We start from the raw sequence: 72,089 nt of genomic DNA on the forward strand, positions 1-72,089 counted from the left end.
ATGCATAGCGGATGGGAGTCTCAGTTGTGTAGTTTTAGTTTGATCATTTTAAAATAACCTTAGTTGAGACTGCACGGAGACAGACTAAATCCCCTTCATCTCTCTGCGTCAGTGTACTAAAATAAGTGTCTGAATGTTACTGTTAAATATAAATCAAACATGGGGTCCTGGTATTTTCTCTCTGCTGCTTAGATGAATCAGCTCTGTTTTTAGTCTTTCGAAATACTGTAGCTGGTTGTAAAAACAGAACCTAGTCAGTTAGTTTATTATTAGGTAGCAACCTAACCAGGATATAAGCGATGCAAATGATGTCACCGGGGTTTTCACTATGTCTATGTATCTCATTGTTGTCAGGATGATTGGGCTTATGCTCCAAAGAAAGCTCTTAGCTAGTTGACTTAATTGTCTACGTAAATCGATCGCCGAAGCCATAGACGAAAAGCAGACTTTGAAAATACATTCCCTTCTCAATATCTATATTTAGAATCCATTTTTGTAGGTATGGATTTAGTCTGCTGCAGCTTATGTGTGATGTCAGTTATATTCCAATCACGTGAAGCCATACATAAACCTCAGCCTATTTTACCATGCTGTCGTTTTGTATAATAAATCCTCAAAATGTTCTTCATTCATATAATTAAACCCATACTTTCTGGGATTCTGATTCTTTCTGGGATTCTGATATTTCACCAAATCACAATTTCTCCTCCACGCCCACAATGATCAATATAAATGATAAGGCCATCGTGGGGATATGTTCTATTATGTCACACTAGAGGAGGTTTCCATAAGGCATCAGAAGGAAGAGGGGTCCTCCTCAAGACCTCTGTCCTCCATTTGAGTGAACACTGTCACAGCACAGCCATGTTATTAGTCTTCAATGAGGAATCGACGTTACACAGGTTGTCACGACAACCAGCTGTGATTCAGAGTGCCTGGGATAGGTCTCCACCTCCAGCAAGAAGCACTAGCCTTGAGATCTGAGCAGATGCTGAGCCAGCCAGCCAATCACAGGTGAGCAAGGGGAAAAAGATGACATCATAGGCAAATTAGGGCAAATGGAGTGAGTCTGTGGTTTGTCATCACCGCCCATCCAGGAAGTCCGAGAGAGAGAAATTATTATCTACCTAATTATTATGTAATTATTACCTGCTTCACTTGCTTTTGGCAATGTTAACATATGTTTCCCATGCCAATAAAGCACCTTAAATTGATTTGAATTGATAAAGAGACTGGTGAGGCTGCAAAGAGAGAAAGCACAGTCTACATTAGCTGCCTTCCTCTGTCTGGGGGACAACTACAGTCCATTATGGTTATAGACCATACGACTGGCAGGGTCCAGGAACTGTAAGGGAACTGTAAATAAAATAGTCAACACATTTATGCAGCATGATATTGATAGCATTTAAATGAAACCTGATATTGTGAAACTATTTCCAACTGAGTGTTAATCAATGCAGGTTTAATTCTTGCCGTAAGAAATAACACAGAAATAATTGGTATCGTTACTGTATGTCTATATGTAATGTGCACACTTCTGGGAAGTAGCACATGTAAGTAAAGTTAGAGCTAGCAAAACAAGGAGGAAAATGTTTTAGCCATTCAGACTTGAGAGTGGTAGATAAAAAGAGATAGATATTGAAATATAATCCACCCTTCCTCCTGTCTCTCGCTGAGCTAGTTTGGTCTGTGAAACAAAATACCAACTGTGTCTGCCTCTCTCGCTCTGCCTCCTCCCCCCTAGAGCTGCAGCCTTCATTAATATGCCACCTCCCAGCCAATGGACTGAGCAAGGCGGATGACATCATGAGCTAGGGAACAGTGAGCAGCCAGTGAAGCGTCCAGCCTGCCGAACAAGGCTGAGTTTAGGGTCAGGAACCGGTCTGACAAGAGAATGGCAATCCTGCCTGTAAACTGTCAATAGGACTTAACAGTTAAGGATGAACCTACCAGAACACTGGATCCAAAGGCGACACACCGAACAAGAGAATGTCAAGACATATTTCAGGTAATCCCTTCTCTGTGTATGCGATAGGATATGTGGATATGAGAAGGAGTTGGGCTGTGCATGTAAGGGGTGCTTTGTAGCCTTATTTCCTTCATCCCTGCATTCTGCCTTGCTAGAAAGGAGGAGGAGGAGAAGGCAGCTGTGTTTATCTACGTTGTGTCTTATCACAGAGAGAGAGGAAATGGATGCCTGCATCTGTGTGGATTGGCTTTCAATGCCATTACTGGCCAGCTCAATGTTATCAACCTGCCATCCCCTCCCTCCTTTCCTGGATTTTATGGACCCCACCACCCTTGTGTTTCCAAAAAAGCATCTTTGTTGATGTGAGAGCCTGAATCGGTGGCGTCTGTTAGAGCCGTGAGTGTGTGTGTGTGTTTGTGTTTGTGTGTGTGTGTGTGTGTGTATTTGTGTGTGTATTTGTGTGTGTGTGTGTGTGCCAGCCCTGTAGCAAAGCAGCAGCTGCAGTGGCAACACGGTAACAAAAAGAGGAAATGCTATTTTGGGTGCTAACGTGCGAGGCTGTTAGAGGCTTTGCGAGGCTGTGCGAAGCTGTGCGAAGCTGGCGGATGGATCTGAGCCGTAGAAGCTGTGGACGGGGATGGGGAGTGATGGATGGTTATTATGTGCAAAGGGATGGCCCTTTGTTATCTCTGGGCTATTGCCTCTCGCCCCACTGTTTTAGAGAGGTTGTTTTTTTAGATTATGGATTTTTTTTCCTCTTTCCACACATAGACACAGAGAGCTGTGTGTGATGAGGCTCTGTCTGTCTCCTGCTTTAAACATGTATGTGTGGAGTTCTTTCATGGCGGCCCTGCCGGCTGTGGTGACACAGGGAGATATACAGCGCCTGGTCACCTGACGGGGATGGGGGCGGGGGGCTGCTCCTGTGGGAGCTGAGCGATCCTGCCTCAGTGAGGGAGGGAGTGGGATTGGGTCAGTCAGTCATCTATCCATTCTATCCTTCACAATCGGCTGCTGTTCATTTACACGCTGGTGTCAGGGCAAGATAGAGTAGGGCTGAGAGGACGGGTGAGAGATTCCACCTCTTCCTGGACGCACAGTCATCCCCATGTTTGTGTGAAGCACAACCTTCTGGGAAAGCTGTTCTCTTTAAAAAAGGATGCTGGGAAGGCATCTGGGTGACAGTGGAGTAAGGAAGAGGAGGATGTGGGAATGGGTGCTAATCCATGTGTGTGTATGTGTATGTGTGTGTGTGTTGGGCTGTAGTGTTGATGCAGACATCAGGAGTGTTACATCTATTCAATATCCACCCGAACACCTGCTCCATCTCTCTCTGCTCCTCACTGACAACAATTACACAGAACTAGAACAACCTCTAACCCTCACATACCCTCATTGTTGCTATCAGCATGGCCCATAAAATTAGGAACCACTTCAGCTTTTAAGAGGAGCTCTTATTTTTTTGTGTGTGTGAAAGTTCTCTCATCACAAGTAAACATAGATCCAGCGGGCCATTCTAATTCCCTCTGTTTTCTTTAACCTATTCATGTAGAGCCATATAAACACTATGATTATACTAGCTGTTTATCTACAGTATCATCTAGTGAAACTGAAGACCTCTTGTCACAGTTGTCCTTAGGTGGTTGCTGGGTGACAGAGAGTGACAGACAGAGTGACAGACAGACAGAGTGACAGACAGACAGAGTGACAGACAGACAGAGTGACACAGACAGACAGACAGACAGACAGACAGACAGACAGACAGACAGACAGACAGACAGACAGACAGACAGACAGACAGACAGACAGACAGACAGACAGACAGACAGACAGACAGACAGACAGACAGGTACTATGGTGTTAAATGCTGAGCTGTAGTCGATGAACAGCATTCTCACATAGGTATTCCTCTTGTCCAGATGGGTTAGGGCAGTGTGCAGTGTGGTTGCGATTGAGTCGTCTGTGGACCTATTGGGGCGGTAAACAAATTAGAGTGGATCTAGGGTATCAGGTAGGGTGGAGGTGATATGGTCCTTGACTCGTCTCTCAAAGCACTTCATGATGTCGGAAGTGAGTGCTACGGGGCGGTAGTCGTTTTGCTCAGTTACCTTAGCTTTCTTGGGAACAGGAACAATGGTGACCCTCTTGAAGAATGTGGGAACAGCAGACTGGGATAAGGCTTGATTGAATATGTCCGTAAACACACCAGCCAGCTGGTCTGCGCATGCTCTGAGAACACGGCTGGGGATGCCGTCTGGGCCTGCAGCCTTGCGAGGGTTAACACGTTTAAATGTTTTACTCACGTCGGCTGCAGTGAAGGAGAGTCCGCAGGTTTTGGTAGCAGGCCGTGTCAGTGGCACTGTATTGTCCTCAAAGCGAGCAAAGAAGTTGTTTAGTCTGTCTGGGAGCAAGACATCCTGGTCAGCGACGGGGCTGGTTTTCTTTTTGTAATCCGTGATTGACTGTAGACTCTGCCACATACCTCTTGTGTCTGAGCCGTTGAATTGCGACTCTACTTTGTCTCTACACTGACGCTTAGCTTGTTTGATTGCCTTGCGGAGAGAATAGCTACACTGTTTGTATTCGGTCATGTTTCCGGTCACCTTGCCCTGGTTAAAAGCAGTGGTTCGCACTTTCAGTTTCGCGCGAATGCTGCCATTAATCCACGGTTTCTGGTTTGGGAATGTTTTAATAGTTGCTGTGGGTACGACATCGCCGATGCACTTGCTAATCACCGATGCACATGCTAATAAACTCGCTCACCGAATCAGCATATTCATCAATGTTGTTGTTTGACGCAATGCGGATCATATCCCAATCCACGTGATCGAAGCAATCTTGAAGCGTGGAATCAGATTGGTTGGAACAGCGTTGAACAGACCTGAGCGCGGGAGCTTCCTATTTTAGTCTCTGTCTACAGGCAGGGAGCAATAAAATGGAGTTGTGGTCAGCTTTTCCGAAAGGAGGGTGTAATTGTGTAAAGGCAGTGATGTAGTGCTGTGTTCCAAACAAAACAACTGCAAGTGTGCTTGCTGTATTTCCTCAACGGCACCGCTAGGAGAGCTCATAAAAGCACCTTATGGTTGCTGACTCTTCTTTGAGTTATAAAAGTGAATTGGAATTACTTAGGAACTGTGCACACCATCACAAATTGTTCTGAAATCATGTCTGTAGTTAGTAACAGATACAATTAGGATTCCTGAAACCTTTTGTTGAAATATAATTGGATCTCTGACAAATTAAGCTTATTGATTACACCCAAATTGTCTGTTTTAATTTATAGGATTCAGATAATATTCAATAAATATAGTACCCAACATCCTATTTGGACTAAACTTCTTCCTACCAATGAGTAAGACATGAGGAATCCCCCCCAAAAATGTCAAAAGCCACCCACTTGCCCCTAACACCCCATGCCGATCCCACCACAACAACCAGTATACAGTATCAGTATATTTGACAAGCAGTATGAAGCTGTGGCTTGGAGAATTGCTTCTCCATACTATGTCATGTATTCCTTGTGAATCTGGTGATGTTTTTTCGCTTGCATTATTTGCCATATAGAGTGAACGTACCAGGTATTGACCACTAAATGCAGCTGTTTCTGCTATACCGCCACAATATTTGATCCATTGTGCTGGTCTCTTGTCTTTATTAAATAGATCACAACATTCCCTTTGCAACCTTGGGTAGAAAAACAATAGATTTGTCTCATTATGAAAATAAATGGTATGGTCCTCCTCACAATTCAAGCCATTCCTCCATGAAATGACATGCAACTTTTCACAAGCTCTAGTATGTCAATGCTTTATATTTTACCCTAGTGTGAATAAATCCAAAAGCCATGGCTAATAATAATTTGTTCGACTGGTGTAGATCTGAATAATCATGCAAGAGCATGGCTTTCCTTTGCAGAGTAGAAGGATAAACAGTGATGAGGGGAGATGTTGTGTGTGTGTGCACATGTGTGCACGTGTGTGACAGTGAGGGCTGTCATTATTGAAGAGTAGGACTGTGCGTGGTGCTGCTGAGGCTTATCCCCACAGGAGGGAGGCTGTGTAAACGGGGGGCTTGATGAGGAGTCCACTGACAGTTTCTGCTTTGTGCTCAAGCCCAGGCTAATGATCACTGAGCAGCAGTGTCTATCTCCATCCAAATAAACACAACTTCTCCTGACACCAGAATAACAAGGCCCAGTGTTGCAGCTATACAAAAAGGTCCACTCTCTGGCTCAGGATGCAACACCTGTGATTGGATAAGGAGGTTGCAGGATACCTGTGATTGGATGAGGAGGTTGCAGCACAAGAATGGTGGTGGTTAAGGAGGCAGAAGAGAGGACACTGGCTGTTCACTTCACTTCCCCAGTGCAGCTCAATGTGTCTCACCCTCATTGACTCCTCACACCTCCAGGCCTGACTGAACACATTAACCACATACTGTATGCTCCTCGTGACTTAAGACACAATTAATTCAGTAGTCTCTCGGACCAACAGAGGCAACCAGATTTAGATCAGAACATATCACATTTTTTTAGGTCAGTTATACGAGTGAAATAAGAGATGAGATCAGAATAGGAGCCGTGTGTATATTAGCCTGAACTAGTCTATTCATAAACAAACAACAGGTTTGTCCGACCTAGCCTACTGGTTGGCTGTCACCTGGCTGTTTGTCCAATCAGGGTTGTGATGTGTGTGTGTGTGCTGTATAGCGCTGTGTTCAGTTCGCTGTGCTACCTCAGGACAGGACAGTATGGCGGTTGGTCGGTGAATGTAACCCAACACATGGGGCTTCTCTTACATCACCTCAGCCAACTGCTTACAAAAGCTCCAGAAGACCCAGCGCCTTGTGTCTGCCTGCTGCCTGTCAGCTGGCCATCTGAAATGTGATATTACATACAAATAGGCCTACAACCGTCTGCTTAGGATAGTAACGTAAAGCCTTATAACCCTCTGGTGCTGACGACTGTTGGGCAGTGGGCAATGTGCTCTGCCAGAGTGGAGTAGGTTAGTAACGCTTTGAGCAGAGTGTAATAGTGAAATGGCCTAGTCTTAAGAAGTGTGCTGTGCCCCCAGTGTTGTAGTATAGTGTGCTGTGCTCCAGTGTTGTAGTGTGTGGAGCTGTAGTGTTGTGTTGTGGTGCTAGGTGATATCAGGGCCATGGTCTGTGTACTGGATTAGCATGGAGGATTGAGAGCCATCTGGCCATTTTGCCCGAGAGAGGTGGGGGTGGAGGGAGGGTGTAGGAAGCACACTCACACACTGACACATTGACCCCCCCCCCCATCTTCATGCTCTCTGTCTGTTGCTGGTTGTTGGTGTGTGTTCACGTGCATGTCTGGGTGTGTTTATGGTTTGTTGTACATTCATCTACAGTACCTACCTGCCACCCCTCATTGTGTCATGCAAACATGGACTGTAGGCACTATGGTGTCTTTGAGGACAGGGCCAGTTCAGTAAAGATCAGTCATCGGCCGCCATGGGAACCTGTTTTAACTATAACCAATATCACATTTTACTAGACCACATCGGCTACACTGTGGTCAGACTCACAGCCTGCAAGGAGAGGACAGTTTTCACAGCACCTCACAGATGTAACCATGCCACCATCAGACTACTAGCTAACCATGCTATTCCGAAAGCTCCCTTTTCATTTCAAAATCTACAATGATTGTTTCCTCTCATCGTGGTATTACGGGGAGGACTGGTGGCAGAGAAAAGTGGTGCTGGCCAATGACAGTATGGGGTTAATGAAGTATCAGCCCCAATATGTTCCTGTACTACAGCAGGCCCGATGACTGACTGACTGACTGACTGACTGACTGACTGACTATGATGGCTTATATGGCGAGAGAGGGAAAGACTCCCATTAGCTTTAGGTCCACTCCACAAGACCTACTTTCATCCACCGACTGCCGTGCCATGTGATTATATATACTACTACCACTAATAATAGACACAGCAACACAACACATAGCACTCAAAATACCACAACGGTACTACTTTTAAGGTAACTTCTGTTACTAATACTGACATAAGACATATTAACACCTCGTTCGTTTAAAATGTGACGTTTCTAAACCGTAGCTAGCTCGTTGGTTAAGTAAGCGATAATCAACGAGGGGCTATGCGTGCTATGGAAAACAATGAACGGCTTGGACCACAAAGCGCTAGCAGAGTGGAACTGACATTACGCTGAGTTGCATTATTGTCCAGAGAACGCATAGAGCCCCAAGTTGATTATCCCTTTTATACCATGGCTATAATTTAACACATTTGCCACTAGGAATGTGTTCATTTGCCAGTAGAAATGTTCAACATCCACTGAAGTAGCAAGCCATTTTAATATAGCTACAGTAGTTGCCTTGGTAACCAAACAAACAGACTTGTTAGTTTAGCTAGCTAACCAAACCATCAATCTTACCTTGCTATTATGATAATCTAATTCAACAATACCAATAATGTTTTCAATTCTATTTTTTGATTTCAAAAGCAGCCCAAAGAAAACATGTAAGAATGAACTATAGCCATTGAATTCTACCGTGCCAATATACCGTGCATTATAGCAAAATAATGCACACTCTAGAATGCCCTTCAAACCAATCACAAAGCATTATTTAGCAGCGGATAGAAAATCAAGCCATGGCACTGGCAAATGTCATGACCGTTTACTCACATACAAGTTACACCAGGTCCATATTTAATCCATTTGGCATATGATTATCTCTTTGTAATCCCAACATGAGGGGAATACAACAGCATGATCACTCATAAAAATCCAGTAGGATAGTGCATGCAAATGTGAACCGTGTATCTGGGACATACTGTATGTATTCATATTCAAAAATGTAATATTCTCACTTTATGGTCCTCTGTAGCTCAACTGAGCATAAAGTGAGAATATTACATAGAGCATGGTGTTTGGAACGCCAGGATAGTAGGTAAAAAAAAAATACAGGAACCTTCCCGCTAGCCATGATTGGCTGAGATGATGGATTAGCTTTCCATGCCATGTAGCATGCTTCTGTCTATAACATGAGCTGTATGTGTGGATAATCCTGTCTACCGCGCCTTTTTTTGAAAGATATCATAAAGAACTGAAAAAGGTTTGGTTACTGCTCTCAACATTGCTGCCCTGAAGTTAATAACGCTATCGACAAAGCTCAGTGGGAAAACGCTGTGATGGACTACTTTCTGGAGGATGATAGTGCCACGCTGACTCTCTCTGACTATGAAAATGAATCAAAGAGGAAATCCCTGATTTAGGTAAAAACATTTTCATTGAACCAGACATTGTAAGTGAAAAAACGGTGTCGTTGTGATGAAAGAAGTTGACCACGTTTTGAAATCAGTGGAATGCCCAGTGGAAGCAGAGAGATGAATGCCAAATGCGGATAGAGTTCTAAGAGGACACAGAAAGAAGACTACTATATAAAACAACTTTTTCTGGATAACATCTTCAAACTAAGGGCAACCATGGCAGAGGGAGAAGCGTTCATCCATATATATGGGTAAGAGTCTAGCTACATTTTCAGATATTATAGTTTCTAATTTTGTCAGAAAGTCATTTCCATTGCAAGTTAAAGCGTACTGTTAGCTTGCTCGCTAGCTAACTTCTGCTTGTGGCTCTTTAGCTAATGTAACTGTATCTTGTGCATGTGACAAATACACTTTAGATTTTATGTGTGTTTACCAGAGACGGTAATGTGAAGAACAACATGACCTGCACCAAAGTCAGATTAGGATATAGGCCAAGGACTAGATCAAGTTTATTTTTACTACTACTTTTTGCTAGTACTTTCAATCATTTTTGTCTTGAAATCTTTAGTTGTTTACTACACTGTGAATCCTTAAAGAGATGGGTGGGGCTAAGGCTTAAGAGGGTGTGAATGATGCTGAATGTGTGTAAACAAAGAAGAGCTCTCCAGTAGGTGTACCAAAACATTCACAAAGTTTATTAACTTTCAAAGCATAATTACTTTCTCATTGTTCCCCAACTGCAGTGTTTGATATACCATTTTCTAGCTTAGAGTCTCTAATTTTATCCAATGTAAAAAACACAATTTAAAATTTTGCTACATAGGACCAAATCCAGGTGGTGAGTCACATATTAGATTGGCGGTCATTTACCAACATTTCGATTAGAAATTCAACTTAACTGAATTGGCTGGGCTCCTAGTCAGACTCAGGAGGCATGAATACCATCTACCACTTCCGAGTATATCACTCGCTAACGTTCAGTCCCTGGAAAATAAAGTAGATGAGCTCAGGTCGAGGATCTCCTTCCAGAGACACCAGGGACTGTCCCCGTCCATTCAGCCAGTGGGGTTCACCGCAGACAGGATGAAAGAACTCTACAGGGGAAAGGAAAGGTGGAGGTGTATGTTGCATGATTAACTACTCATGGTGTGATAGTGATAACGTATAGACATTCTAGTTATTTTGTTCTACCAATCTGGAATACCTCACCATCAAATGCACCCTCCAGGTGTCAGTACGAAGCCGAGGAAGTTTACAGAGGTTACATGGAAGGTGCTCTTTTCAGTCTTCACATAAAGGTTATGGTCAAGGAGCTGTTGAAGAACCTTTTGCACGTGCTGTATGTGTTCCTTCAGGGAGTTGGAGTAAATCAGGATGCCATCAATGTAGACAATGAGAAAGCAGTTGAACATATCCTTGAAAACCTCATTCATAAAGGATTGGAAGATGGCATGACCAGGTATTCGTAGTGCCCTCGAGTGGTGATACAGGCAGTCTTCCATTCGTCGCCTTCAAGTATACGGACAAGGTTATATGCACTTCGCAGGTTGAGTTTAGTATAGATGTTAGCGCGACCCATTTGTTTAAGGGTCGCTAGAATCAGAGGAAGAGGGAAACGGTTCTTGACCGTGACGTCATTCGAGGAACGATAATCAATACATGGACGAAGACCACCATCCTTTTTTCCCAACGAAGAAGAAGCTGGATGCAGCCGGGGAAGAAGGACAAATGAAACCGTTTGGATGATTCATCAATGTAGTTCTCCATTGCCTCATTTTCCATGATAGATAGGGGCTAAACACGGCCCTTCGGTGGGGACACTCCAGGGAGTAAGTCAATAGCACAGTCTCCTGGGCGATGTGGTGGCAGAGTGGAGGCCTTGATTTTGCTGAAGACATTGCTGTACTGGGCGTATTCAGACGGTATGGTGGGCGGCACTGCCGAGGTAGAGTCCTCAATGGTGGTGGCTCTGCAGGGTAGGCTGAGACAACTGGAGAAGCAGGTAGAAGAACAGGACAGTAGTTTACCTTGTTGCCACGAGATGGCAGGGTTGTGACGACAAAGCCAGGGGTGTCCGAGGATGAGTGGCTGTTTGGGGGATGAGAGTTCCATGAGTTGAATGGTTTTGGTGTGGAAGACTCCAATCTGGAGGGTGACTCTCTGTGTCAGGTGCGTGATAAAGCCCGTGCCCAATGGCTGCCTGTCCAGGGTGTTAACCCTTAAGGGAGGAGTGACAGATCATTGTCAGGCTCTTGTACTAGCTGGTGATCGATACAATTACCTGCTGCTCCCGAATCTATCAAGCCTTCTATGTACTTAGTAACCCCCTTCACGGTTATCAATACTGTGACGGAGAATTGCTTCTGGGAGATATTTAGAAATAAGGACACGCACCTGCATGGCAGCGGGGGGACCTTTATCATCTCTCTGTGGGGGACGAACATGGCAATGGCTGAGTAGATGATCTTTCCCTCCACAATATAGGCAGAGCCCTCTTTGGATCTGCTTTTGACGTTCGATACACGGGAGAAGAGCGGGGCCCAACTGCATGGGCTCTGGAAGACTCGGACAGAGTCATGGAAAGAGAAGGTTTCAGGTTCATGGGTGGCAGAGTTCTTTGGCAATGAGGTGGTCGATGGAGATGGACATACGAATGTATTGATTTAAATCCTGAAGGTCACCTCTACAGGCCAGCTCCACCTGAAGTTCCCTGTTGAGCCCTCTTCAGTAGACAGTAAGTAAAGTAGCCTCATTCCATCCACTCCTTGCAGCCATGTTGAGGAACTCGAGGGCAGACTCGGCAGCGGAATTACGTTCTTGTTGAAGTTCTACGAGGAGGTCTCCTATAGGACGACCAGAGGGAGAGTGATCGAATACCTCTTTGAAGAGGGTGTGGAAATGGGTCTCGGATCCGAGTTCTGTGCTGTTGGCAATCTATATGGCGTTGGCCCAATCGAGGGCTTTGCCTGTGAGTAGAGACACAACAAAATCCACCCTACTCTTGTCGGTGGCGAAGTTAGTGGGTTGAGCTCATTGTATTTGCTGCATTGCATCAGAAATCCCTGACATTTCCCAGGTGAACCGTCATATTGTCCAGGCATAGGTATGAACGAAGGAGGGCTATGAGTTACGATACCTGGCATCGGAGGAGTAGAGATGTCAAAGCTCCTCTTGCTGGGTTAGGCGCCGCTGTAGCGTCGCTGATTCCATTCCATTATTGGGTGAGGTATTCGGTACTCAACACTCAGAGAGAAAAAGGTGTAGATTCACGCGCAGAGCGCGGCATATGTTTATTGAGCCTTCGCAGAAGGCAGGAATCATGGTCACAGGCAGGCAATGGTCAAACACAGGTATGCAGTCAAAAACAAACAATACCTCACAACCATACAAACAGAAAGAACTGAACTAAGTAGGGAGCTGATGAGACTAGGTGAGAAACGAACACAGGTTAAATAAATGAACAGAAATTAAAGACAGGGCTACGTTCCAGAACACAAAGAAACAGGGCTATGTTCAAGAACACAAAGAAAAAGAACAAAAAGGTAGACTAAGAAAGGAAAAGCAGATGCATATACTATATTCCTGGCATGAGTAGCAGGGCGCTGAAATGTTGCGCGATTTTTAACAGAATGTTCAAAAAAGTAGAGGGTCGACTTAAGAGGTTAATAAGGGAAATATAAGGATAGCGCTACCGAAGTTCTATCACATCTCCTGTGCTACTCGCTCATCGAGAACTTTGGACCATTGCTACTCCCTCTTCCAGGACGGCTAAAAGGCCCTCCCCACCCTCCCTTTGGCAAATCAGATCATGCCTCTATTTTGCTCCTCCCCTCCTATTGGCAGAAACTTAAACAGGATTTACCCGTGGTAAGGAATGCTCAACATTGATCTGACCAATCAGAATCTATGCTTCAAGATTGTTTTGATCACATGAACTGGGAAATGTTCAGGGTTGCCTCTGAGAATAGTATTGACAAATACACTGACTAAGGGATAGAGTTCATCAGGAAGCGCATAGAGGATTTATTCCCACTGTGACGATTAGAACTTATCCAAACCAAAGACCGTAAATAGATGGCCACATTCGCACAAAACTGAAAGTGCGAACTACCATGGCAAGGTGACTGGGAACATGGACTTGTACAAACAGATCAGCTATGCCCTCCGTAAGGCAATCAAAGAGGCAAAGCGACAGTACAGGGTCAAAGTGAAATCCCAATTTAACAGCTCAGGCATGAGTTCTATTTGAACCATCTTCCCTGTCCCTGCTGAAGAAAAGCAGGCCCAAACCATGATGCCACCACCATGTTTGACAGTGGGGATGGTGTGTTCAGGGTGATGAGCTGTGTTGCTTTTACGCCAAACATAACGTTTTGCATTGTTGCCAAAAAGTTCAATTTTGGTTTCATCTGACCAGAGCACCTTCTTCCACATGTTTGGTGTGTCTCCCAGGTGGCTTGTGGCAAACTTTAAACTTTCTTGCCACTCTTCCATAAAGGCCAGATTTGTGCAATATACGACTGATTGTTGTCCTATGGACAGAGTCTCCCACCTCAGCTGTAGATCTCTGCAGTTCATCCAGAGTGATCATGGGCCTCTTGGCTGCATCTCTGATCAGTCTTCTCCTTGTATGAGCTGAAAGTTTAGAGGGACGGCCAGGTCTTGGTAGATTTGCAGTGGTCTGATACTCCTTCCATTTCAATATTATCGCTTGCACAGTGCTCCTTGGGATGTTTAAAGCTTGGGAAATATTTTTGTATCCAAATCCGGCTTTAAACTTCTTCACAACAGTATCTCGGACCTGCCTGGTGTGTTCCTTGTTCTTCATGATGCTCTCTGCGCTTTTAACGGACCTCTGAGACTATCACAGTGCAGGTGCATTTATACAGAGACTTGATTACACACAGGTGGATTGTATTTATCATCATTAGTCATTTAGGTCAACATTGGATCATTCAGAGATCCTCACTGAACTTCTGGAGAGAGTTTGCTGCACTGAAAGTAAAGGGGCTGAATAATTTTGCACGCCCAATTTTTCAGTTTTTGATTTGTTAAAAAAGTTTGAAATATCCAATAAATGTCGTTCCACTTCATGATTGTGTCCCACTTTTATATCTTTATGTTTGAAGCCTGAAATGTGGCAAAAGGTCGCAAAGTTCAAGGGGGCCGAATACTTTCGCAAGGCACTGTATATATATATGTGTTTATCTATATTCCAGACTTTTATTTTGTATTGTTAGGTATTACTGCACTGTTCGAGCTTGGAACATAAGCATTTTGCTGCACCTGTGATAACATCTGCAAAATATGTGTATGCGACCAATACATTTTAATTTGATTTGATTGATTTAGTAGCCCCACAGCTCTCGGTTCATGGTCTGTGAGCAGACAAGGGTTGGATACAAATCCCATATAGCTAGGTCTGTTCTATCAATCAACACACACTATGAAAGTTGGTGTCGCTATATTGAAATGAGACCCCTTGAAAGCTGTATTCTTTCAACACCATAGCCAATTGTATAGGCAATCTACCAAGTATGTTCACAGTGTGCTAAGAACACTGAATAATGTGTAGGGTCTTAGAAAACCATAGAATAACCCACTCCTCCAAGAGGTACCGTAGGACTGTAATCGCTCGCTCGCACGCGCGCTCGCACACCCACTCACTCACTGGCCAAGATAAAGCAAAGCAGTGCGACAAAAAACAACAACACAGAGTTACACATGGGATAAACAAACGTACAGTCAATAACACAATAGAAAAATATGTGTACAGTGTACAGTGCAAATGTAGAAGAGTAGGGAGGTAAGGCAATAAATAGGCCATAGTGGCGAAATAATAACAATGTAGCATTAACACTGCTGGAGTGATAGATGTGCAGATGATGATGTGCAAGTAGAGATACTGGGGTGCAAAAGTGCAAAAAGAAAAATAACGATATGGTTACGACGCAGTCAATTGGCACCGGAGAACTGGAAGGAAAGGCGGCCAAAGTAAGTGTTGGCTTTGGGGATGACCAGTGAAATATACCTGCTGGAGTGTGTGCTACGGGTGAGTGTTGCAATGGTGACCAGTGAGCTGAGATAAGGTGGGGCTTTACCTAGCAAAGACTTATAGATGACCTGGAGCCAGTGGGTTTGGCGACGAATGTGTAGTGAGGGCCAGCCAACGAGAGCATACAGTTCGCAGTGCTGGGTAGTATATGGGGCTTTGGTGACAAAATGGATCGTATTGTGATAGACTACATCCAGTTTGCTGAGTAGAGTGTTGGAGGCTATTTTGTAAATGACATCGCCGAAGTCAAGGATCGGTAGGATAGTCAGTTTTACGAGGGTATGTTTGGCAGCATGAGTGAAGGATGTTTTGTTGCGAAATAGGGAGCCGATTCTAGATTTAATTTTGGATTGGAGATGCTTAATGTGAATCTGGAAGGAGAGTTTACAGTCTAACCAGACACCTATGTATTTGTAGTTGTCCACATATTCTAAGTCAGAACTGTCCAGAGTAGTGATGCTAGTCGGGCGGAGTGTGTGCCGGCAGCAATCGGCAAGCTGAGAGAGGGGCCTAGCTCGAGGCTAGCTCCAGGCTAACTGGTGCTTGCTTCGGGACAGAGACGTTAGCCAGGAGTAGCCACTCGGATAGCAGCTAGCTAGCTGAGATGATCCGGTGTAAGGGTTCTTCCAGCTCTTACGAAATCATCCCCCTCCAAATGAATCTCCTCTCTGTGAATACCTACTCCCTAAACAGCTGTTTGTGTGAATACCAGTATGACGAGTGTACAGTACTACCCATGGAAAGAGATCACTTTAACACAACTGACCCAGAAGAAATGGCAGGAATGATTTTCCTGTTATTATTTTATTATTTTGTGGAAAATGATTTTGAGCGGTCATTGAGTATAGACACAATACTTCTATGTCTTTTTAGTTAATTTTGCATCAGATGAGCAAGTGGAACACTTCCAGTTGGTCAGCTGGTTAGGGTTATCGCTAAGATTAATACTCCACTTGCTTTGTAGTGAATGACCTTGGGATTCACTGGGATCTCAGAGTAAGAAGAGTTAATCACACACACACACACACACACACACACACACACACACACACACACCACATCCCACCTGCCACCTGTTCTGAGCTGCAGTTGAACTGTGGCTCATTGTGAATCTAATGGAGGTCTAGCGGCTGTATGCAAAGCAGGCCCAGTATCCCAGCAGCACCTAGAGGAGGGGGGGACTCAGGAAGGAATTATGGGAGGAGGTGGAGCTTCTAGGGAGAAAGACTGATATATCAGTCAGAGGAACAGAAAGACAGATTATACAGAATCAGAATCACATGGAGTCAATTATCTATTACATTTCTAAGGGAATTGAATGAAAGAAGTTTAAATCTAAGAGCTTTCTTGTTCACGTACATTTCCCTTTTACATGATTATCTCTACATTATGGACATGAGGTAGCATTTACTGTACAAAAATAAATACAACTATAGCCTATAGTTTGTACCCAGTGGATCAGTGTGGACCTCCGAGAGTTTTGGAGCTCTCTACCTTGAGACTGGTCCCTCTATTGGCCCTGGCTCCATCAAAGAGAGCCGTTGTTGTCAGCTGATCCCAGGACTGTTTTCTCTCTGTCTGTTTAAGTGAAGAGGAGGATAAAATAATCTTTTCATTCCTTCAATGACTTCTGTTTCCGTGGTGACCTTGACAGGGAAATCACGCGAGAGGTGAGGGTTTGGGCTTTAAAGAGATGACATCTGCTGTGGTTTGGCCTGTGTGTGGTGGTCTGCTCTCCACTGTGATCAGGGTCTGTGCTGTGCGCCCTCCCCTGTGCTGTGAGGAGAGAGCGTATGGAGAACAAGGCTGTTGTTTTGACGCGTCATTTTATAGGCTTTGAAGTAACGCGTGTCCGAATACTAATGTACAAAATTACAATAGGGATTTATTGTCGTCCAACATTTTCAGAGCTACGTAAAAGCAATCAGAAATACTCCAATTCTGCACAGCTAGTCATCCTAGTCTCAAGAGGTGATGATTGGTTATTCTAACAGCTCCCCCCTGTAACAGAGCAGAACTGGATCTGCCTCTTCAACGTCCACAACAGACCCCATTCCCCAGTTGGCCTGCACCCCCCCCATGAGCCATGAGCCTGAGCCAGATCTAGAGGCTGAGCCTGCCTATCCTGCTCAGTGAGGCTCAACTTAGGCAGGCTCCTACAGCCAGCCCTCCCCCATTCCTCATCCACATCACTGGGCCAGCTCTAAATCACAGTCCTTCTACAGCTCCTCCTGCTTTAGCCGGGGGAACTTCAGCATTAATGTTTGATCAGAGCCAAAGAGCAGGGAAAATAACAGCTCTTCATGGATATAGTAATAGTTGCATAGGAAACATCCCCAGTAATATCTGGGATAATGGTGGGCCGTGTACTGTATAGCCAGTAGGCAGTGGTGTGTGTGCTGGCTCCCTGTGGCTTTCTTGACACGTGTACAGTCCTGTTTCTGTCAAGACGGCATATTCTAATGTGGCAACCGTAATGCAAGCCCTGCCGAGCAAGAAGAGGAAGGGCAATTTAAGGCACGTTAGCCTCATGTCCCCGTTGCTACTTTTCTGCCTTTTTTTCCCCACAGCTTGTGGTCTTAAATTGGCATCATGGTATCATTTTGACGATGCTGCGTATGATGAATAATCCAACCAGAATACTTAAAAAAAAAAAAAGAAGTATTGCGCTATTTATTGATGAATCACAGAGTCTCTTGATGACAGAGCGATTCTGTTTTCCCTCCTGGGCAGTTGACATATTTAAGCATTACAAAAACCTCTTGTTATCTAACCCTACCATCGTGTACATAGAAAAAAAGAGTGTTGTTTGTTGATTGCCGGTGCTGTTGTTTTTTTTTATGTTGGATGGGATCAGAGATGGAGAGACAGTAGATGCTCCTTAGGGGCAGTGCACTCATACAGTGAAAAGTACACTAACTGCCTCCCTGCCTGTCAGTCTGCTGACATTGCCCAATAAATAGGTCAGTGTTTTACCCTACAGTCAGTGAAGGATAAGGAATGTATGGGCGCCTGTGATATGTCCATCTTTAGCTGTCCCTGTGGACACTGACCACTCAGCAGTACTAAAGCATCCATTAGTCATGTGACTAGCCAGAGGGCCACACCCATGGGGGAGGGAAAAGAAGGGAACTTCCTGCAGTCAACCTGCTGATGACATCATACGTGTACAGCAGAGATATAGTTAACTAACAGTGCAAATGCTTTTACTTTCTATGTACTTATCCTTTCACTTCTAGTGCATTGATTCTAGCTCCCAGTATTTACAGTATAGTGTATTGTGCGTTCCCTGATGAATAGATAGAGTACTCATTGAGTATGCTTGATATTACAGACCCCAATGCCTGCTGTTGTTGACACAAATCATCATATTCATGAATATGCCCCCGTGGCCTACACGCAGGTGTAGTCTTGATGATGTAGTCCTTGCAGAGGACCATGAGTCAGAGGTGCCATCGATGAAGCCCTGTGCTGTGGCCCTGTGGTCCTGTCTGTCTGTGGAGGAATAATGGGATGCATTCGCAAGTGCCCTGTGCTGTGGCCCTGTGGTCCTGTCTGTCTGTGGAGGAATAATGGGATGCATTCGCAAGTGTTGTTTCAATGACCTGCGGGCAGAAAGCTTTGAACTTCCTTTCACTTTGATTGGCTGACCAGATAAGGAACCTGATTGGTCTGTGTTATTACTGTAATGGTCACATAAGGCCTGCGCCTGGGCGCTGGATATGAACTACAGTACAACACTGCTCTATAATAGTGACCTAATGAAAAGCACAACTGTTTTACCACAAGGTAGTGTAGACGGTCTCTCAACATGGCGCCTGTTTTTACGTAACAAGGGCCATGACTGATGACATCATGGTAACCACAGGATTGATCTCTTTCTCAGAGGTAGGCTATTGAGTCTAGCATGGAATATTTAATGATTAACAGGACAGAGATACAGGCCCTTAAGTTCCTCCAGGAACGAAGAGGATCAAGTAAATAAGGTAGGTTAGAGACATTGGAAATCAGTAGATCTTTTCTGATCAAAGATACCGGGTAGCGTTGTGATCAATCTAACGCCGTACTCTAAGCTGTTCCCAGATAGTGTGCAGGGTAAGCATGCTGCAGGTCGGGAGACAGACAGTCCTCTATTCTGTAAAAGTGAAACTAACGACCTCTCACTCCTCGTGGGGAGAGTAACACAATCTAACAGAAGCCCTCGTGTGCATTCAGGTATATCCAGAAAAACTGCTTCAGATGGGGAATATACTGTAGCGTGACTCACCACACCCAAACAAGTGTAGGAACTAGCTTTGTGTTGACTGTTTCAGTCCCACCCATATAAAAAAAGACTATTGTTTACTAAATAACAAACTATAGTATATGCTAGTATATACTGCAGTGTTTTTACATTGCTGTAGTATTTACTATAGTGTTTTTGTTTTACTATCTTTGACACAGAACTGGGGCTTCCTCCTTGAGGAAACCTACTGGACATATACTAAAAGAGGACATTTCCATAACCTGTAGGCAACACAATATATGGTCAATACTTGGCATGTAGGTTTCTCACTCATGGGGGGTACAAATTGGGGAGAGAAATGGGTGGGGTATATGCAAATGAAATATGAGCATATCGACACAGTCTGTACTATAGTATTCTACAGTATACTACAGTTTACGAATTCTATAGTAGGCCTGAGTACTATATTATCGAGGCTTACTACAGTGTGTAGGATAATATGTTGCTGTTTACTACTGAATTCTACAGTAAGTTCTACACATGATCGAGGGATACTACATTGTGCAGTATAGTATTCTACAGTATACTACAATTTACTAAAGTTTACTACAGAATTCTATAGTAAGTCATGCACATGATCGAGGGATACTATAGTGTGTAGTATACTACAGTTTACTGCAGAATTCTATAGTAAATACTGTTGTATTCTATAGTAAACTGTAGTATTCTTTTCATGTGGGCAGGGACACGGCTACTTTAGTGTCTTATCACTGAAAACACACCCTCTCTCTCACTCACTTACACACACATATACTGTACATACACACACTGCAGCACTTATCTGCTTTATAAGGTGGAGTCAGCCCATCTCCCCACACTGTGAGTGAACCACCTCTGTCTACCTCTCTGACAGACATAAATCAGGGGGTTTCTCATGGGAATGATCTGACTTAAATCTAACAAACTGTTTTCCCATGCTGAGGCTTGATGATGTAACAAACTCTCCACAAACATTTAGATAAAGGCTTCTAATCCACACACACTCAAGCGCGCATGCACACACACTACAGTAGAGATGGGCGCGGTTAATTGAATATCTGGATATATGAACGTATTTTAGTGATCAATTACTTGGGGGTGGCAGGTAGCCTAGTGGTTAGGGCTTTGGACTAGTAACCCGCAAGGTTGCTAGATCAAATCCCCGAGCTGACAAGGTCAAAATCTGTTGTTCTGCCCCTGCCTTGTTAACCCGCTGTTCCTAAGTTGTCATTAGGCCTATTTTAAGAACGCAAAACACTCACCAGAAAACCTTGTTACAGAATCAGTTCCATCATGGTGAAAATATTACTTCTCTTTCACTGTTGCTGTTAACCAAACCACTGGAGAAAAGCAGCATCTGTTTACCTCTGCCATTCATCGAGAGTCAATAGCAATTACTATCCGGATGACTTAAAAAAATTATCATATTAGTCGAATAATCAAATAATATAAAATCTGCATCCATACCACGCATAGGCACACGCACACGCACACACACGCACTTCAAATGGGAAACCTGGAACAAGATGGCGCCAACGATGGTTGCCCTGTTGCTAGCTCCCAACCAACGTCGCAGGCTTTTGTTTATTTTAGTGTTATTTTTTACTTTAATTGAACAGAAAGGTTCCAGTGTTATGTCCTATGAATGACAATAACTTATGGACATCAGATCGAGGATAACTCACCACAAGTTTGAATTTCCGAAGCTGGATCCTTTGTCTGGATTACCCGAAGCAGTTCCTTTCATCACTGGAGCCCTTTTTCCAAGAAGATGCAGCCGGAGAAGGGTAAGGCGAGCTTTAGTACTAGTCCGATTTAAGTTAAAAGGGTAAACCACCCTCCGCTTCCTAGTATATTACTTGCTAATGTACAGTCTCTGGAAAATAAAGTTTGCAAGCTCAGAGTGCCGATTACCTACCAGATAAATACAAGAGACTAACTTAACTGCCTCACATAGACTTGGATTTTGGGGGAGGGGCCTTTATCAGGCTATACAGCCATCAGGGTTTTCCAGACATCGCACGGACTAGGAAAAATTACTTTGCGGGAAAAACAAAGGCGGAGGAGTATGTTAAAATCAACAACTCATAGTGCGATTGTAGGAATGTACAAAGCCCTTAAGAGTTTCTGTTCCCCTGACCTGGAGTACCTCACGATCAAATGCCAACCCCATTATCTCCTGAAAAAAGGCACCTGTGGTATGGTCTGTACAACGCTGGTCGGACCAATCGGAATCCATGCTACAAGACTGTTTTGTTCATGTGGACAGGGATATGTTCCGGGCCGCCTCTGGGAATAACATCAACAAATACACTGATTCTGTCTCTGGGTTCATCAGAAAGTGCATAGAAGATGTTGTTCCTATAGTGACGATTAGAATATACCCAAACCAAAATCCTTGGATAGATAGCAGCATTCGCACAAAACTGAAAGCAAGAATCAACGCATTTAACCACGGCAAGGTGACTGGAAACATGGACGGAGTACAAACAGACCACCTATGACCTCCACAAGACAATCAACAAGGCAAAAATACAGTACAGGGAGAAAGTGGAGTCGCAATTCAATGGCTGAGACATGAGACGTATGTGGCAGGGACTTCAGAGTGTCACTGATTATAAAGGGAAAAACAGCACACCTTTTTCCCACGCTTCGAGGAAAACAACACAGAGCTGTTGGACCCCGCTGCTCAAGAGGACTGCGGGCTTCCGATCTCTGTAGCTGACGTGAGTAGGACCTTCAAGCGTGTTAACCCTCGCAAGGCTGCTGGTCCAGACGGCATCCCAAGCCACACTCTCAGAGCATGCACAGACCAGCTGGCTGGAATGTTTATGGACATTTTCAACCTCTCCCTATCCCAGTCTGTCATCCCCACTTGCTTCAAGATGGCCACCATTGTTCCTATGCCCAAGCATGCAAAGGTAACTGAACTAAATGACTATCGCCCTCACACATTCACTTCTGTCATCATGAAGTGCTTTGAAAGGCTAATCAAGGACCATATCACCTCCACCTCCATTGAACCACTGCAATTTGTATACCGCCCCAACAGATCCACGGACAACACAATCGCCATTGCACTGCACACCGCCCTATCCCACTTGGACAAGAGGAATACCTATGTGAGAATCCTGTTTATAGACTATAGCTCAGCTTTTAACACCGTAGTGTTCTCTAAACAGGTCACTAAGCTTAGGGCCTTGGGTCTGAACTCCTCCCTGTGCCATTGGGTCCTAGATTTCCTGAGGGTCGGCAACAACACCTCCGCCACACTGATCCTCAACACGGGGGCCCCACAGGGGCGTCTGCTCAGCCCCATCCTGTACTCCCTGTTCACCCATGACTGCGTGGCCAAGCACGACTCCAACTCATCAAGTTTGCTAACGACACGGCAGTGTTAGGCCTGATTAGCAACAACAAAGAGACAGTCTATAGGGAGGAGGTGAGAGCCCTGTCGGAGTGGTGCCAGGAAAATAACCTCTCCCTCAACATCAACAAAATTAAGGACCTGACCGTGGACTACAGGAGACAGAAGAGGAAGCATGCTCCCATCCACATTGATGGACCACAGTGGATAGGGTCAAAAGCTTCAAAGTTCCTCGGTGTGTGTATCACTGAGGACCTGGAATGGTCTCACCACACCGACAGCGTGGTGAGGACAACAGCGCCCCTAGAACTTCAGTCAGCTGAAGAAATTTGGCATAACCCCAGGACCTTCACGAGCGTCTACAGATTCTGTTGGGCTGCATCACTGCCTGATATGGAAACTGCACCACCCTCAACTGCATTGCTCTGTGCGGTCAGCCCAACGCATCATCGGGGGCACGATGCCTGCCCTCTAGGACATTTACAGCACAAAGGAAGGCCAAAAAGATCATTAAGGACCAAAGCCACAGACTGTTTACTTTGCTACGGTCTGACAGACGGAGTCAGTACAGATGCATCAATGCCAAGGCCGAGAGACAAAAAAACTGCTTCTATTACCAGACCATCAGACTGTTGAACAGCTTCTATTACCAGGCCATCAGACTGTTGAACAGCTTCTATTACCATCAGACTGTTGAACAGCTTCTTTTACCATCAGACTGTTGAACAGCTTCTATCACCAGGCCATCAGACTGTTGAACAGCTTCTACTACCAGGCCGTCAGACTGTTGAACATTTACATTTACATTTAAGTCATTTAGCAGACGCTCTTATCCAGAGCGACTTACAAATTGGTGCTTTCACCTTATGACATCCAGTGGAACAGCCACTTTACAATAGTGCATCTAGGTCTTTTAAGGGGGGTGAGAAGGATTACTTTATCCTATCCTAGGTATTCCTTAAAGAGGTGAGGTTTCAGGTGTCTCCGGAAGGTGGTGATTGACTCCGCTGTCCTGGCGTCGTGAGGGAGTTTGTTCCACCATTGGGGGGCCAGAGCAGCGAACAGTTTTGACTGGGCTGAGCGGGAACTGTACTTCCTCAGTGGTAGGGAGGCGAGCAGGCCAGAGGTGGATGAACGCAGTGCCCTTGTTTGGGTGTAGGGCCTGATCAGAGCCTGGAGGTACTGAGGTGCCGTTCCCCTCACAGCTCCGTAGGCAAGCACCATGGTCTTGTAGCGGATGCGAGCTTCAACTGGAAGCCAGTGGAGAGAGCGGAGGAGCGGGGTGACGTGAGAGAACTTGGGAAGGTTGAACACCAGACGGGCTGCGGCGTTCTGGATGAGTTGTAGGGGTTTAATGGCACAGGCAGGGAGCCCAGCCAACAGCGAGTTGCAGTAATCCAGACGGGAGATGACAAGTGCCTGGATTAGGACCTGCGCCGCTTCCTGTGTGAGGCAGGGTCGTACTCTGCGGATGTTGTAGAGCATGAACCTACAGGAACGGGCCACCGCCTTGATGTTATTTGAGAACGACAGGGTGTTGTCCAGGATCACGCCAAGGTTCTTAGCGCTCTGGGACGAGGACACAATGGAGTTGTCAACCGTGATGGCGAGATCATGGAACGGGCAGTCCTTCCCCGGGAGGAAGAGCAGCTCCGTCTTGCCGAGGTTCAGCTTGAGGTGATGATCCGTCATCCACACTGATATGTCTGCCAGACATGCAGAGATGCGATTCGCCACCTGGTCGTCAGAAGGGGGAAAGGAGAAGATTAATTGTGTGTCGTCTTCATAGCAATGATAGGAGAGACCATGTGAGGTTATGACAGAGCCAAGTGACTTGGTGTATAGCGAGAATAGGAGAGGGCCTAGAACAGAGCCCTGGGGGACACCAGTGGTGAGAGCACGTGGTGAGGAGACGGATTCTCGCCACGCCACCTGTCAGGTAGGACGCAATCCAAGCGTGGGCCGCGCCGGAGATGCCCAACTCGGAGAGGGTGGAGAGGAGGATCTGATGGTTCACAGTATCGAAGGCAGCCGATAGGTCTAGAAGGATGAGAGCAGAGGAGAGAGAGTTAGCTTTAGCAGTGCGGAGCGCCTCCGTGATACAGAGAAGAGCAGTCTCAGTTGAATGACTAGTCTTGAAACCTGACTGATTTGGATCAAGAAGGTCATTCTGAGAGAGATAGCGGGAGAGCTGGCCAAGGACGGCACGTTCAAGAGTTTTGGAGAGAAAAGAAAGAAGGGATACTGGTCTGTAGTTGTTGACATCGGAGGGATCGAGTGTAGGTTTTTTCAGAAGGGGTGCAACTCTCGCTCTCTTGAAGACGGGAGGGACGTCTACTACCAGGCCATCAGACTGTTGAACAGCTTCTATTACCAGGCCATCAGACTGTTGAACAGCTTCTATTACCATCAGACTGTTGAACAGCTTCTATCACCAGACCATCAGACTGTTGAACAGCTTCTATCACCAGACCATCAGACTGTTGAACAGCTTCTATTACCATCATACTGTTGAACAGCTTCTATCACCAGACCATCAGACTGTTGAACAGCTTCTACTACCAGGCTGTCAGACTGTTGAACAGCTTCTACTACCAGGCCATCAGACTGTTGAACAGCTTCTATTACCAGGCCATCAGACTGTTGAACAGCTTCTATTACCATCAGACTGTTGAACAGCTTCTATTACCAGGCCATCAGACTGTTGAACAGCTTCTTTTACCATCAGACTGTTGAACAGCTTCTATTACCAGGCCATCAGACTGTTGAACAGCTTCTATCACCAGGCCATCAGACTGTTGAACAGCTTCTATCACCAGACCATCAGACTGTTGAACAGCTTCTACTACCAGACCATCAGACTGTTCAACAGCGATTACTAGCCGTCTACCAGGTGATGCACACAACACTCACTCACAAGAAACACACACAAGCTGTCACACACACTTCATACTCACAAACACACACACATACACACTCACCCACTCACACACAGCAAACACTGCTGTCCCATGTCATAGAGACATTGAACCACTGGACACTTCCCGTTTCACAATGTTTCACAAAAACTGTATTCCTGCAACGCTTGTGATTGTTTTCACATTTCATTTATGCCCTTTCTTGCACTATGATTTTTTTTGGCGCACCATGATGTTCTGATAAACATCTATTTTTTGGGGGATTCAAGACTCAGTTTTGGATTTATTCAATTTTTCGACAGTGTGCAGGTCTCCATCTCTTTCAATACTGTATTCCCGACATCGCTCATTCTAATGTTTATACTACTGTACTTTGTATTTAGCTACACTGCTTTTACACACTGCATATACTGGATTCTATTAATATACATATAATTCTTAGTATTGTCATGCCCTGGCCATACAGAGGCTTTTATTCTCTATTTTGGTTAGGCCAGGGTGTGACTAAGGTGGGCATTCTAGTTTCTTTATTTCTATGTTTTCTATTTCTTTGTGTTTGGCCGGGTGTGGTTCGCAATCAGAGACAGCTGTCTATCGTTGTCTCTGATTGAGAACCATACTTAGGTAGCCCTTTTTCCCACCTGTCTTTGTGGGAAGTTGACTTTGTTTTCGTGCACGTAGCCTTTGAGCGTCACGGTTTTTAAAATGTATTTTTTAGATTTTATTGTTTTGTTCGGTGTCATTTTGATTAAATAAAAGAAAATGTACACTCACCACGCTGCACCTTGGTCCTCTCCTTTCAACGGCTGTGACAAGTATATCTGGTGTAAATTCACCCTCTGTATGTGCATATAGATTGCATTTTGATTCATGTTACAGTGCTAATATCTGGTTTGTTAATTGGATTCGTCCCGACGTTCATTCTTCATTTCTTGTTGTACTTTATTTTTCTTTTTTTTGTTACATTTAAAATGATTTGTGAACTTGTTTGACGTTTTACTGTATTTTTAGGCGCTAGTAACATCAGCATTTCGCCGCACCAGCTATAACATCTGCTAAGCTGTATACGCGACCGACAAGCTTCGATTTGATTTGACACACACAGACATTTGCAAGTGGTCCGGGCGTGAATCCTGTGCTGCCTGGTGGCCTTTGTTCACTAATGTAGGTCTCCAGTCTAAGAGGCTGCGTGGCCCTGAGACTGTTGGACTGTAAATCACATGATGGGCCTCCAGGGCGAGGCTGTGAAAAGAGCCTAAGATGGAGGATGGAAGGATTGAGGATGAGGGAGGGGATGAGAGATATGAACATGTAGCCCAGCGCTCACTCTCCATATCCCGGTTGCGATTTCACAGTCGAACAAAGTCATTGGACACCATTCGCACCATTCCAGCGCCAGACAGCTCATTAGCTCGCGTCCTTCTAACAGCCTGAGAAGAATGTGCTGTCTCTTGAAGGTTGCGCTTCCTTGACTTTCACTTGGTTACATTGGCAGAGGGAATTACCCTAATTTAACTGAATCTGTAGCTGTTTTCCTCATCTCAAACTGTAGTCAACAGGGTTCAGGTTGACAATGGGTATACTGTATTGAGCCTAACCTTAACTTGCACAGATGAATCCCCATAGATTCTTCCAGATGGCTATCCCATCTTTATCCGGGAGCCCTCTCCACATGACCTAAATAGGTCAATGTTTCTGATGTAGTTGGAATCCCTAACTAGGGGTGTGTTCTACTGCAAGCTGCAGATCTGTCTCACTGTCCTGTATGCTGCTGCCATTCCTAGAGGGCCTACTGTTTACTATGCGGAGCATGCTCCTGTCACTCTCATGATATTACCCTGGTCCTGATGCTCCAGGAGAGGGCTTCAAAAGCCCACAGCTGCAATAACAATGTAAGAGCAGCAGAGAAAAATAAGAAACTCTGTTGGAGCCTCTGCTTCATATTATATTACTGCCCTAACCTAGGCCCTACCCTTACTGGGCCCTACCCTTACTGGGCCCTACCCTTGCTGCAGCTGAGCAGACATGCCCTATAACACACATTCTAAATCGCTGGCCCAAACGTCCGCCTCACACATTCACATTTAGGTACAGAGATGCCTGAGAGGATGTTGTGTGACAGGCACAGCAATGTAACGGAACACAATGTGACATACACTGCGAATGGCGAGATATGTTTCTGAAACATGTTTCGTCGTGGGCCTACATAAAACATCGATCGATTTGAACGTCAAGTGTGTTTTAATAACTGGAAGCGTCTGTTTGTACTGAGGCCTGGTTGAAGCTCTGATGATCAGGTTTACACATGGAAAATACTGTACAGGCTGCAACTGCAATAGTACAGTAGTCCAGGGTTTTACATCAGGGATGTAACGGTTTGACTATGCTGAGGACTAAATTGTCTGTTTACAGATGCTTCCTAATGAAGTCAGATGTGTACTGGTGGATTTATCTCCCCCTAGATGAATATAAGTCGATGGGCTGCAGTCTCCATACTATACACTTTCTTGTCAGTTTCTCTCCATCATCTCAGCGGACGATGATCTCAGCAAAGATCTGTAATCTACTTGGAGCTTCTGTCGAATGTAGTCATTTAGAACATGGTTTTATAGCTAGATGTTTTCCAGTCGGTAAATCTTGTGATTGGATTGTTTTTTCCTCTGGCACGCGGCAGATCTAAAACATTACACAGAGTAGTTCCTGAACACAGAGGCCTTCCTTCAAGAAGAATATTAGGAACCAGAGAGTGAAACTATGACAGGAAATTGTAGGTCTAAGTAAAGACAGATCATGGGATCTTGTGCCCCCCCTGGAGCACAGAGAGAGCCCTTCTTGTGACCCGTGGAGATTTAAAACACGCTGGCTAGAGGCTGCTCATGCCGCTACTGACAGCGAACATTACACAGTGAGGGGGAGACAGACAGCCATCCAAAGACTATTACCTTGTAGAGTTTTGTTGAACTCCTGACAAAGTCTTACAGCATTTGTACTCAAGTTCAAAACCATTACAACATTCCTCACATTTCTTGATTCAGTTATTTGGAATGAATGTTTAAAAAAAAAGAAAAGTGGGATGGATGTTGATCTGTTTAAATCCTGCAGTGTGCAGAGGGAGTGGTGGATTTTGAGTATATTTTGATATCTCAGGGGAGAGCCTGTAGGCATGGCTCTCTTCTCTCTTTCCACTTTGATCCTAAGAATCGCTTACTTTATTTTCTATCATAGCCTCATGCTAAACGTCCCTCTCTCTTGTTTTTCCCCTTCGTCCTAGGATACTGTGAGTGTTACTAAAGATGTCCGATAGTGTCGATATTGAAGAGAAACCGCCAGCCCCTCCCTTGAGAATGAACAGTAGTTCCCGAGACTCTTCGTCAGTGAATCACGGCTCCAAACCTCTCCCAATGGCTCCCGAAGAGAAGAACAAGAAGGTTCGCCTGCGCTCCATCTTCCCTGGAGGAGACAAGAGTGAGTAGACATCTGCATCACCCTTTACTATAGTATAGAACTAGGGCCCTGAGTATGTCCTGACCACGTCACCTAAATATGAATAACTAGGCCTGGAGTTCTTGTGGGTTTCCACGAAACCCGAGACATTCTCACTGGCTCACGAGGTCAAGTGGAAACAAGGAACCCATTGATCAGTGATCTAGTCACACCACTGTTTTATTAGGGTTAGGAGCCCTCTCTGAGCTATGCAATTTGGGATATGGGTATTGTATTTATTTTTAGCTCTGCCCTCGGCAAAAAAGTGAAACAATCTCAGTTATATAAAAGTTGCTAGAGTCATATAATCCTTGTAAAAACAGTTCTTATTCAAAAAATATTGAAAATCGCTGTTCAAGAATAATGACACCGATTTCAACGTACAGTCCATTCGGAAAGTATTCAGACCCCTTGACCATTTCTACATTTTGTTAGGTTACAGCCTTATTCTAAAATGTATTAAATTGTTTTTTCAATCGACACACAATACCCCATAATGACAAAGCAAAAACAGTTTTTTATTAAAAATGTAAAACAAAAAAATTACATTTATATACAGTACCAGTCAAAAGTTTGGACACACTCATTCTTACTCATTCAAGGGTTTTTCTTTATTTTTACTATTTTCTACATTGTAGAGTAATAGTGAAGGCATCAAAACTATGAAATAACACATATGGAATCATGTAGTGACCAAAAAGTATTAAACATATCAAAATCTATTTTATATTTGAGATTCTTCAAAGTAGCCACCCTTTGCCTTGACAGCTTTGCACACTCTTGACATTCTCTCAACCAGATTCATGAGGTCACCTGGAATGCATTTCAAATAACAGGGGTGCCTTGTTGAAAGTTAATTTGTGGAATTTCTTTCCTTCTTAATGCATTTGAGACAATCAGTTGTGTTGTGGCAAGGTAGGGGTGGTATACAGAAGATAGCTATATTTGGTTAAGGCCAAGTCCATATTATCTCAAATAAGAAAAGAGAAACAACAGTCCATCATTACTTTAAGACATGAAGGTCAGTCAATTCGGAAAATGTCAAGAACTTTGAACGTTTCTTCAAGTGCAGTCGCAAAAACCATCAAGCGCTATGATGAAACTGGCTCTCATGAGGACCACCACAGGAAAGGAAGACCCAGAGTTACCTCTGCTGCAGAGGATAAGCTCATCTGAGTTACCAGCCTCAGAAATTGCAGCAAATAAATGCTTCACAGAGTTAAAGTAACAGACACATCTCAACAGCAACTGTTCAGAGGAGACTGTGTGAATCAGGACTTCATGGACGAATTGCTGCAAAGAAACTACTACTGAAGGACACCAATAATAAGAATAGATTTGCTTGGGTCTAGAAACACAAGCAATAGACATTAGACCGGTGGAAATCTGTCCTTTGGTCTGATGAGTCCAAATGTGAGATTTTTGGTTCCAACCATCGTGTCTTTGAGAGACGCAGAGTAGGCGAACAGATGATCTCCGCATGTGTGTTCCCACCATGAAGCACGGGGGAGGAGGTGTGATGGTGAGGGGGTGCTTTGCTGGTGACACTGTCTGTGATTTATTTAGAATTCAAGGCACACTTACCCAGCATGGCTGCCACAGCATTCTGCAGCGATTTGCCATCCCATCTGGTTTGGGCTTAGTGGGACTATAATTTATTTTTCAACAGAACAATGACCCAACCCACCCCCAGGCTGTGTAAGGGCTATTTGACCAAGAAGGAAAGTGATGGAGTGCTGTATCAGATGACCTGGCCTCCACAATCACCCAACCTCAACCCAATTGAGATGGTTTGGGATGAGTTAAAATCAAACGTTTTGTCACATGCGCCGAATACAATAAGTGTAGACCTTAACGTGAAACGCTTACTTACAAGCCCTTAACCAACAGTGCAGTTCAAGAAGAGCTAAGAAAATATTGACCAAATAAACTAAAGTAAAACAATTATAATTAAGAGTAACACAATTACATAACAATAATGAGGCTATATACAGGGGGTACCGGTACCGAGTCAGTGTGCGAGGGTACAGGATAGTTGAGGTAATTTGTACATGTAGGTAGGGGTGAAGTGACTATGTATAGATAATATACAGCGAGTAGCAGCAGTGTACAGTACAACAAACAAATGGAGGTGTGGGGTGGTCAATGTAATAGTCCGGTGGCCATTTGATTAATTGTTCAGCAGTCTTATGGCTTAGGGTTAGAAGCTGTTAAGGATCCTTTTGGTCCTAGACTTGGCGCTCCGGTACCGCTTGCCATACGGTTGCAGAGAAAACAGACTATGACTTGGGTGACTGGAGTCTCTGACAATTTTATGGGCTTTCCACTGACTATTATATAGGTCCTGGATGGCAGGAAGCTTGGCCCCAGAGATGTAATGGGTCGTACGCACTACCCTCTGTAGCGCCTTACGGTCAGATGCCGAGCAGTTTCCTTACCAGGCGGTGATGGAACCGGTCAGGATGCTCTCGATGGTGCAGCTGTAGAACTTTTTGAGGATCTGGGGACCCATACCAAATCCTTTTAGTCTCCTGAGGGGGAAAAGGTTTTGTCGTGCCCTCTTCACAACTGTCTTGGTGTGTTTGGACCATGATAGTTTGTTGGTGATGTGGACACCAAGGAACTTGAAACTCTCGACCCGCTCCACTACATTCCCATTGATGTTAATGAGGGCCTGTTCGGACCGCCTTTTCCTGTAGTCCACGATCAGCTCCTTTGTCTGGCTCACATTGAGGGAGAGGTTGTTGTCCTGGCACCACACTGCCAGTTCTCTGACCTCCTCCCTATAGACTGTTTCATTGTTGTCGGTGTTTAGTCATCGTTGACGGTGTTAAGGTGTTTAATCCCAGGGTCCTTAGCTTAGTGATGAGCTTCATGGGCACTATGGTGTTGAACGTTGAGCTGTAGTCAATGGACAGCATTCTCACATAGGTTTTCCTTTTGTCCAGGTGGGAAAGGGCAGTGTGGAGTGCGATTGAGATTGCGTCATCCGTGGATCTGTTTGGGCGGTATACGAATTGGAGTGGGTCTAGGTTATCCAGGAGGATGCTGTTGATGTGAGGCATGACCAACCTATCAAAGCACTTCATGGCTACCGATGTGAGTGCTAAGGGGCGGTAATCATTTAGGCAGGTTACCTTCGCTTCCTTGGGCACAGGGACTATGGTGGTCTGCTTGAAACATGTAGGTATTACATACTCAGTCAGGGAGAGGTTGAAAATGTCAATGAAGACACTTGCCATTTGGACCGCAGAATGAAGGAAAAGCAGCCAACAAGTGCTCAGCATATGTGGGAACTCCTTCAATACGGTTGGAAAAGCATTCCAGGTGAAACTGGTTGACAGAATGCCAAGAGTGTGCAAAGCTATCATCAAGGAAAAGGGTGGCTACTTTGAAGAATCTGAAATATATAATATATTTTGATTTGTTTAACACCTTTTTGGTTACTACATGATTCCATATGTGTTATGTCATAGTTTTGTTGTCTTCATTATTATTCTACAGTGTAGAAAATTGTGAAAGTAAAGAAAAACCCTTGAATGAGTAGGAGTGTCCAAACCTTTGACTGGTACTGTAAGTATTCAGACCCTTTACTCAGTACTTTGTTGAAGCAACTTTGGCAGCGATTACAGCCTTGAGCCTTCTTGGGTATGACATTACAAGCTTTCCTGTATTTGGGGAGTTTCTCCCATTCTTCTCTGCAGATCCTCTCAAGCTCTGTCAAGTTGGATGGGGAGCGTTGCTGCACAGCTATAGTCAGGTCTCTCCAGAGATGTTCGATTGGGTTCAAGTCCAAGCTCTGTCTGGGCCACTCAAGGACATTCAGAGACTTGTTCAGAAGCAGCTCCTGCGTTGTCTTGGCTGTGTGCTTAGGGTTGTTGTCCTGTTGGAATGTGAACCTTTGCCCCCAGTTGGAGGTACGCACTCTGGAGCAGGTTTTCATCAAGGATCTCTCTGTACTTTGCTCCGTTCATCCTTCCCTCAATCCTGACTAGTCTCCCAGTCCCTGCAGCTGAAAAACATTCCCACAGCATGATGCTGCCACCACCATGCTTCACCGTAGGGATGGTGCCAGGTTTCCTCCAGACCTGATGCTTGGCATTCAGGCCAAAGAGTTCAATCTTGGTTTCATCAGACCAGAGAATCTTGTTTCTCATTGTCTGAGAGTCTTTAGGTGCCTTATGGCAAACTCCAAGCGGGCTGTCATGTGCCTATTACTGAGGAGTGGGTTCCGTCTGGCCACTTTACCATAAAGACCTGATTGGTGGAGGGCTGCAGAGATGGTTGTTCTTCTGGAAGGTTCTCGCATCTCCACATAGGAACTCTAGAGCTCTGTCAGAGTGACTATCGGGTTCTTGGTCACCTGCCTGACAAAGGCACTTCTCCACCGATTGATCAGTTTGGTTAGGCGGCCAGCTCTAGGAAGAATCTTGGTGGTTCCAAACTTCTTCCATTTAAGAATGATAGAGGCAACACTGTTCCTGGGGACCTTCAATGCTGCAGAAATGTTTTGGTACCCTTCCCCAGATCTGTGTCTTGACACATTCCTGTCTCTGAGCTCTATGAACAATTCTTTCAACCTCATGGCTTGGTTTTTGCTCTAACATGCACTGTTAACTGTGGGACCTTATATAGACAGGTGTGTGCCTTTCCAAATAATGTCCAATCATTTTAATTTACCACAGGTGGACTCCAATCAAGTTGTAGAAACATCTCAAGGATGATCAATGGAAACAGGATGCACCTGAGCTCAATTTCGAGTCTCATGGCAATGGGTGTGTTTTTATTTTTTATAAATGTGCAAACATTTCTAAAATCCAGTTTTTGCTTTGTCATTATGGGGTGATGTGTGTAGATTGCTGAGGATTAAAAAAAACATCCATTTTAGAATACGGCTGTAACAAAATGTGGAAAAAGTCAAGGGGTCTGAATACTTTCCGAAGGCACTGTATCATCTCTTTAAAATCCTTGTCCCTGTATTAGAAATAGATCTGCACGTTCTTTTGTTCCTCCGTGCAGCGAACAAGAAGAAGGAGAAGGAGCGTCCTGAGATCTCCCTGCCCTCAGACTTTGAGCACACCATCCATGTTGGTTTTGATGCTGTTACAGGGGAGTTCACTGTAAGTTTCACTCTCAGTGTCAAATGGTTTTTGTCGTATGTACAGGATACACGTGGTATATCACCGTCTAACGAATTGCTTACTTGCAGGTTCCTTCTCGACAACGCAACAACAATAAGAACTAATAAAAGATACGAATACGAACATAAAGTAAATGACTTATTAGAATAGAATAAACATTTTAGCATAAGTATATTACAGGAAGGCACAATTTATAGTCCAATAGTACATCTTTAAGTGACAGATCAAGGTATTTCCAGTGCATATATTTATACAGTATATCACAGACAAGGAAGGTGTCTAGTAGTACACCCGTATCACCCGTATTACCACTACTTGTTAACTATAACCCAGACATGAAAAGGTGTGCAGTGGCGGTAGCAATGAGGTCAAAGAGTGGATCTAACCCCTGACCTATGACCTGTGACCTCTCTCCCCCAGGGCATCCCAGAGCAGTGGGCACGCCTCCTTCAGACCTCCAACATCACCAAGCTGGAGCAGAAGAAGAACCCTCAGGCCGTGCTGGACGTGCTCAAGTTCTACGACTCCAAAGAGACGGTCAACAACCAGAAATACATGAGTTTCACCTCCGGAGGTGAGAACACACAAACACACAATGCCCAGATCATCTCGCTGTCTTACGTTTTCTGAATAAAATTTAAAAAATGTGCTACTGAGCAAAAGCTTTGACTATTTATTGGAGAGTCTACATGCGGATCTGTCAGCGTGTTGTCACTGTTAGAGAATTGGACGTCGGGCAATGATTCCTTTCTCTTTCAGACAAATCCGCACATGGATACATAGCAGTCAACACTCTGGTAAGTGCTCACCCATTTCAAACATGTCCCTTTCCTCTCAACAACTAATTAGCCCACATTTATTGAAGGAGAAACAAATATGAGCTTGCACGCGTTGTAGTATTCTCTCCTCAGACGTAGAGTGCTGTGGAGCTTTTGTAAGGACTGTAAGCGAAGACTGTCTATTATCATTACCCTGACCTCACACGACTGTCTCAGAGTCTAAACGTCCCTTTGGAAATCAGCCTAACGACTCTCTCTGGGCTGCCACAATGGCTCAGTTTATTTGAATAATGAACCGTTTTGTCATATTTCATATATTTTGAAAACCATTGTCCCTATAGGCCCTTGAACGGGTAGTTGTGTACGGGTGACTGGAACCAATCTCCTCACTGTATGATAGCTAGACTGGTAAGTTCTAGTCGGAACTAGAAGCACAAGCATTTCGCTACACTCGCATTAACATCTGCGAACCCGTGTGTATGTGACCAATACAATTTGATTTGATTTGGGGGGGGGGGGGGAGTTGCTATTGACAAAATATTCTTTGGACAGTTTCATTGGTGGACTGAGAAAGAAGACTCAGATGGTCATGTGCACTCACCTGCATTTAGTCTTTCTGTCTGTTGGCACTTTACCCCTGGCTTGGGTGTGAGGAGTCTGAGCACGGAGACCCTTCCCTCTATTATGGTTTTGTTATGTCTGGAGAAGGCTGTTGTTCCCAGGCAGTGGTGCCGGGCCTGTTGACTCCCAGCCCTCTTGAGGGTCCTGACGAAGTGTTGATAGAGCAGGTCCGTAAGGAGCCGGTTCCTGAGCCTGGCAGTGGGTACCACGCCTCTCAATCGCTCAGCCCTCTGATATATGTAATAACACGGTGGTGTTAAGTTTACAGTCCCGAAGCGAAAGGTTCTGCCACTAATATCACTGTAGCGATCACCTTGGCATCTCCACTCCCCAAAACATGATTTGTGTCTCTTCACCCATGGAAATCTCTCCTCAGTATGTGAGGATCCATTCATCTGTGTTAGATGTTGATGATGTCATTTATTCCCCACCACTCCGTAGCGGTCCCCTGCCCTCTGCCCTCTCCCGTCCCGCTGTAGTCCAGTCCTTTGCTCTGTAATGTCGTGTGGGTCTGTGTTCAGTAAATCCTCCCATTTTCAACCTTCAACTTCAGAACCGACTGCTGTCGTCTGGGCCTCCTGTCAGCCATAGAACCTGCAGCGCATTATTTGACAAGGTAACTCCTCCATATTACTTTCTACATACCTCTACATTGGCTATACTCTAAATTGAACCATTTTGAACTCTTAATGTTGTTGATGCTAGATTTGCCTAATTATCCAGGCTCCATTGGAGGAAAATGAACAGGACTTACCAATGAACATGACTTGCCATCCGCAAATGTTTGAGATGTTAGAGACATCGTCGTTCTCTATATTTAACTTGAATCTGGCTACATTTCGTAATGTAATGGATGCATCTCTATTTCACCACTTGGCTGTAAGCATTTCCCTTAACCAATTCCAAATGGCCCATCCTTTAACTGCAGGGGCTGTGAGGCGCATGCCTGAGAGGGCTGTGACGATACTCACATTCCTGCACGTCTGATCCCATGTGCACCACGTAGCCAATATGTCTCTGCTTTAATAGTCCATCGGCTGTTTGGATCTGGCCGCATGGCCCAGTAGAAACCTGCTAGCCTAGCGCTACTTACCATTAGCCAGCTAGCCTCTCATCTCCTCTGCCCGCCTTCAGCTCTATCTGTTGTGTCTCTCGGGCTCTTCTCAGAACACTGACCCTTCGTATCCCCCCCCATGGCAGGGCTTAAACCAGACCACCTTCCACTGCCAAACGAAGGACTGCTGGCTTGCCACCATTGCATAGCCTGCAGCTAGTCACCACTACTGCTATGCTGTGCTGCTTTGGCTGTTCTTTGCCATCTTACATTGCATACTCAGGCTAGAGATGGATGAAATCTATCCCACCTTTACAGAACAGGTTCACCCAGATGATGGTGTTTATGATGGCGTACAGTACAGAGGGGAGAGACATGAGAAAATCATTTACAGAGGAGCAAATAGGGATAGGGAGGGGCCTTTGCATGGCTCTTTCACCACCATCATAGTTGGTATTGTGGCCTAGCGTACTGTAAGACTGGATGATATTTTTAGTGGCTCCTGGTTGGAGTTGGAGTGTTGGGTCAGGGGTTGTTTTGCATGTTTGGTTCTCCAGGTCCAACCGTATGCTGTATTATGCAGTTCTATGAGCTGACGTGGAAATACATCACGACAGAGTTTATCGGGGTGGCAGGGTAGCCTAGTGGTTAGAGCGTTGGACTAGTAACCGGAAGGTTGCAAGTTCAAATCCCCGAGCTGACAAGGTACAAATCTGTCGTTCTGCCCCTGAAAAGGCAGTTAACCCACTGTTCTTAGGCCATCATTGAAAATAAGAGTTTGTTCTTAACTGACTTGCCTAGTAAAATAAAATAAAAAATCCCCGTTAGCCTTGTTGTAGCATGTTTTCTCATTTGAACTTTTCTTAACTCTCGTTTTAACTCTGTTTTTAACTCTCATTTTAACTCTGCTTTTGCTGTAAAATTATTTACTCTCAAACCTCACCCTCTACAACCCCCCCAACCCCACCCAAATCCCATCCATGCCATACCCCACTCTCTTGTCTTTTCTCTTTCTGGTACATACCTCAGCCCGTAAGCCATTCTAGTAGCTATCCTCTCCAGGTTTAAGCAAGCTGATCATGTCAAATAACTACATTCCTAATTACACGTGTCAAATCCATTACAATCTTTCTGTTTTACCCCATCCTAGTTCACAGCCGAGCACCCTGTTGTAATAGAAGGTGTTTATAGTGAGCTTGGACATGCTTCATTACATGGACCATTAGGAGTCCCTGGACTAACCATTGACAGTAATGCAGGTGAAGCGGTCTGTCCCAGCGGTGTCAGATTGTCACAGTCCAACGTACGACAGACCTCCTCACTGACCCCTTGTTTTACCCCTCAGGGTGCAAAGACATCCACAGAGCCCCCGATAGCGCCCCCTGTGTCAGAGGAGGAGGAGGAGGAGGAGGAAGAAGAGGAGGAGGATGACGATGATGACAATGAGCTTCCGCCCGTCATCGCACCTCGACCTGAGCACACTAAATCTGTGAGTCACACTGAGGTTATGAAAGATGACTTAAAACCTTGTTACAGATCTAGACAGACTTACAGTCTTACTATCTCAACAACTCAACTCACTACAGAGCTGTAGAGTGTTCATGTTTCCCTGCTCCTCTCTGACTGTGTCTGTGTCCTGCTCCTCTCTGACTGTGACTGTGTCCTACTCCTCTCTGACCGTGACTGTGTCCTGATCCTCTCTGACCGTGTCTGTGTCCTGATCCTCTCTGACCGTGACTGTGTCCTACTGCTCTCTGACTGTGGCTGTGTCCTGCTCCTCTCTGACCGTGACTGTGTCCTGATCCTCTCTGACCGTGACTGTGTCCTACTCCTCTTAGACCGTGACTGTGTCCTGCTCCTCTCTGACTGTGACTGTGTCCTGATCCTCTCTGACCGTGACTGTGTCCTACTCCTCTCTGACCGTGACTGTGTCCTGCACCTCTCTGACCGTGACTGTGTCCTGCTCCTCTCTGACCGTGACTGTGTCCTACTCCTCTCTGACCGTGACTGTGTCCTGCACCTCTCTGACCGTGACTGTGTCCTGATCCTCTCTGACCGTGACTGTGTCCTACTCCTCTCTGACCGTGACTGTGTCCTGCACCTCTCTGACCGTGACTGTGTCCTGCTCCTCTCTGACCGTGACTGTGTCCTGCTCCTCTCTGACCGTGACTGTGTCCTACTCCTCTCTGACCGTGACTGTGTCCTGCTCCTCTCCTCTCTGACCGTGACTGTGTCCTGCTCCTCTCTGACTGTGACTGTGTCCTACTCCTCTCTGACCGTGACTGTGTCCTACTCCTCTCTGACCGTGACTGTGTCCTACTCCTCTCTGACTGTGACTGTGTCCTACTCCTCTCTGACCGTGACTGTGTCCTACTCCTCTCTGACCGTGACTGTGTCCTACTCCTCTCTGGCCGTGACTGTGTCCTACTCCTCTCTGACCGTGACTGTGTCCTGCTCCTCTCTGACCGTGACTGTGTCCTACTCCTCTCTGGCCGTGACTGTGTCCTACTCCTCTCTGGCCGTGACTGTGTCCTACTCCTCTCTGACCGTGACTGTGTCCTGCTCCTCTTTGACTGTGACTGTGTCCTCCTCCTCTGCGTACAGATATACACCCGCTCTGTCATCGAGCCCTTGGCGCCTCCCGCCCCTGTGAAGGAGGTCACAACCCCGCCGGAGTCCCAGGTCTTGCCAGAGAACACATCCAGCACTCTGTACCGCAACACCGACCGGCAGAAGAAGAAGTCCAAGATGACAGACGAGGAGATTCTGGAGCGACTGAGTATGTTGTCTCTTTGTGGACCTATGGAGCATGGAGAGTCCCATAGAGAGTGTGCTGTAACTGTACCGTGTTGTGTGTCTAGGTCTCCAAACCCATCCTACTGCAGTGATTAGTGTGGGCTGCTCAGTAAGCCAGAGATTACAGCCTTAGGATGGCCAAGCGCCCCTCCGTAGTCTGAGTGCTGCAGTGTCTGCCTGTGTCCCTGTCCAAAAACATCAGCAGTGCTCTACTGAGCAGGCCAACCGCATGCAGCAGTGTATTTGGCTGCAGTACGATGCCCCACAGCAGGCCACATCCCTGAGTGGCGTGGGCAGAGGAGTGTGTGTGTAATGCAGGGTTGCCTTCCCCATGGTCGTGCTGTGTGTGTGTGTGTGTGTGTGTGTGTGTGTGTGTGTGTGTGTGTGTGTGTGTGTGTGTGTGTGTGTGTGTGTGTGTGTGTGTGTGTCTCAGCCTGACCTAGACCCCCTATTGTCATGCTCTCACACCCTCTACACTCTCCACTAATCACCTCTCTCTGTCCTCCCAGGGAGCATTGTGAGTGTGGGGGACCCCAAAAAGAAGTACACACGCTTTGAGAAAATAGGACAAGGGTAAGTCCACCTTCAATCCAAATCCACCAGCTACTTACTTTCTCTTATTGGACCAAAGTAGTCTTTGGTAGTCAGCCCAGCGTCTTTGGTAGTCAGCCCAGCGTCTTTGGTAGTCATCCCGGCTGAAAGAAATAAAGACTAAGTCTCACTCAGAAGTGACCAGAGACAGAGAGGAGAGAAAGAACGAAGGGTCTGAGAGAGAATAGAGAGAAGTAGAGAGGGAATCAGAATTGTATCTAGGCTTGGCTGCGGGCCAGATGAGCTCAGCCTGCGCTCTCTCTCTCTCTCTCTCTCTCTCTCTCTCTCTCTCTCTCTCCTTCTCTCTCTGAGAGAGCTGGAGTTTCGGGTGAGCTTAGCCCTGATATCACCACTCCCTCCACCTCAGTCCTGAACACAACAACAGCAGCTTCCAGCTCCCTCCAGCACTGCAGAGGCACTCTGTTTGTCTGTGTAGCCTCATCTAACACACCCCTAAGGGCTCCCCTGATCAATGTGGGTGGTAATGACAGACAATCTACACACACCGTCTATAAATGAAAACAGCTGTGCAAAAAGATAAAAACACTACTCTGTGGTTACACACAGATTCCTCTGATTGAATCGACCGGAAAAATGTTATCTAATGATGTGAGCTGTTAACCAACCTGGAGATTGATCACAAGACTATTCCTGAGGAGTCAATAATTAGTATGGATTGGTTGCACAGCTACATAACAGAGTGTTCGTTACCTGGCCTGCTGCATGGTATCAGTGTCTGGGCCAGGGCCAGGGACTGGGCCTGGGACTGGTCCTGGGCTGGGCCTGGGCCTGGGACTGGGCCTGCCTCCACGAGAGCTGACTGGACCAAACATGAATACTCTTTCATTATTCATACACTCTCACAATGCAATACACTGGTGTAGCGTGACAGTCTCAGGGATGGATGGAGGGAGGGGTGGAGGGAGGGAGGGGTGGAGGGAGGGAGGGATGGAGGGAGGGGTGGAGGAGGGAGGGATGGAGGGAGGGGTGGAGGGAGGGAGGGGTGGAGGAAGGGAGGGATGGAGGGAGGGGTGGAGGGAGGGAAGGATGGAGGGAGGGGTGGAGGGAGGGAAGGATGGAGGGAGGGGTGGAGGGAGGGAGGGAGGGGTGGAGGGAGGGAGGGAGGGGTGGAGGGAGGGGTGGAGGGAGGGAGAAGAGGGCAAGGAGAACAGAGTGAGGGAGAGAAGTGGGGAGAGAGAGAGATGTGTGACTTGACCCAAGCTCTGACTTGTCACTTGTGAAATCAGTCTTCCACTTCATTCTGTCTAATAATAACTTAATAACATGAACTTTATTTGTATAGCACTTTTCAATGCAGGTAACAAAGTGCTTCACGTCATAAAATAATAATATAAAAGTACTAACAAAGACAGGAGGAAGGAGACCGAAAGAAGAATCATACATTAAAAGCAGCTTTATAAAAGTTCAAATCTTATGAAGACTTCAGCAGGGATTTAAAGAGGCACTGAATCTACAAGCCTGATCTCCTCTGGCATACCATTCCAAAGTCTAGGGGCCCTAATGGCAAATGCCTGGTCTCCTTTCCTTTTCAATCTAAACTTTGGAGTGGTCAACAGTAGCCCTGCCAGAGGATCTCAGGCTGTGTCCTGGCTCGTAGGAAGATTAAAGATCAGAGATATAGGATGAGGCTAAACCGAGTCTAGCCTTAAACGTGATTAATAACATTTCATCTATTTTAAAAGTGACTGATCGCCGGGGCACAGAAGCTAAAATAAGTGTGAGACGGTTACATTTTCTGGGGCAGAACTGCAGCATTTTGAACTAACGGTAGATGATGGAACGAGTTCTGACTGAGGACATGTATGCAAAGAGTTACAGTACTCTAGTCGTGAGGGGGAAAAAGCATCTAGCTATAACTTACTCCGGATCAGTGACTGAATGAAAATACTTGACTCTAGTTATATTTCTTAGAGGATAAAAAGCAGGACCGGAGGACCTTTTTAACATCCAGTTTGAGGTTTAGGTAAAGGGTCAAAGACGACACCAAGGTCTTTGGCCATACGCTTTACATCGGTAGACAAATCACCAAGGTTCTTTACAATCTGGGTTCTAGCAAGGTGGGGGGGACAAATAAAACAACCTCTGATTTCTTATCACTCAGCTGGAGAAAATGGTCAGACATCCAACATTTGATGTCAGCAAGACCCTTGTGGAGGGTAGCTATGCTAGCTTAGCCGCTGGGTTTGATTAGTAAATAAAGCTATGTGCCATCCGCACAGCAGTGAAACGGAATGTAATGATTGCAGATTATGTCACCAAGGGGAAGCCTGTACAGGGGGAAAACGATGGGGCCCAGAATTTAACACTGGGGGACACCATAGTGATTCGCTTCTGGGGATGAGACTGAACCACCCATGCTCGCTGAGAAATGTCTGCCTCATAAATATGACCTTAACCTGTCAAGGTCAATGCTGGAGATTCCCAACCACCTCTCCAGCCAACAAATATGTTATCCAAAAGAGCTAGAATGGAGCATTCACCGGCATCGACAGCCCACAGAAAGTCATTGCGAAACTGTCAATAAAGCCGTTTCCGTGCTGTGAAGTGAACTGGAATTCCTGTCTGGAATTTTTCAAGTAAGTTGTTCATGCTCAAATAAGCCACCAATTGCTTGAAAGCAACATCTAAAATCGTGGATTAAAACAAATCAGTTTAGAGATGGGTCTATAATTACTCAGTGAGGAGGGTTCTAGATTGGGCTTTTTAAGGAGAGGTTGGACCAGGGCAGTTTTTAAATAGGCTGGAATGGAGCCAGAGGTCAGGGAGCTATTTACAATAGACAGAATGTTGGGGCCAACAGTAGGCATAACCTTTTTTTAGTAGTCTAGTAGGGATCATGTCCAAGGGGCAGGAGGAGGTCTACATGTGTGCTACAGTATCAAGGAGGGACTCAAAGTATATTTGCTCAAAGGAGCAAAAGGAAGCCGTAGACAGTCTCAGAGTAGTTGCCTCAAGTGCCTCCTGACAGGAAATGGTGTTATGGCGTCGGCTACTGTCATTCTGGGATGAATCTTAAAAACTGTTCGCAGAGGTCAGGGGATGCTGGCATTCTCTGCCTGTGTCTGCCTCAATGCTGAGACTTCAGTGGAAACAGACAGCTTCTCCCACGTGGCAGAATTGAGTGGGAAAAGTCGCTAAATGCTATCAAAACCGAAGAAACTCCCCGAAGGCAGCCTAAAATGTAGCTGAATTTGTCGCTAGCCTCTTTTTGGAGGGGTCTGAAAACTCTCTAAATATAGCGGGAAAAGTCGTTAAATTGACAACACTGATCATTTTTCAAATGAACTCTCAATATGCCAACATTTCATTCAAACAATGCCAATCCACAGCCAAACACTGGCTGGAATCAGTTGATGATAGGACTTAGACAAGTTGTAAATGCAACATGTACTGCTATTGTATCAGATAATAGCACTGACAGCTTTCCAAGAAAACTCGATCTGAGACACTTATGGTCTGTTTAAATATATTTTAGAGGCTATTTATACTAAACATTTGTATAACACCTCTATAAACTATATTTATAATTATATGACAATATTTTAGGTTGACAATAATTATATTACACGTATTCCACATGCCTATTTTTCTACATAAGTGAAGTCTGGATTATGCCTCTAACCAATTAGACTGGTTTGGATTTCTCCCTGATCAATATGGCTGCCATTTTCACCCCATTATGGAACTTTGAGTGTTTATAACATAGCCCCTCTAGTAATTTAATAGGATCTCTATTGGTTAGACTGCCATGGTGCACTGGTAAAGTCAATGCAGAGGAAACTAGGTTGAAGTTCATGGTGTATAACCAAACATTAAACCAGACCCCTGGCAGGAGACTCAGTCTGTTCCTGGTTATATTCCACCATGGGACTGTGTTATATTCCTTCACCATGGGACTTTGTTATATTCCTTCACCATGGGACTGTGTTTTATATTCCTTCACCATGGGACTGTGTTTTATATTCCTTCACCATGGGACTGTGTTATATTCCTTCACCATGGGACTGTGTTATATTCCTTCACCATGGGACTGTGTTTTATATTCCTTCACCATGGGACTGTGTTTTATATTCCTTCACCATGGGACTGTGTTATATTCCTTCACCATGGGACTGTGTTATATTCCTTCACCATGGGACTGTGTTTTATATTCCTTCACCATGGGTCTGTGTTTTATATTCCTTCACCATGGGACTGTGTTTTATATTCCTTCACCATGGGACTGTTTTATATTCCTTCACCATGGGACTGTGTTATATTCCTTCACCATGGGACTGTGTTATATTCCTTCACCATGGGACTGTGTTTTATATTCCTTCACCATGGGACTGTGTTTTATATTCCTTCACCATGGGACTGTGTTTTATATTCCTTCACCATGGGACTGTGTTTTATATTCCTTCACCATGGGACTGTGTTTTATATTCCTTCACCATGGGACTGTGTTATATTCCTTCACCATGGGACTGTGTTATATTCCTTCACCATGGGACTGTGTTTTATATTCCTTCACCATGGGACTATGTTATATTCCTTCACCATGGGACTGTGTGTTATATTCCTTCACCATGGGACTGTGTTTTATATTCCTTCACCATGGGACTGTGTTTTATATTCCTTCACCATGTGATTGTGTTATATTCCTTCACCATGGGACTGTGTTTTATATTCCTTCACCATGGGCCTGTGTTATATTCCTTCACCATGGGACTGTGTTATATTCCTTCACCATGGGACTGTGTTATATTCCTTCACCATGGGACTGTGTTATATTCCTTCACCATGGGACTGTGTGTTATATTCCTTCACCATGGGACTGTGTTATATTCCTTCACCATGGGACTGTGTTTTATATTCCTTCACCATGGGACTGTGTGTTATATTCCTTCACCATGGGACTATGTTATATTCCTTCACCATGGGACTATGTTATATTCCTTCACCATGGGACTATGTTATATTCCTTCACCATGGGACTGTGTGTTATATTCCTTCACCATGGGACTATGTTATATTCCTTCACCATGGGACTGTGTTATATTCCTTCACCATGGGACTATGTTATATTCCTTCACCATGGGACTGTGTTTTATATTCCTTCACCATGGGACTGTGTTTTATATTCCTTCACCATGGGACTATGTTATATTCCTTCACCATGGGACTGTGTAATAGTCCCTTGGAGCTGATTCAGAAATGGAAGCATCGTAAAAACATGGGCAGTGGTTCTGCCCTCCAGCACTCAGAGGTGTAAAATGTCAGGGCAGAGAGAGGGACATTTTTGGATAGAGGTGCAGATTACTGTACCCGAGCCAGGGGTGCCAAACACACAGAGCTTTTATCAGCTTACTGTAATCTTTGTCTGGCTAATTCAAAGGCTGCTCAGGCTACTATAGAGGGAATATCAAATCTGTGATTCCACTGGAGCCTCAATACCCCTGTGGCACAGGGATCAGAATAACACATCATTTACGCACAATATATATATACTGTATATGTTACAGAACATACACTTTAAAATGAGTAATAATGTACATGTTAAAAAGTGCACTTTAAATACACTGTACACTTGGCAGAGTAGGTTCACATGCCATTCTTGAACTGTATGCATTACAGAGTTGGTGAACATCGTAGAGGAATGGGCACGCCACATCAAGTGTCCCGATCGTCGTTGTAAGCATAATCAGACCAAAGCGCAGCGTGATATCGGTTCGACATCTTTCTATTATAAGAGAACTGAACAAAAAAACAATAAAGAATACACGACATGTGAAGCTCATGCAGTGCTCACAGGCAGCTACACAAAAACAAGATCCCACAAAACACAGTGGGGAAATGGCTGCCTAAATATGATCCCCAATCAGAGACAACAATTGGGAACCATTCCAGGCCAACATAGAAATAAACACACTAGATCACCCACCCTAGTCACACCCCGACCTAAACAAAATAGAGAATAAAAAGGCTCTCTATGGTCAGGGCGTGACAGTACCCCCCCCCCCCCCCCCCCCCCAAAAAAAAAGGTGCGGACTATGGCCGCAATACCTGACTCTATAGGGGAGGGTCCGGGTGGGCGTTTAGCGTTTGGCGGCTCCACGCACTAGGCCTCCAGTGAGTCTTCCCAGTCAGGTGCGTCCTGTGCCTGCTCCCCGCATTTGCCCGGAGGTGTGTGTCACCAGTCCGGTGCCACCTGTGCCGACCACACGCATCAGGCCTCCAGTGCGTCTCCCCAGTTCAGAGCTTCCGGCGACGGTTCCCAGTCCAGAGCTTCCGGTGACAGTTCCCAGTCCAGAGCTTCCGGTGACAGTTCCCAGTCCAGAACTTCCGGCAACGTTTCACAGTCCAGAACCTCCTGGGACGGTCCACAGTCCGGAACCTCCTGAGACGGTCCACAGTCCGGAATCTCCTGAGACGGTCCACAGTCTGGAACCTCCTGAGACGGTCCACAGTCTGGAACCTCCTGAGACGGTCCACAGTCCGGAATCTCCTGAGACGGTCCACAGTCTGGAACCTCCTGAGACGGTCCACAGTCCGGAATCTCCTGAGACGGTCCACAGTCCGGAATCTCCTGAGACGGTCCACAGTCGGGAACCTCCTGAGACGGTCCACAGTCTGGAACCTCCTGAGACGGTCCACAGTCCGGAACCTCCTGAGACGGTCCACAGTCCGGAATCTCCTGAGACGGTCCACAGTCCGGAATCTCCTGAGACGGTCCACAGTCCGGAATCTCCTGAGACGGTCCACAGTCCGGAATCTCCTGAGACGGTCCACAGTCCGGAATCTCCTGAGACGGTCCACAGTCCGGAATCTCCTGAGACGGTCCACAGTCCGGAATCTCCTGAGACGGTCCACAGTCCGGAATCTCCTGAGACGGTCCACAGTCCGGAACCTCCTGAGATGGTCCACGGTCCGGAATCTCCTGCGACGATCCACTGTCCGGAACCTCCTGCGACGGTCCACGGTCCAGAACATCCAGCTCCAGGACAGGAGCCTTCCTCTGCGCCGATGCCCAGTCCGAGCACGGCGTCCAGTCCAGCTTCAAGGCAGGAGCCTTCCTCTGCGGCGATGTCCAGTCCAAACACGGCATCCAGTCCAGCTCCATGGCAGGAGCTCTCCTCTGCACCGATGCCCAGTCCAGACATGGCATCCAGTCCCGCTCCATGGCAGGAGTCTTCCTTTACACCGACGTCCAGGCCAGGGCCGGTGTCCAGTCTCGCTCCAATGCAGGGAGCCTCCCTCGGCGTCTAGGTCCAGGCCAGGCACAGTGTTCAGCCTGGGTCCATGGCTGGATCCGCAGGATGAGCGGGTTCTTCGTCCCGCACCAGAGCCGCCACCAAAGATGGTGGATCTGCGAGCTTAGCGGGTTCTTCATCCCGCACCAGAGCCGCCCCCCGATGCTAGCGGATCCGCGGGATGAGAGGGTTCTTTGTCCTGCACCAGAGCTGCCACCGACACTAGACACCCCCCCTAACCCTCCCTTTTGGTTTCAGGTTTTGCGGCCGGAGTCCGCACCTTTGGGGGGAGGGGGGTACTGTCACGTCCTGACCATAGAGAGTCCTTATTTTATATGGTGGAGTAGGTCAGGGCGTGACTGGGGGGTTAGTCTAGTTTATATTTTCTATGTGGGGTTCTAGTTTTGTTTTTGTTGGTGTTTGGTGCTTGTGTTTGGTATGATTCCCAATTAGAGGCAGCTGGCTATCGTTGTCTCTAATTGGGGTTCATATTTAAGTAGCATTTTTCCACCTGTGTTGTGGGGGATATTGTTTATGTGTAGTTGCATGTCAGCACTCCATGGTCGTCACGGTTCGTTTACTCTTTATTGTTTTGTTGTGTGGTTCACTTATTTCTAATAAAAGATGTGGAACCCAGATCACGCTGCACGTTGGTTCGAGTATGATTCCAACGATCGTGACACCAAGGTTATTATAGTAAACTAAAACAGAAACTAAAACAAAAACTAAGTTCAAGAAAAAACAATTTAGTGAACTGAAATAAAATAATTAACAAACTCAAATCAAATGTTATTGGTCACATACACATATTTAGCAGATGTTATTGCGCGTGTAGCAAAATGCTTGTGTTCCTAGCTCCAACAGTGCAGTACAAATACTGCTACACTGAAACTATTATAATTTTGTTTCTCCAAAACAATAGAAAATAAAATGAAAACCAATGTGAATTATGTTCAGTTTTAGTTTTTTTTTTTCAATTGTGGGGCAAAGATCTAATGGGATTTTCAATCTACTTAATCTGGTGGGCAGCCAAATGATGGCCATGTTTCAAAAAGACCTAGCTTGGGCATCACTTTCACTCGCTATCACTAGCTAATGGGAAAAAATGACTATGTATCAAACTTGACTCTTCTTTACATGTCCTACTAAAGTTACCCCTAGAGTTGATTGACACACCCAGTTAGCATAGAACAAAAATCCCCATCAAAGTCCATCTGTTTAAGCCAATGTTGGCCTTCAGCATCTGCGGTGCAAGGTGGCAAAGTTACAGCAGTGTCTGTCAAACCAGGAAACATGCTGAAAATCGCTCTTCTCACATAAATGTCTGCAGAATCTGAACGGTTTGGGCTAGAAACAAGTATAACCTAACCTGAGCTCTCAAGAACCCAATGCCACACAGCCATAGGGTTATCCTTTGAACTGGTAATAATCAATGCAATACGGTTTTGGAAATTTCAGAAATTCTATACTGAGCAAAAACAACATGCAATAATATCAACCATTTTTATTGAGTTACAGTTCATCTAAGGACATCAGACAATTGAAATAAATTCAGTAGGCCCTAATCTATGGATTTAACATGACTGGGAATACAGATATGCATCTACTGGTCACAGATACCTTTAAAACAAAAGGTAGGGGCGTGGATCAGAAAACCAGTCAGTATCTGGTGTGACCACCATTTTCCTCATGCAACGTGACACATCTACTTCGCATAGAGTTGATCAGGCTGTCGCTTGTGGAATGTTTTCCCAGTCCTCTTCAACGGCTGTGTGATGTTGCTGGATATTGGCGGGAACTGGAACACGATGTCGTACACGTCTACCCAGAACATCCCAAACGTGCTCAACGAGTGACATGTCTGGTGAGTCTGCAGGCCATGGAAGAACTGGGACATTTTTCAGCTTCCAGGAATTGTGTACAGATCCTTGCGACATGGGGCTGTGTATTATCATGCTGAAACATGAGGTGATGACGGCGGATGAATAGCACGACAATGGGCCTCAGGATCTCGTCACGGTATCTCTGCGCATTAATTGCCATCGATAAAATGCAATTGTGTTCGTGGTTCGTAGCTTACGCCTGTCCATACCATAACCCCACCGCCACCATGGGGCACTGGTCACAGCGTTGACATCAGCAAACTACTCGCCAACACAACGCTATACACGTGGTCTGCAGTTGTGAGGCCGGTTGGACGTACTGCCAGATTCTCTCAAATTATGTTGGAGGAGGCTTATGGTAGAGAAATTAACATTACATTCTCTGTCAACAGCTCGGATGGACATTAATGCAGTCAGCATTCCAATTGCACACCCCTGTCAAAACTTGAGACATATGTGGCATTGTGTTGTGTGACAAAACTGCACATTTTGAGAGAAATCATATTTGTGTGCATACGGAAAATGTCTGGGATATTTTATTTCAGCTCATGAAACATGGGGCCAACAGTTTACATACATATTTTGTTCAGTAAACTTTCATATCCCCCCAAAATGATTTAATAAATACAAAAGATACACTTCATGTGAGACATTTTAGATTCCCACGGAGGTGTTTTGTGTTGCACTTCCCGACCGAATGGAAACTCTGGAGGGAACCAAAAAAAACATCTGCTCGAAGCTGTGTTACACAAAAAAAACATCTGCTCGAAGCTGTGTTACACAAAAAAAACATCTGCTCGAAGCTGTGTTACACAAAAAAAACATCTGCTCGAAGCTGTGTTACACAAAAAAAACATCTGCTCGAAGCTGTGTTACACAAAAAAACATCTGCTCGAAGCTGTGTTACACAAAAAAACATCTGCTCGAAGCTGTGTTACACAAAAAAAACATCTGCTCGAAGCTGTGTTACACAAAAAAAACATCTGCTCGAAGCTGTGTTACACAAAAAAAACATCTGCTCGAAGCTGTGTTACACAAAAAAAAACATCTGCTCGAAGCTGTGTTACACAAAAAAAAAACATCTGCTCGAAGCTGTGTTACACAAAAAAAAACATCTGCTCGAAGCTGTGTTACACAAAAAAAACATCTGCTCGAAGCTGTGTTACACAAAAAAACATCTGTTCGAAGCTGTGTTACACAAAAAAAAACATCTGCTCGAAGCTGTGTTACACAAAAAAAACATCTGCTCGAAGCTGTGTTACACAAAAAAAAACATCTGCTCGAAGCTGTGTTACACAAAAAAAACATCTGCTCGAAGCTGTGTTACACAAAAAAAACATCTGCTCGAAGCTGTGTTACACAAAAAAAAACATCTGCTCGAAGCTGTGTTACACAAAAAAAACATCTGCTCGAAGCTGTGTTACACAAAAAAAACATCTGCTCGAAGCTGTGTTACACAAAAAAAACTGTGGAAATCAAACAGCTAACAGCAGGTACATCTTTTTTATTTTTAAAGTTGATTTTGTATGATAACTTTTGTGCTCAAGTTTAGTGTTCTAGGTTTCCAAAACTGTATCGCAATCAAGGATAAATTGTTTGTAGAGCATTTCACAATTGACCAAATCACCTCAGCTAATCAAAAGGGACGTGGAAGGACTGAGTCATGAGAAGGGCTAACCTAACTATGACTTGACCCCTCACCTTATGTATTACTGACCCACAGTTTGCAAGAAGCGACATCAAAACAATTATACAACCCAAATAGCTCCTAGCCTCCCACACATCCTTTCTGAAACTAAACAATATAAAAACAAAATATAAATGTTTGTATTTGACCTTAATTTAACGAGGCGGCCTACCAAAAGACAAAAGGCCTGCTGCGGGGATAGGGGCCTGGGATTAAAAAAATAAAACATTTATACAATATAAATATAGGACAAAACACACATCACGACAAGAGAGACAACACAACACTACATGAAGAGAGACCTAAGACAACAACATATGAAGGCAGCAACACATGACAACACAGCATGGTAGCAACACAACATAACAACAACATGGTAGCAACACAACATGGTAGCAGCACAAAAACTTTGGCACAAACATTATTGGACACAGACAACAGCACAAAAGGCAAGAAGGTAGAGACAACAATACATCACACAAAGCAGCCACAACTGTCAGTAAGAGTGTCCATGATTGAGTCTTTGATAAAACTGTCCAGTTTGAGTGTTTGTTGCAGCTCGTTCCAGTCACTAGCTGCAGCAAACTGAAAAGAGGAGAGACCCAGGGATGTGTGTGCTTTAACAGACCTTTAACAGAATGTGACTGGCAGAACATGCGTTGTATGTGGAGGATGAGGGGTGCAGTAGATATCTCATCAACCAGTGGGTCTTGTGACGGGTATACAGAGATGACCAGTTTACAGAGGAGCATAGAGTGCAGTGATGTGTCTTATAAGGAGCATTGGTGGCAAATCTGATGGCCGAATGGTAAAGAACATCTAGCCGCTCGAGAGCACCCTTACCTGCCGATCTATAAATTATGTCTCTGTAATCTAGCATGGTTAGGATGGTTATCTGAATCAGGGTTAGTTTGGTAGCTGGGGTGAAAGAGGAGCGATTACGATAGAGGAAACCAAGTCTAGATCTTCAGCCTGCAGCTTTGGTATGTGCTGAGAGAAGGACAGTGCACCGTCTAGCCATACTCCCAAGTACTTGTATGAGGTGACTATACAAGTATGAGGTAGTAATAACACCTGTGGGAGGAGGGGCATTCTTCTTACCAAACCAGTAGGCCTTTGTTTTGGAGGTGTTCAGAACAAGGTTAAGGGTAGAGAAAGCTTGTTGGAGACTAAGAAAGCTTTGTTGCAGAGCATTTAACACAACATCCAGGGAGGGGCCAGCTGAGTATAAGACTGTATCATCTGCATATAAATGAATGAGAGAGCTTCCTACTGCCTGAGCTATGTTGTTGATGTAAATTGAGAAGAGCGTGGTGCCTAGGATCGAGCCTTGGGGTACTCCCTTGGTGACAGGCTGAGACAGCAGATTTTCTGACTTTATACACTGCACTCTTTGAAAGAAGTAGTTAACAAATATAAACAAATATAAACTTGCAAATCAGGTCTGAAAACATACTGAAATTAAACTGAATTCTAAATAAAAATCAAAAAAATTATAGAAATAAAAAACTATAATAACCTTGCTTCACACACACTTCACATGCAACTCAGACCCACCACTCATAGCAGAATGAGCTCTTGACATTATCCACATATGCAAGTGGTATAATGTGTACATTATATACTGTAGGGACATAACCCCTGCAAGACATTTATAGAAATCACAGAGGAAAGGTAACTTTATTGACAGGTTTATGACTTGTATTAGTTATTACTGACCCACAAGCATTAGTGTTGCCTTTTCAATGGCCAATCATCAATGCTGCCCTCTGGTGGTCAAATGAAATGGTACCTGATCATCTATGGAAAACAGCAATTGAACTGCTTGCATTCAAAGACATTATGTAATAGTTTTCTTTAAGATTATTGTGTTAATAAAACAAGGAAGTGTCCTCCAGGCGCTGGAGAGTTGCATAACTCTAATATTATGGAGATAGATACCGTGGAGGGACATGTTTTGGATGGATAGCTTGTGTGCACCATGATCTGTTCTATCTCCTTGCACGAGGACTTGTTTCTATGTGGAACTAATGCATTGTTCTCTTGTTTCCTCAGGGCATCTGGCACTGTATACACAGCCATTGACATTGCTACTGGCCAGGAGGTAAACTAACTTAACTCCCGCCGTCCCTTCAGAAAAACATCCACATCTTACGTGTCTGTCTGTCACCCTGATTAGCCATCTCTTCGGGCTAATCACAGTAGCTGTGTAGTCTGCCGGAAGAGCACCGAAAGCACCATCTAATGTCTTGTCTGTGGTTGTGCCTCTGTTAGGTGGCCATCAAGCAGATGAACCTCCAGCAGCAGCCCAAGAAGGAGCTCATCATCAATGAGATCCTGGTGATGAGGGAAAACAAAAACCCCAACATAGTCAACTACCTGGACAGGTGACCTTCATAGCCATGGTTACTGATGGGGAAAACTGCAAGTATAGCAGATACTGTAAATATGACAATTTCGTGCACTACTATACTTGAAGGTAGACTCAGCGAAATGGCATTGACCACGAGCAGCACCGTAGCTATTGGGATGAGCGATATTCAAGACCTCACTCTCACACAGTCACACACATTATCTGCGCATGTGCACGGGTTCGCCCTCACGCGGTTAGAGCGCGGTAGCCAGGGCACCAACACAGAGGAGAGGTTAAGCTTCAAGCTCCAGTGCTCTTAGTTGATACGGACATCGACCCACTTTGCTGTTTACTTTCTGGATCCTACCTTTAACCTCTCTGTCCTCCTCTGTCTGCAGTTACCTGGTAGGGGATGAGCTGTGGGTAGTGATGGAGTACCTGGCTGGAGGCTCACTGACTGATGTCGTGACTGAGACCTGCATGGACGAGGGCCAGATCGCTGCAGTCTGCAGAGAGGTAAGAGACCAGCCCACAAATACCCCCTAGTGACTTGAGCTGAGCCCCTTCTGACCACTAGCCTAGGCATTTCCTCTGATCCAGATGTGTGTCTGTGTCCCCACTCTCTACAGTGTCTGCAGGCTCTGGACTTTCTGCACTCCAACCAGGTGATCCACAGAGACATCAAGAGTGACAACATCCTGCTGGGCATGGACGGCTCGGTCAAGCTCAGTAAGTCATCTCACTAGTAAGGGACAGGCAGGAGGGACCAGGGTGGAAGGATAATTGGATGTTGCGGTAGAGAGTCGTGTGGGGAGTGGTGGGGTTGAAGAAGCCGTGTCTGACATGTTCCTCTCTCCCTAAAGCCGACTTCGGGTTCTGTGCCCAGATCACCCCAGAGCAGAACAAGCGCAGCACCATGGTGGGCACGCCCTACTGGATGGCACCCGAGGTGGTGACCCGCAAGGCCTACGGGCCCAAGGTGGACATCTGGTCCCTGGGTATCATGGCCATAGAGATGGTGGAGGGTGAACCTCCCTACCTGAATGAGAACCCTCTCAGAGTAAGACACATTATCTACAGTTCACACACATCCAGGGATATACTGGAGCTATTTGATCAGTAAGGGCCAATAACTGATTGGCCCTCTCCACCCCTCTCTCCCATCCCCTCAGGCGCTGTACCTTATCGCCACCAACGGGACTCCAGAGCTCCAGAACCCTGAGCGATTGACCTCCGTGTTCAGAGACTTCCTCAACCGTTGCCTGGAGATGGACGTGGACCGCAGAGGCTCAGCCAAGGAGCTCCTCCAGGTACTGACCACCATGTTAACCCCAACCTGCCCACACTGACCACTAACATAAGCCAAACCTTAACCTGACCACTCTAACATAACCCAAACTCGACCACACTGACCAGTCTACCCCTACATTACTAACATACTGCTCTAACCTTGAATCACAGTCTGTAGAGCTTTCCCCTCATTACTGTTCTTCGCTTGTGTTCTTTGCAGCATTCGTTCCTGAAGTTAGCCAAGCCCCTGTCCAGCCTGAGCCCCCTGATTGTTGCAGCCAAGGAAGCCATCAAGAACAGCAGCCGCTAGGAGGCACTGTGTGTCCACACACAGAGCTGGACCCTGCTCCATGGGGTTGTGAGACAGGCAGCACAGGGATAAACAGTAACCAACCCCCCTGCTGCCTCATACAGAGGATGGACAGCTGGCCTACAGGGCCTCTCAGCGGCCGAGATGCTGCTACTGAATCACCTTCCTGCCTCCTCTTTTAGTCCGCCAGCATTCTGTACATGTGGAGCAGTCCATCGGTACTGTGTAAGTGTGTGTGTGTGTGTAAGTGTGTGTGTGTGTGTGTGTGTGTATGTAAGCTTGTGTGTGTGTAAGGGTGTGTGTGTGTAAGTGTGTGTGTCCTGTGAGGGGAGTAGATGCTCCATAACAAAAACACAAAAAAAGAGAAAATACAAAGAAAAAACTTGTGCTCCTTTTCAAGAGGGAGAGATCCAGGAAGCACTGAGAGCTTGTGATTCCTTCCCTTTCCCTTTCCTTCCCTTTCTGTCCAGCGATCACCTCGGTTCCCTTTTCTTCTAGGTCTTTCCGATAAGGCCTCTCCTGCATTGAACATTTTACATGAGAGACAGACTCTGGGACTCGGGAACCGACATATGCCTGCATGACTTTGGCTCTGTGTAACCAACTTGCAACCTGCTCATCCTCTGCAGGTGTGTGTGTGTGTGTGTGTGTGTGTGTGTGTGTGTGTGTGTGTGTGTGTGTGTGTGTGTGTGCGTGTGTGTGTGTGCGTGCGTGCGTGCGTGCGTGCGTGCGTGCGTGCGTGCGTGTGTGTGTGTGTGTTTTGCAAGCCATTTGGCTTACTCCAGGACATAGCTGTAATTCCTTGGATACCCTAAACTTCCTAGATGTTCAGAGATCTGACATAGAGAATGGCTGGGCCAAGGCTGTAGTGGAGGCTGATTCAATCACTACTGCCTCTCGGATGGGCCACTTCACTTTTCCAAAGTCAAAAGCTTTGAAAACATTTTCCAATTCTTCAAGTTCAAGTATGAAACCCATGTTATGGACTTACTACCTGTAGTTAGTTAAAATCGCTTTAGTAAATTAATTTATTTGTAATTGTTTGTCCAGAGTCCATTTCCAATCAGAACGTCTGAGACGCGTGGTCCGTTAGAAAGATTCTGAAGGTGTCACAATCTATTGCAGGACTCTAGACTGGACAGACTAGACTGGACAGGACAGACTAGACTGGACAGACTAGACTGGACAGCCTAGACTGGACAGACTAGACAGGACAGGACAGACTAGACTGGACAGACTAGACTGGACAGACTAGACTGGACAGACTAGACTGGACAGACTAGACAGGACAGGACAGACTAGACTGGACAGACTAGACTGGACAGATTAGACTGGACAGACTAGACAGGACAGACTAGACTGGACAGACTAGACTGGACAGACTAGACAGGACAGACTAGACTGGACAGACTAGACTGGACAGACTAGACAGGACAGACTAGACAGGACAGACTAGACTGGACAGACTAGACAGGACAGACTAGACTGGACAGACTAGACTGTATTAGTGTCTATGTGGGCATAGCCTACCAACAAAAATGAGCTTGAAAATATTTTTCAGTTTGCCAATGTTACCATTTGTTTCACATCAGTGAGCCTTACTTTTGCTTTAACCTCTGATCTGTGAATTTACCTAAATGTATCTGAAGCAGAAGCCATTTGTTCAAATGAGCACAATCCCTGAGTTAGTGCACATGTTCATCTGTTTGTCTGTCTGTCTGTCTGTCTGTCTGTCTGTCTGTCTGTCTGTCTGTCTGTCTGTCTGTCTCTGTCTGTCTGTCTGTCTCTCTCTCTGTCTCTCTCTCTGTCTCTCTCTCTGTCTCTCTCTCTGTCTGTCTGTCGGTCTCTCTCTCTCTCTCTCTCTCTCTGTCTTTGTCCATCCATGAGGAGTGTATATATAGTTTTTTTAATGGGATGCCGTTCTTTAGCTTCCTCAGCGTGAGTTAAGACTCATTACTCCAGTGTCTTGTCGCAGCTAAACTTTCCTAAGTACTGTGTGAGTTTAGTTGTATCTGTTTCTATGCGTTTCCGTGAGTTTTTGCTGTGTGGCCGCAGATTGGTGGGTGTTAGTTAATCATTTGTCCATGAAAATGTTTTTAGATTGATGACTGAGTGCCATTCTATAATTGTAACCTGTCTTTACGGACCCTTGAAAACAAGAGGATCACATTCCCCTTCACTCTGCCATTCCTACCATCCCATAGCAGAGGCTATTGGACAAGTACTCTGAAAAGCTCTCTCCCTACATAAATATGATTGATTCTTAAAAGCTTACTTATAACCATCCCTGTGACATTCTCTGCCTGTTTCATAGTAGCCACAGTTTCCCTTAGGACTGTACTGAAGTCCAGACCTGGGACAGAGAGAGTAGGAGACAGGATAGACACTTGTCCTCGTGTTGTGTCTATATCCCTGGTAGATTTTTTTTGTGTGTGTGTGTGTGTGTGTGTGTGTGTGTGTGTGTGTGTGTGTGTGTGTGTGTGTGTGTGTGTGTGTGTGTGTGTGTGTGTGTGTGTGTGTGTGTGTGTGTGTGTGTGTGTGTGTGTGTGTGTGTGTGTGTGTGTATGAATGGGAGTGTAAGCAAGCATGAGTGGCTGTGTGTACACGTGTGTGTGTTTGTAAGCGAGAGAGCTACCTCAGCACTAGATGCCACTCCTGTTGTCCACCTTAACTCAGACGGTGAGGTGCAGGGTAGCTGCTCACTCGTACCACCACTGTAGGCTAAACGTACTGTAGAAATGCAGGAGAGCCATTGCAAGGAGGACATGGCCGATTTCATGCATGGGAAGCAACACATGTTAATTCATTTTCCAAGTAGGCTAACATTGTTAGAATATGTGTGTATGTATGTAAATAAGATGGAAAAAATGCAATGACAATATTCAGGTTGCTCTATAGTAGGCCTCTGTATTTGTAAATGGTTTGCACCCTGGAAATTGAACATGAAAATAAACATTGTCTAAACACTCCTGGATGGAACAATCCTGCTTGGGCTGTGTCAGACAGTACTCCACCTGGACACAGTGCCATTGGAAGCAGTCCTGTCTGTCTCCAGCACGCCCATGGAGCCTGTCTGTCTGTCCGGAACACGACTGCTGAGTGTGCCTGTGGCTGAGAGTATCAGGGACCTCACAGAGACCATCTGCCCTGTGACCTTTGGTCTCACCTATGTACCTGAACTATGAGCACAAAGATGAACTCTGGGACAGCTAGCGGCCCCCCCGGCCTGCCCCACCCCGCCCCGCCGGTCCGCTCCTCTTCTGCGGTCGCTCCTGTACATTCCTCTCTTTTGAATGTGTAAACCTGTACACGTGGTGTGAAAATTCCTCTATAAATGTGTATCAAGAGAATGGAACAAAGACAAAAAAAGCGTTTCTTTTTAAATGATTCCTATTATTATTCTACTATTATTATCATGTGGGTGTGTTAACCGCTGATTTGTCTGGTAAACCTCAGCAGGCCCCCATCTTTGGAAACAGACAGATGAGATAAAGCGACAGGGGAAAACTAAGGTTTCGGATAAGCTATTTTTAATTGTGGTTAATTAAAGCTATAGACTTTTTTAAATTATGAATTGTGCATGGCTGTGTCTTGAGTGTAAAACAACAAAATACTGCAGTTTGGGAACTGGACTGAAATCAAATAAAAAATTAAAACATCATTGTGAATTAACTTTTTGAATAGATGTACTTTGACCTTTTAGTAGGGATTACCTGGCAAATCATTTTGAGCAAGGGGAGTACGGTAGTTTAGACACATGCAGTATACCCTTTAGACATTTCAAGTTGCTCAGTAGAAGGATACAAATTGATGACCATAGTCCAAAACTTACTGTACATTCAGGTTATTCAAGACTTTACAACATTGTGTAGCAAAAACTGAAACCTTTTTTGTCTGTTTCTCAACAATATCAAGAGGCACATACATTTGTATATGATAACAAACATGTTATTAAAATGTATATGTTGCATCATTTTGTATACAGATACAACATGTGTATCACTTCAATTAGCTATTTTTGTTTCATAGTGTTTAGTATAAAATTGCATTTTGTCTTGCTTCATGCTGCTTTTTTCACATTCATTCACCTTTCAAAAAGGCAAAACTTGTCTCTTTACAAAACACAAAGTAATGTACTCCGGAAGGCTTGAAGGTTCTTCTTGGTCCATGCCAGTCCTTAAAAGAATTGATAGTCATTCTGACAACCAAAATGATGTCTTGTAGTGATAAGCTCCTGTCCAAAGTCTCCTTCTGGCGTTGTTATTGCAAGGAAGAGGTGACAGAGTCTTGTATACATTGTCAATGTGACCCAGGTAGTAGTCAGCTGATCCAGGTCACATCTCTGTGAGCTCGGTGCAGGTGACGATGCGGAGGGTGATGGAGCCAGGCATCTCGTCAGCCATGGCTCTGCCTCTTTTCCTTAGCTGGAGCCTCTGGGGTTTGGTGGAGTCTTTTAACGAGCCTGTCAGAACCACCTGGCCCAAGAACTGGTCCTTCACAGCGTTACTATTCCACACCTGGGGAAGAGGACAAGTAGGGAGGGGTGGACCAGGTAAGACCAAAGCATGAAAACTACACTTAACACTAAGGACATCAAATGTACCAATTCATGAATCACTTTATCTTTAGTTCCCAGTGGTATTTATGGCATTTGACACCTCTATATCTTACCTCCACAGTGATTGGCTTCCTGGGCTTCTTTCTGTAGAAGATGGCTCTGGTCTCAAACACCGGGTCCAGGGTGTCTGCCTTAACTGTTGACCGGACTGAGCGGCCCTCACAGGACACAATCACATATGGATCTGCACCTGCACAATGACACAGTATGAACCAGCCATAAGGTCATGCTGAGTAAACTCTGATAATGTCTATTTCTGACTTGTGTTTCCCTGTAATGTATAGTATTCATTAGAGGTTGTGGAGCGTTCCCTAACCCCCTGTGCCATCCTGGTTTTCCAGCCCCTCTGCTCCATGGATGTAGATCTGGGACACAACATGGGGGTAGCCAGTGACTGCACTCCAACACCTCATCCTGGGCTTGTGTTCTGTTAGCTCTCTGAGAGATAAAGAGAGATCATCACATACCTTTAAAGTACTGCTAAAAACTGCATCGACATCATACTAAAGTGTGTCATTACATCTAAATTGGGGCTCTTAGCTATGCCACAGGTCTAGTTCCAGTACCTGCATCCTGAGTCTACATCGGTGTAAACGCGCAGCATGAACTCTCCCAGAATCTCTGGTTTTAAGGTGGAGGGGATGATGATGTAGCGACCCTTGGGGAGCGTGACCCTCGTGAACACCGTGCGGGCGTTGATGTACTTCGACGTTTGCACGCTCGTCTGGGTGATGATGTTATGCATGCGGTACTTTCTGTTGAGTTCCACCTTAAATCAGAAGAAACCATTTCTCACCATGATTGTTCCGCCAATGTTTGTTATTTCAGCTGGAACAGATTGAAACGCTAAATCAATGGTAACACTTCATTTGAATTATTACTTATTATTACAGTGTGCTTACATGTGTAATTACACTGTAACAAGTATTGTAGTTAATTGTAATAATTCATTGTTACACTGTAGTAACAACATGTATCTGGTGGTAATTGCAGTCTGTGATTACAGGGGTGTAACAATGAATGTTTGTTACCATAGCATCCCAATGCACCATATTTCAGCCTGCACAAACCACATGATAAACAATATTTTAAATTGTTAAATCATTTAATTGTGCATTTGACAATGGGTCAAGAACACACTTCTCCAGCTTACCAATAACCATCGAAGGTGAGCATTTGCCCAATGTATGGCATCATGTCAAAATTGTGAACATAGTACCCCATGGTGACAGTGGGGTTATGGTATGGGCTGGCATAAGCTATGGACGACGAACACAATTGCATTTTATCAATGGCAATTTGAATGCACAAGGTCCCGAGGCCCATTCTCGTGCCGTTCTTCTGCCGCCATCACCTCGTGTTTCAGCATGATAATGCACTGCCCCGTGTCGCAAGGATCTGTACACAATTCCTGGAAGCTGAAAATGTCCCAGTTCTTCAAAGGCCTGCATGCTCACCAGACATGTCACCCATTGAGCATGTTCGGGATGCTCTGTATCGATGTGTACGACAGCGTGTTCCAGTTCCGGCCAATATCCAGCAACTTCACACAGGCATTGAAGAGTGGGACAACATTCCACAGGACACAATCAACAGCCTGATCAACTACAGTATATGCGAAGGAGATGTCGCGCTGCATGAAACAAATGGTGGTCACACCAGATACTGACTGGTTTAATGATCCACTCTCCTACTTTTTTTAAAGGTACTGTATCAGTGACCAACAGATGCATTTCTGTATTCCCAGTCATGTGAAATCCATAGATTGGGGGCCTTATGAATTTATTTCAATTGACTGTTTTCCTTATATGAACTGTAACTCAGTAAAATATTTTAAATTATTGCATGTTGCATTTATATTGTTGTCCAGTATAGTTACCATGTACAGAATATACTTTCCATGCAATCTGTAAATTTTGGGGGAATTACATGTAGCTAGCACACCACCTAATTGTCTATTCTTGACTAATTAGCTAGCTAACTACCTAAAGCTGGAAAATATGCTATGATCACTATTCACTAGCTAACTAGATAGCCAACATTAGCTGGGCTCAATGGTCTTATCTTCCCTGAACCTTGTCCTCAGGGTAGCCATACCCTAAGGGTATTACGTGAGACTCACCCAGCATGTTAACATTAGCTTGCTGGCGAACTACTTGTGTCGACACAAGCACTATTATTGCTAGCTGGATAACACTAGCTAGGTAGCTAACTAGGCCTAACTAGCTACAGTGCCTTCAGAAGGTATTCAAACCCCTTGACTTATTTCACATTTCGTTGTGTTACAGCCTGATTTCAAAATGTATTGATCATCTACACACAATACCCCGTAATGACAAAGTTAAAACATGACTTTAGAATATTTTGGAAATGTATTGACAATGAAATACAGAAATATCTCATTTACATAATTATTCACAGTCGAGTCAATACTTGTAGACGCAGTTGGGGGTCTTTCTGGGTAAATCTCTAAGAGCTTTCCACACCTGGATGAATGATTGTTGATCATTGCTAGACAACCATTTTCAGGTCTTGGCATAGATTTTCAAGTAGTTTTAAGTCAAAACTGTAACCCCCCGCACTCTGGAATATTCACTGTCTTCTTGGTAAGCACCTCGTGTAGATTTGGCCTTGTGTTTTAGGTTATTTTCCTGCTGAAAGGTGAATTAGTCTCCCAGAGTCTGGTGGAATGCAGACTGAACCAGGTTTTCTTCTAGGATTTTGCCTGCTCTTAGCTCCATTCTGTTTCTTTTTCATCCTGAAAAACTCCCCAGTCCTTACCGAATACAAGCATACTCATAACATGATGCAGCCACCACTATGCTTTAAAATGTGTTTTATTGGATTTGTCCCAAACATAACACTTTGTATTCAGGACAAAAAGTTAATTGCTTTGCCACATTTTCTGCAGTATTACTTTAGTTCCTTGTTGCTAACAGAATGCATGTTTTTTTTAACATTTTATTCCGTACAAGCTTCCTTCTTTTCCCTCTGTCAATTAGGTTAGTATTGTGGAGTAACTACAATGTTATTGATCCAGCCTCAGTTCTCCTGTCACAGCCATTAAACTCTGTAACAGTTTTAAAGTCACCGTTGGCCTGCTAGTGAAATCCCTGAGTGGTTTCCTTCCTCTCCTGCAACTGAGTTAGGAAGGATACCTGTATCTTTGTAGTGACTGGGTGTATTGAAGACCATCCAAAGTGTAATTAATAACCTCGCCATGCTCAATGGACATTCAATGTCTGTTTTAAATATTGTACCCATGTACCAATAGGTGCCCTTTGTAAAGCATTGGAAAACCTCCCTGTGGTTGAATCTGCGTTTGAAATTCACTGCTCGACTGAGGGAGCTTACAGATAATTGTACGTGTGGGGTACAGAGATGAGTTAATCATTAAAAAATCATATTAAACACTATTATTGCACACAGTGTCTATACAACTTATTATGTGACTTGTACGCAACATTTTACTCCTGAACTGATTTAAGCTTGCCATAACAAAGAGGTTGAATACTTATTGACTCGAGACATTTCAGCTTTTCACTTTTGTAATTCATTTGTAAAAATGTTGAAAAAACATAATTACACTTTGACATTATGGGGTGTTGTGTGTGGACCAGTGACAAAAAAAGCTCATTAATAAATTTTAAATTCAGGCTGTAACACAACAAAATGCGGAAAAAGTCAAGGGGTGTGAATACTTTCTGAAGGCACTATATACTATATATGCCTAAACTATAGAAATGATGATGATAATTGGGGGTAATGTAGAGCGTCTATGCTAAATTGTCATACGTTCTTCTTCTCTACCACAGATTCCCACAAGGTATCAGACTCCAGGATGGGAAAGGAGATGATGAAGATGAAGACAGTCAGACGGAGTTGTCGATTTCTATTGTTACTTGTAATGTTAAAAATAGCTAGCTATCTAGGCTACTCACCATATTATATAAGCTTCAGATTTGAAAAACCACTAGAATAGTTATTTTTCTGTTATTGAGTAGGCCTATAGCTTTGTTTAATCTAAATAATCAAAGTATTAATCTAACAATAAAAATCCTTATTATTTTGTTGCAGTAAAGTTGACTAAAGTAAAAGCTCATCTTTTGTTTGTAAGTATTTTTACTTGATAACGGGTAATGAGTAATTATAGTTACCTATGAGCAATTTCTATATAAAGTTACACTTCACTTTAAATAGCAAAATCCTGTGTAACAACTAGGCCAACTTTGTACTCATGAACAGGGGCGCAACGTCCACTGGGGACGGGGGGACACCTTCTGAAATTGCATTTTTTAAGATCCTTGATCATGTACTGTATACAGTGCATTCAGAAAGTATTCAGACCCCTTGACTTTTTCAACATTTTGTTACGTTAAAGCCTTACTCTAAAATGGATTCAATTATATTTTCCCTTTATCAATGTACACACAATACCCTATAATGACAAAGCAAAAACAGGTTTTTATCAATTTTAGCAAATTTATAAAAATGAAAACTTAATATCACATTTACATAAGTATTCAGACCCTTTACTCAGTACTTTGTTGAAGCATATTTGTCAGTGAATACATCCTTGAGTCTTTTTGGGTATGACACTACAAGCTTAGCACACCTGTATTTGGGGAGTTTCTCCCATTCTTCTCTACAGATCCTCTCAAGCTCTGTCAGGTTGGATGGGGAGCGTCTGGCTGGGCCACTCAAGGACATTCAGAGAACTTGTCCCAAAGCCACTCCTGCGTTGTCCTGTCTGTGTGCTTAGGGTCGTTGTCCTGTTGGAAGGTGAACCTTCGCCCCAGTCTGAGGCCTCTCTGTACTTTGCTCCGTTCATCTTTCCCTCGATCGTGACTAGTCTTCCAGTCCCTGATGCTGAAAAACATCCCCACAGTTTGATGCTGCCACCACCATACTTCAGCTTAGGGATGGTGCCAGGTTTCCTCCAGACATGACGCTTGGCATTCTGACCAAATAGTTCAATCTTGGTTTCATCAGACCAGAGAATCTTGTTTCTAATGGTCTGAAAGTCCTTTAGGTGCCTTTTGGCAAACTTCAAGCGGGCTGTCATGTGCCTTTTACTTAGGAGTGGCTTCTGTCTAGCCACTCTACCATAAAGGCCTGATTGGTGGAGTGCTGCAGAGACGGTTGTCCTTCTGGAAGGCTCTCCCATCTCCACAAAGGAACTCTGAAGCTCTGTCAGAGCGACCATTGGGTTCTTGGTCACCTCCCAAGATTGCTCAGTTTGGTCGGGCGGCCAGGTCTAGGAAAGAGTCTTGATGGTTCCAAACTTCTTCCATTTAAGAATGATGGAGGCCACTGTGTTCTTGGGGATCTTCAATGCTGCAGAAATGTTTTGGTACCCTTCCCCAGATCTGTGCCTCGACACAATCCTGTATCGGAGCTCTACGAACAATCCCTTCCACCTCATGGCTTGATTTTTCCGCTGACATGCACTGTCAACTGTGGGACCTTATATAGACAGGTGTGTGCCTTTCCAAATCATGTCCAATCACTTGAATTTACAACAGGTGGACTCCAATCAAGTTGTAGAAACATCTCAAGGATGATCAATGGAAACAGGATGCACCTGAGCTCAATACTGAGTCTCATAGCAACGGATCTGAATACTTATGTAAATAGGGTATTCCTGTTTTTTAAAAATAAATTTACAAACGTTTTTAAAAACCTGTTTTCGCTTTGTCATTATGGGGTATTTTGTGGAGCTTGATGAGGGAAAACATACCCATATGGTAGACCCCAGTCAGTGAGGTTGACCTATATCTTATCTGTTTTAGTCAACTCAATCAAGTAACAATTAACTGCAATACTGCAAAGTGATTAACAAATCATTTCGTGATTACAGGTCTCGTAGGAAGTTCTTGTCCCAGGCATGAACTGGCCAATGTGGCCATTATTGTAAACACCCACTGGCTGATTTGCTGTTTGTTCAACGGATGAAGAGAGAAAAGGGAAATTCCATTGATTTAGCCAAATTCTTGTACAGATGGGGAAGCCAAACATGTAGCACAGAGAACTTCTCCTCTAAAATAAACTGCAGTTGGACCAACGCCCCACGCCCCAGACATACACCCTGTCCTTTGGACAAACCCTCACTGACCCAGTCTCTCACCCCAGTCCCACTGCAGTCAATGTAAGAGGGTGTTAATATGAACTACCTTGAAGACGGTGAAGCCAAGGGTGAGGTTCTCTCCTTGACCGATACGTCTGTGGATCTTCATGTCTCTCTGCTGTAGGGAGATCAGAACCTCATCCATCTCCTTGGTCATGTCAAACAGGTACTGGGGGTTCTGTAGGAAGGTCTGTTTGTAGTTCATGCAGCCACCACAGCGGTTGTGCAGGGGCTCTGAATGCTTGGTCCAACTCCCGAAATGCACCACTTCGTGCCATGTCTTGTGGATGGTGAGCAGAGAGGTGTTGATGAGATGACACACATCTGCATCCGTGAAGTACTTACACCAGTCTGTAAACGCCATCCTATGGAGATAACACATAGAGAGAGAGACACAAATTAAGACTGGTAGATACCATAAAACTTCAATCAAACGCAGTCTCTTTTGATAGCTGGGCAACAGCACACATTTCAGCAAATAAACACCGGTTTCAAATAAATGCTAGGTCTAAATGAATTGTTAACTAGGTTTCCATGGATTATCATGATTTTTTTTAGGTTTAATGTTTTATTTGTTACAATAAATAATTCAGGAATGAATTGAAATAATTATGGAAATCTGTTTTTACACAGATGATTAATTATATTGACCAGATACTCAAGTGGCAGCTCTAACAATGAAAATAAGTGTCTTCAAAAATGGAAGGCAGCCAGGAGGAGTCAAGATCAGGTGGGACCATTCTAGCCAATGAGAGGGCAGATATGTGTGTGAACAACTAATCTAACGTAGAACACATAAAGGTAACCCCTGAAACCAGATCTCCTACATACATACTGGTATTGACAAGTAGAAGAAAAAATTGTTGAGGGAAGTTCTGTTCTGCACTGTTCAACCAATCCAGTAACTGTGGAGGAGATAAGATGGAGTGTCGCCTTGTTAACGTTCCAAAGTGGAAATCGTGTCACAGGCTCTTTTTCCATTTCACCTGAAAACTGTAACATCCGGTTATTGAGGACTCGGCAGAGGCTCGTGAACATCAGGCACAACTTAGATGTAAAGTGCTTTTTCTCAAAGTTGCCGGGATGTCACGTGTCCTACTTATATCAGCACACTCGTAACAACCTAAGCATTACAAACAGTAGTTATTCCTCCGCAAGGCAATCAAACAAGCTAAGCGTCAGTATAGAGACAAAGTAGAGTCGCAATTCAATGGCTCAGACACGAGAGGTATGTGGCAGGGTCTACAGTCAATCACAGACTACAAAAAGAAAACCAGCCCTGTCGCGGACACCGATGTCTTGCTCCCAGACAAACTAAACAACTTCTTTGCTCGCTTTGAGGGCAATACAGTGCCACCGACACGGCCCGCTACCAAGACCTATGGGCTTTCCTTCACCGCAGCCAACGTGAGTAAAACATTTAAATGTGTTAAACCTCGCAAGGCTGCCGGCCCAGACAGCATCCCTAGCCTCGTCCTCAGGGCATGCGCAGACCAGCTGGCTGGTGTGTTTACGGACATATTCAATCAATTCCTATCCCAGTCTGCTGTTCCCACATGCTTCAAGAGGGCCACCATTGTTCCTGTTCCCAAGAAAGCTAAGGTAACTGAGCTAAACGACTATCGCCCCCCGTAGCACTCATTTCCGTCATCATGAAGTGCTTTGAGAGACTAGTCAAGTATCATATCACCTCCACCCTACCTGACACCATAGACCCACTTCAATTTGCTTACCGCCCCAATAGGTCCACAGACGACGCAATTGCAATCACACTGCACACTGCCCTAACCCATCTGGACAAGAGGAATACCTATGTAAGAATGCGGTTCATCAACTACAGCTCAGCATTTAACACCAAAATATCCTCCAAACTCATCATTAAGCTTGAGACCCTGGGTCTTGACCCCGCCCTGTGCAACTGGGTCCTGGACGCCCCCAGGTGGTGAGGGTAGGAAACAACATCTCCACCCTGCTGATCCTCAACACTGGGGCCCCACAAGGGTGCGTTCTCGGCCCTCTCCTGTACTCCCTGTTCACCCATGACTGCGTGACCATGCACGCCTCCAACTCAATCATCAAGTTTGCAGACGACACTACAGTGGTAGGCTTGATTACCAACAACAACGAGACGGCCTACAGGGAGGAGGTGAGGGCCCTCGGACTGTGGTGTCAGGAAAATAACCTCACACTCAACGTCAACAAAACAAAGGAGATGATCGTGGACTTCAGGAAACAGTAGAGGGAGCACCCCATTATCCACATCGATGGGACAGTAGTGGAGAAGGTGGAACGTTTTAAGATCCTCGACGTACACATCACGGACAAACTGAAATGGTCCACCCATACAGACAGCGTGGTGAAGAAGGTGCAACAGTGCCTCTTCAACCTCAGGAGGCTGAAGAAATTTGGCTTCTCACCAAAAACACTCACAAACGTTTACAGATGCACAATCGAGTGCATCCTGTATCACCACCTGGTACGGCAACTGCTCCGCCCACAAACGTAAGCCACTCCAGAGGGTAGTGAGGTCTGCACAACGCATCATTGAGGGCAAACTACCTGCCCTTCCAGGACACCTACACCATCCGATGTCACAGGAAGGCCAAAAAGATCATCAAGGACAACAACCACCCGAGCCACTGCCTGTTCACCCCGCTATCATCCAGAAGGCGAGGTCAGTACAGGTGCATCAAAGTTGGGAACGAGGGACTGAAAAACAGCTTCTATCTCAAGGCCATCAGACTGTTAAACAGCCATCACTAACATTGAGTGGCTGCTGCCAACATACTGACTCAAATCTCTAGCCACTTTAATAATAAAAAATTGCATGTAATAAATGTATCACTAGTCACTTTAAACAATGCCACTTTATATAATGTTTACATATCCTACATTACTCATCTCATATGGATATACTGTACTCTATACCATCTACTGAATCTTGCCTATGCCGTTCGGACATCGCACATCCATATATGTACATATTCTTATTAATTCCTTTACACTTGTGTGTAAAAGGTAGTTGTTGTGAAATTGTTAGATTACTTGTTAGATATTACTGCACAGTCGGAACTAGAAGCACAAGCATTTCGCTACACTCACATTAACATCTGCTAACCATGTGTTTGTGACCAATACAATTTGATTTGATTACTTCTGTTTGAGCAAATAAGCCATACAAAAACATACACGAAAACGGTCAACAACTTTGGGAGCACAGACCCCTTGAAATCGGTCAATCGCCCTCTAGTGACAAAAGTAAAAACTGACAAAACCACGAAAAAAATATATATTTTTGAAGAAATAGAGGCATATTGAAACAAAAAAAAAACGTGATACAGTGTATAAATGATAACACATTAGTGCAGGAAATTACGAATTTTTATAAAATGATGGAAGTGAATGCTGGTATTAAACAATTAACTATGGCAAATGAGAAAAAGCTGTGTGATTTAAGGAAATAGACGCCTGGCTCAAATAGAAGCCTGTCTCTAAAAAGTGCCTGTTGTGTTGATTTAAGCAAATAAACTCCCCGGGCTATTAATTGAAATTTCACGGTAGATAAACCACTATCTCATGTGCTGAACAGAAGAGATAATAGTCTTTAATTGTTTTGTTTACACTCACCAGAACTCCCCATCGTTTTCTACTGTGATGCCAAGCTTATCCCTCTCCATGTTGCCAACCCTTTCCCATTCTGCTGAGCTGAAGTGAGGAGGGGGAGAGACAACGGGAAAGACGGAGAAGGGAAATAATGAGTTGATGTGTTCACTTGGGCACTGAAGTGTGGAGAGGTTGAACTGCATGTGAGCGGGGAGGATAAAGGCTCCATGTCCTCCACACCTGTCACTCCAGGCTCCTTTCCACTCAGTCTTTCCCCAGGGGTTTCTCATGCGGATCAGGGGGATGGTCTTGCTCTGGAAGTAGGCCATCAGACCGTGGCCCAAGCGTACTTTCTTCACTGCAGTCACCGAGTAGGCATGGCCCTTCACTAGCCCACACGCCATCCAAGCCTCGATTTCAGAAGGAGACGCCTAAGAGTGTGACAAACACATTAGTCAGTCACTTCCCACTGGGCACACACTGGTTGAATAAATGTTGTTTCAGCATAATTTGTCAACATATTGTGACATGGAATCAATGTGGAAAATACATTGGATTTAAAAAAAAGTAATCAACCAGTACGGTTTTTAATCTAATTTCAACCAGGCTTGTAAACATTGAAATTAGGGTACACTCTGTGCGACTTAAAGTGGTCCTATGGACAGATACTCAAATCTCCGCTGTGGAGCTTTGCAGCTCCTTCAGGGTTATCTTTAGTCTCTTTGTTGCCTCTCTGATTAATGCCCTCCTTGCCTGGTCCAAGAGTTTTGGTGGGCGGCCCTCTTTTGGCAGGTTTATTGTAGTGCCATATTCTTTCAAATTTTTAATAATGGATTTAATGGTGCTCCGTGGGATGTTCAAAGATTCTGATATTATTTTATAACCCAACCCTGATCTGTAGTTCTCCACAACTTTGTCCCTGACCTGTTTGGAGAGCTCCTTGGTCTTCATAATGCCGCTTGCTTGGTGGTGCCCCTTGCTTAGTGGTGTTGCAGATTCTGGGGCCTTTCAGAACAGGTGTATATATACTGAGATCGTGTGACAGATCATGTGACACTTAGATTGCACACAGGTGGGCTTTTTTTTAAACAAAATAGGAAAAATGCCAAGCGGGATGAATACTTTTGCAAGGCACTGTATACACTCATTCATCCATGGTTGATTGGAGCTATGGAAGTTTAGAAGTAGTTACCATTAGCCCTATAAATAGAATGCCAAATTCACAATATTAATAATACACTTTTTCAGTTTAAAGTCAATGTATTTAAGTTGAAGATTTACCATAATTTCAATGTTTACAACGATGGTTGAAATGAGAAAACTGTACTGGTTGATGACTTTTTTCAAATCCAATGTATTTTCCACATTGATTCCACATCACAATACGTTGAAACAACATTGATTTAATCAGTGTTTGCCCAGTGTGTTCTGTCCCTGTGACAGTTACCTGTGACTATATACAGTGTGCTGACCAATTGAAAACGATCAATTGAGAAGACAGACCTTGATGGAGCAGCTGATGATTCCACCCCTGTCGTAGACTTTGAGCAAGTCCTCAAACAGGTTGTCTATTTTCTCCTGGTCTTTGTGGAAAACTTCAGCCTCCAGGTTAATGGCCTCTGTCACGGCTCCACTGAAATCAACAACCGCATCACCAGTGTTGCCCCCATCCAGCGACTCATAGCAGCCAGAGAGCCTGGAGACAAGAGGAGAGAGAGGAGAGACAGGAGAGGACACAGAGAGGTCAGAGGGCAAAAAAAAGGGGAGTTGAAAGGAGGGTTGAGTAATGTTTAGAGTATACTGACTTGGCATAGGCTTTTTCAAGCAGGGCACTCCAGAACTCGTTGTTGAGTTTGGAGTGGCAGTAGATGAGCTCTCTGTTGATGGTGGGCAGGCGATCATCCACCACCACATCCACCCACTCCCCAAACACCCAGAACTGGAAGTGGAAGATACCAGCGTAGTTCTCCGGGTGCTTAGAGTCCCATTCCTGCTCCTTCCAGTCAGGGATGACCTGTCAACACACAGGGCTTCACAGTGAACCACATGTCTAGTCAAATGTTAATAGTTTTAAACTTGGGTGGGATTATTGGCGAGTGCTTATTTTCCTAGCCAGGTTCATTTGAATATAAGGAAAATATTCATGTTGCTGAGGGATGGTAGGGTGATTTCTGAAGGAAATATGACACTGTTTTCCATTCAATGACAGTAAAAAGCCCCTCAGGTGAATTCCTCACATCAACTATGTTAATTAAACTGAGTCAGGTATCAACAGTTTGGAATGACATAGATACCCATCCACATACTTCACATACATTATGTATGTGTTCCTTCCCAAACAGCACCATGTATATCCCCATAAGGGGACTAAAGGAAACTAATACACACGGAAATACACATACAGTCTTCTCTTGCAACGCTCATCTCAGAATGTGACCAGACAGGAGGAAATCAAACTCACCTTCTGCCAGAGGTCTGTTTTCAGTGCCAAGCAGGAGCACGCCGCCACAAACCAGCAGTTACCCACACGGCCCTGGTTCAGGTCATGGGAGCTGATGCCCTCCACAAACAGATGAGGCTCGTCGCTGATTTCCTGTACCAACGAGTGGATTTGGAAAATGCAAATACTTCTTAGAATTATATGCTTGTAACAATATTTTTACTTACCAAA

General features: G+C 44.8%; 2 protein-coding genes and 1 non-coding gene across 4 annotated transcripts in view; 1 reads left to right on the forward strand and 2 right to left on the reverse strand.

Moving 5' to 3' along the window:
* The first annotated feature begins 1,798 nt into the window (after positions 1-1,798).
* On the forward strand, positions 1,799-55,171 carry LOC115135590 (serine/threonine-protein kinase PAK 3). 2 transcript variants are annotated; one of them, XM_065023572.1, is made up of 17 exons: positions 1,799-2,008; positions 29,101-29,294; positions 33,998-34,087; positions 34,332-34,432; positions 34,874-35,027; positions 35,213-35,250; positions 36,407-36,469; positions 38,253-38,396; positions 39,512-39,686; positions 40,213-40,276; positions 53,173-53,221; positions 53,392-53,504; positions 53,869-53,986; positions 54,100-54,199; positions 54,334-54,530; positions 54,643-54,780; positions 54,981-55,171. In XM_065023572.1, exons 2-17 carry the CDS (start codon positions 29,123-29,125, stop codon positions 55,068-55,070), a joined length of 1,806 nt encoding a protein of 601 aa, XP_064879644.1. In that variant the 5' UTR covers positions 1,799-2,008; positions 29,101-29,122; the 3' UTR covers positions 55,071-55,171. The 2 variants fall into 2 exon arrangements, with proteins under 2 accessions (XP_064879644.1, XP_029526295.1); XM_029670435.2 differs by lacking the exon at positions 33,998-34,087 and having other exon boundaries at positions 1,800-2,008.
* On the reverse strand, positions 19,727-19,779 carry LOC115136533 (U7 small nuclear RNA). Its single transcript, XR_003864643.1, has one exon. It is a non-coding gene; the product is annotated as a U7 small nuclear RNA (small nuclear RNA).
* Positions 55,172-56,836: 1,665 nt separating the features above from the next.
* Positions 56,837-72,089, reverse strand: part of LOC115135591 (calpain-5-like) — a 24,981-nt gene continuing 9,728 nt past the window's right edge. The window contains exons 3-12 of the mRNA XM_029670436.2: positions 71,880-72,011; positions 71,224-71,432; positions 70,922-71,114; positions 69,659-69,849; positions 69,443-69,520; positions 65,862-66,180; positions 60,255-60,457; positions 60,005-60,126; positions 59,742-59,878; positions 56,837-59,587 (exon numbers count right to left, since the gene is read on the reverse strand). Of these exons, the coding sequence (XP_029526296.1) occupies positions 59,405-59,587; positions 59,742-59,878; positions 60,005-60,126; positions 60,255-60,457; positions 65,862-66,180; positions 69,443-69,520; positions 69,659-69,849; positions 70,922-71,114; positions 71,224-71,432; positions 71,880-72,011 (1,767 nt within the window). The 3' untranslated portion in view covers positions 56,837-59,404. The remainder of the gene's footprint in view (positions 59,588-59,741; positions 59,879-60,004; positions 60,127-60,254; positions 60,458-65,861; positions 66,181-69,442; positions 69,521-69,658; positions 69,850-70,921; positions 71,115-71,223; positions 71,433-71,879; positions 72,012-72,089) is intronic.

This window comes from Oncorhynchus nerka, linkage group LG10 (genome assembly GCF_034236695.1).
Source record: "Oncorhynchus nerka isolate Pitt River linkage group LG10, Oner_Uvic_2.0, whole genome shotgun sequence".
NCBI classification, from domain to species: domain Eukaryota; kingdom Metazoa; phylum Chordata; class Actinopteri; order Salmoniformes; family Salmonidae; genus Oncorhynchus; species Oncorhynchus nerka.

Coding starts and splice junctions, on each gene's coding strand:
- LOC115135590 (XM_065023572.1), top strand. CDS start 29,123: ATGTCCGATAGTGTCGATATTGAAGAGAAACCGCCAGCCCCTCCCTTG. Junction 34,088..34,331: donor TTCGAGTCTCATGGCAATGG/GTGTGTTTTTAT, acceptor TCCTCCGTGCAG/CGAACAAGAAGAAGGAGAAG. Junction 38,397..39,511: donor GACCTGAGCACACTAAATCT/GTGAGTCACACT, acceptor CTCTGCGTACAG/ATATACACCCGCTCTGTCAT.